This window comes from Martes martes (genome assembly GCF_963455335.1).
Source record: "Martes martes genome assembly, chromosome: 2".
NCBI classification, from domain to species: Eukaryota; Metazoa; Chordata; class Mammalia; order Carnivora; family Mustelidae; genus Martes; species Martes martes.
This window is the reverse complement of record NC_137889.1, coordinates 100342068-100414156: the sequence shown is the minus strand read 5'-3', so window position 1 is coordinate 100414156 and position 72089 is coordinate 100342068. Positions and strand designations below refer to the sequence as shown.

The 72089-nt window shown below is 42.9% G+C and overlaps 2 protein-coding genes across 3 annotated transcripts in view; one reads left to right on the top strand and one right to left on the bottom strand.

Moving 5' to 3' along the window:
- Positions 1–37474: 37474 nt before the first annotated feature.
- On the top strand, positions 37475–57615 carry LOC308338602 (uncharacterized protein C4orf54). 2 transcript variants are annotated; one of them, XM_080796830.1, is made up of 3 exons: positions 37475–37533; positions 38363–43845; positions 52894–57615. In XM_080796830.1, exon 2 carries the CDS (start codon positions 38394–38396, stop codon positions 43806–43808), a length of 5415 nt encoding a protein of 1804 aa, XP_080652956.1. In that variant the 5' UTR covers positions 37475–37533; positions 38363–38393; the 3' UTR covers positions 43809–43845; positions 52894–57615. The 2 variants fall into 2 exon arrangements, with proteins under 2 accessions (XP_080652956.1, XP_080652955.1); XM_080796829.1 differs by lacking the exon at positions 37475–37533 and having other exon boundaries at positions 37632–43845.
- Positions 57616–71956: 14341 nt separating this feature from the next.
- MTTP (microsomal triglyceride transfer protein) overlaps positions 71957–72089 on the bottom strand; it is a 45876-nt gene continuing 45743 nt past the window's right edge. Inside the window, exon 18 of the mRNA XM_080796125.1 lies at positions 71957–72089. This exon is cut by the window's right edge and continues 1235 nt beyond it. The gene's annotated coding sequence lies outside the window, so the exon portion shown is untranslated.

Below are 72089 nucleotides of genomic sequence, written 5' to 3'. Positions count from 1 at the left end.
TAGCAAGAAAAATATATTTGCCAAGGGTACAGATTTATTGAAGCATATTACACGCCAGGCAACAGGATAACTGTTTTATACACATTATTTCATATACTTCTTACAATGACTCTTAAAGTTAAATTATTAGAATTTCTATTTTACAAATGAGAAAATTTGGGCTCCAAAATAAAGTAACTTTCCCAAAGCTACAGAGAATGAATTGTTGAAACCAAGTCTGCGCACTGTCTCCAGAAAGTGACCATGATGCTTTTCTGCAATTTATGCAAAGGTCACAGAGCCAGCCAGCAGCAAAGACAGGTCTCCTAATTCCCAGGACAGCATTCTATTACATTCGTGCTCTTGATCTGAGAGAAATGTAGCGTCCACTACTCTGCTTATTAAAAATAAGGATGTCAATTTGTCTTGTGATTAGTTAGGGGCTGTTCTATATTTCAAGGGATAGAGAGCACGGAACAGGATGAGATGTTAACATCCATCCATGCTTTGCTTGTAAACTCAGTTAATTAGGACTATTAAAAGGATATTAATAGGTAGGGCCACCGACCATCCTGGTTTGCGTGAACTCAAGACTTTCCCAGGATATGCAAGTTTTGTGTTAAGCCTCAGACATTCCCAATTTTAAAAACAGAAACGCTTTCAGGGTTTTTGTTTGTTTGTTTGTTTTTAAGATTGTATTTATTTATTTGAGAGAGAGAGAGTGCTCCAGTAGCAGGGAGGAGCAGTGGGAGAGAAGGGGGAAAGCATCTCAAGCAGAGCCCAACTGGGGGCTTGATCTCACCACCCTGAGGTCACGACCCAAGCCGAAATCAGGAGTAGGGTACTTAATGAACTGAGCCACTGACATGCCTCCAGAAACAGTTTTAAAGCAGAAAATATAGGAAACTATTTCACCAACTGCAGAGGCAGCCCTGTGGAGAACTGGACTACCAGCTCAGACACCACAGCTAGAATCCTTAGAGACTGAACATACAAATGGACAACGGCTAGACCATATATAAAAATAGACCTTTGACCCCCAACCTGCAGCGACCTGCCCAGGCAGACAACCCCTTGCCTGCAATGAACAACCTCCTGTGTCTCACTTTCAAGAAACCAGATTGCTCTTTCTGGGGGCAACCCAGGAAGCTAAACAATAACTTCTACAACACTCAGCCCAAAATGAACAGGGTTTGATTAATAACTTATAGCTGCGCAATTTTAATCCCAGCTTGCAACTTAGGACCAATCAGAGAAAGCCAAATAGTCACCCCTAACTAATCACACAGGATGGTCCACTTCCAGTTAGCCCACCAGTAGCTTCCCCTCCCCAATGGTCTCAATTAGCATATACCAGAAAACTTCTCTTTCTTCTACTATAAAGTCTCCCACTCCTCTGCCTGCCTTTGAGTCTCTGTCAGAATGCAAGTGACAGTGGCAGACTCCCTTGCTATAGCAAGCATAAATAAATAGCCTTTGCTTGCTGTCATTTAATTGGCCTTTATTTTCACATTCCATCAACAGGACACACTATTGGCCCTCTACTCTAGTGTTCCACCATTTTGGTGACTCAGCACTTTGCCTCTACTGCTCCCACCTGCTGCTACCACTGATAACTACCTCTGTACCCACTGTGGTCTCAGGCTTCTGTTTACTGCCTTATAACTGCACCTTCAGATCCTCTTCTTTGCCATTAGCTGCGTCTATCTTTGAGTTAAACTCTCTGAGAGAGGGCATCCGATGGCAGTACGCATTGGCTGCCCAGGGAACACCCTTATCTTGGATGGTTATGGCTCTAGCCAATTCACAAGCTGCTGACCAGACTATAAGTGACTGCCTTTGGGTCAAAGGGTTGTCCTTGGCCAAAGGAAAGCTTTGCTCACAGTAACACCATCATGTAGTAGAAAGCATGATAACTTATGTATAAAAGATTATTTTATTCAAAAATGGTCTGAGATTATGGCTTCACATAGAGTGTACATTAATAAAATTGGCCAAGAGCTATGTCTGAAAATGACATTTGGTCCTTACTGAAAAGATAGACTTATATTTGAACATGTGAGGCACATACAGCAAAGCATCCTACATAATCTTCTTTATTTTTCTTCTTTCCAAGAGTTTCTTTTCCCTTTATAACTGCAAGAGAGAGAAGCTTTGAGTTAAGTGCTCAATTTGACTTGGCAGATATTTTATTCCTGCCATGTTACTACTGGACAGAAAGTCTTGCAAATTAGATTCCAAGTGAACAATGTGATATTCCCCCATCTTAATGAGTGGTTCCCTTGCATGTGAAGCATTTCAATAAATGGTTTATAAACTGTTATTCATTACTAGTTCTATAAAACTACTTTCTCCTCAAAAGAATTGGAAACAAAGAATAGCCACTTTGAGTCCATTTATCATAAAGTTCTTCAAAAGTTTTCAGTTAATTTTGAATCATTAGTAAATTTATTTATCATTCAATTTTTCATATTTCCTGAGCACCTTCTACTTTTCAGGCATGGCAGGATTATCTACCTCATATGGATAGTCTGATATCCAAAGCAGAATTGTTATGTCTAAATCCCCAATTTCTGTAGATATGTCAATAGATAAATGCTCAGAGAAGCATAATTTCAACATCAAAAGGTCATGAGGCTCAAAGAGAAAGTCATTAGGCATGAAAGCAGCCATTTTAGGATCTGATCTTCATTGTCTGTGGGGGTAAGAACTGCTGGTTTTCAGCATTTGGATTCATCCAGATTACTAGAAAGATGAGTTCTAGAAGCAAAGTCACTAGATTTTTGTCTTATGCTCACAGAATATCCCTTACAAGCCATCCATTCTCTTAAATTCGGGCTCTATATACCAAACAAATCACTGGCCATGTTTTCAGATGGTTTTTCTAGTGGGAAATGCAACTTGCCAACCAGTTGACATAAACATTTAGTCTTTTTTTTTTTTTTCTTCAATAAAAGCTTAGTTTATTACAGAATTCTGGATTGACTCACTATATCTTCCAGCCTCTGTTGCTCATGATAAGTCTACAGCCAGCCAGAGACTTTGCATTTTTTAGATTCTGTGTTTCCTCCTTATTTTTGCTTTTTATTTATTTATTTTTTAAGATTTTAGTTATTTATTTGACAGACAGAGATCACAGGTAGGCAGAGAGGCAGATAAAGAAAGAGGAGGAAGCAGGCTCCCCACTGAGCAGAAAGCTCAATGTGGGGCTCGATCCCAGGACCCTGGGATCATGACCTGAGCCAAAGGCAGAGGCTATAACTCACTGAGCCACCCAGGCACCCCTATTTTTGCTTTTTAAATATAGAATGTATTATTTGTTTCCGGGGTACAGGTCTGTGATTCATCAGTCTTACACAATTCACAGCACTCACCATAGCACATATACCCTCCCCAATGTCCATTGCCCAGCCACCCCATCTCCCCCACCTACCTCTGCTCCAGCAACCCTCAGTTTGTTTCCTGAGATTGAGAGTCTCTTATGGTTTGTCTCCCTCTCTGGTTTCATCCTGTTCCATTTTTTCCTCTCTTACTCCATAATCCTCTGCCTGTCTCTCAAATTCCACATATCAGAGAGATCATATGATAATTATCTTTCTCTGATTGACTTATTTCGCTTAGCATAATACCCTCCAGTTCATCCATGTCGTTGCAAATGGCAAGATTTCATTCTTTGGATGGCTGCATAATAGTCCATTGTATAGATATACCACATCTTCTTTGTCCTTTTATTTGTCAATGGACATCTAGGTTCTTTCCATAGTTTGGCTATTGTGACATTGCTTCTATAAGCATTGAGGTGCATGTGCCCATTTGGATCACTACATTTTAGAAATTGAGGAAAATACCAAAAAAAATGGAAAAATGTCCCATGCTCATGGATTGAAAGAATGAATATTGTTTAAATGTTTATGTTACCTAAAGTAATCTTTACATTTAATGTAATCCCTATCAAAATACCATAAACTTTTTTCACAGAAATGGAACAAATAATTCTAAAATTTGTGTGGAGCTAAAAAAGACCCCAAATAGCCAGAAGAATGTTGAAAAAGAAGACCAAAGCTGGTGGCATCACAATTCTGGAGTTCAGTTCTATTACAAAGCTGTAATCATCAAGACAGTATGGCACTGGCACAAAAACAGACACATGGATCAATGGAACAGAATAGAGAGCCCAGAAAGAGACCCTCAACTCTATGGTCAGCTAATCTTTGACAAAACAGGAAAGACTGTCCAATGGGAAAAAGACGGTCTCTTCAACAAATGGTGTTCGGAAAATTGGACAGCCACATGCAGAAGAATGAAACTGGACCATTTCCTTACACCACACACAAAAATAGACTCAAAATGGATGAAGGACCTCAATGTGAGACAGGATTCCATCAAAATCCTTGAGGAGACCACAGGCAGCAACCTCTTCGACCTCAGCTGCAGCAACTTCTTCCTAGAAACATCGCCAAAGGCAAGAGAAGCAAGGGCAAAAATGAACTATTGGGACTTCATCAAGATCAAAAGCTTTTGCACAGCAAAGGAAACATCAATAATACCAAAAGACACCTGACAGAATGGGAGAAGATATTTGTAAATGACATATTAGATAAAGGGCTAGTATCCAAAATCTATAAAGAACTTATCAAACTCAACACCCAAAGAACAAATAATCCAATCAAGAAATGGGCAGAGGACATGAACAGACATTTCTGCAAAGAAGACATCCAGATGGCCAACAGACACATGAAAAAATGCTGAACATCACTTGGCATCAGGAAAATACAAACAAAACCACAATGAGATTCCACTTTACACTAGTCAAAATGGCTAAAATTAACAAGTCAGGAAACGACAGATGCTGGCGAGGATGTGGAGAAAAGGGGAACCCTCCTACACTGTTGGTAGGAATGCAAGCTGGTGTAACCACTCTGGAAAACAGAATGGAGATTCCTCAAAAAGTGGAAAATAGAGCTACCCTATGACCCAGCAACTGCACTACAGCCTATTTATCCCAAAGATACAAATGTAGCATTTAATCTTCTTGCTAGTAGTGTTTCTCACAGTGAGATGGTAACTGACAATCTTGCTACAAATTCATACTCCTTGGATGCAGTTTCCTTGTTCCAAGTGTTACTTAAACTTGAAGGAAAGTGGTTTTATCATCCTACACGTCCACTGTGCCAGAGACAAGACTCTCCAGTGTGAGGTAGACACATTCTTCATGTCTTTCTGTGGTACAGAATACACGTGCTGGGGCATGTAGTCACTATGAACAACGGTGATCAGCAACTCATTCCTGAAAGCAAGTAGTATCGTGAGTGTTTTCGAGACTGACCCAGATAAAACAGGTCTGGGAATCAAAACTGGGCTGAGGTGGTTTGCGATGAGAATCAAGTTGAGTCAAACATTCAGGTAGCAGTGTGAGGCAGAGAAAGAGCATGCATGTATTGGAGAGGTGTTGTGTGGGTGTAGAAAGTAAGAAAGGGGGTGGGGAATAACTGGGAGTTGGGCAAGGGGGTTTCGTTCTCAAAAGTTGAAACTCAGAGATTGGGCTCTGGCAAGCAGGCCAGGAAAACCTATTTCTTCCCTCTTAAGGGCTGAGAAAGATGCCCTAGCAGGTAGGCAGTTAAGAATGGCCTGCCCTTCCCACTCTGTGCAAGACATTGTCCTGTATCAGGATTTCAATCGTAAATTCATTATCCACATTTAACATCTTAACTGGGTGGGCTTAAAAAGCAGAGTATTATTGTGGACCAATGCCGTGTTCACAAAGCAGCCACTTGCATAAATTCCCTTTATCACTGCTAAGTGATGAAGTATCCACTGATAACCTCTGAGAGCTTTAACTTCCTACTAACTGCTGAATATGCAAACATATCAACACATCTACAAGAGAAAATTTCAGGTTGGATGAGGTTAAACATTCTCCAGCTATTCTAATTATTTCCCTCCTCTATTGCACTTTTCATTTCCTTACACCACTGCCTTTTCCCATCATCCTGAGCTAGAACCGCCCCTGGCATCCACGCACAGTAGCCTTATCCACATGTTGTTCCCTTTACCCCATCTTCACTGTCACCAAGTTAGGAAAATTGCTTCATCTCTTAGTTCACCTGAGGCAGGGTCAGCGTTTGGCCCTATCATAGAACTGGCCGACACAGAAAGCAGAGATTTCTCAACCTAGTTTTACTAAACCTAATCACATATATCTTAACTAGCCACCCTACCAGAGCTCCTTGTTATGGACTTGACTCTGTGTATGCTAGACTAAATTAAATAGACTCGGATGAGCACTGTTAAAAACATGGTAACTGTCTTGCCAAAAGTAGATTCCAAACATCGTCTCTGGGGCTGGCTCCTGGGATGCCCAGTCACTGTGTCCTTACTTCGGCCCTTAACACTGGTCCCTGGGGAGGAAGACATTTCTCAGTGAGTCTGTGTGTCCTCAGGCATTCTGTCTTGGGGCATCACCATTTTATGAACTTCATTCAGGATGAGCTCCATGACACTAGGCCCTAGATATCCAGACTTAAGCCCTCATCCATTTCTCTACAACTTTTATGATGTATTTGACACATATTCACTAGCTAGTGAGTTACTAAGGTTCATTTGAACCTCAAAATAAGCCTAGCTTTTTCACTGGATCCTAATCTTGTTATTTATTTGTCTTTGATGACAGATCCCAGCTATCCCCGTTCCAAATCTCTATCAGTTACTTCTAACCATGAGAAACAGAATTTCTGTCTTTTCTTTTGGAAAGTATCCATTCTCATCTGGGTCTCCCACTAAGTTCTTAGCTCACCGTCAGAACAGAGAAGATTTCATGAGTAACAAAACTCATGGAGACAGCTCCACTCCTTGCCCAGGTTCTGTTGGGTGACTCACCTCTGAGGAAACTCTGAGGTGTCATTTTCTGGAATCCTATGCCCGTCACCGTTTTACAACCACAAAACTATTTTACACTGGCTATAAATGTAACAGATATGGTTTCCCTCAAGGGAAAAGAAGAGTTAGTAACTGACAAATCTAAAGTATCAGTTACCTCTAAGATTAATATTCAAAAAAGCCCACACTCTCTAGTTTAAAAGTGGATTTCTTGCTCACAAAACACATGAATATGGCCTCCATAGGGTACACTGTAGCTACAAGAATTTAAATAATTATCATACCATGATTCAGGAAAAGCAAGAAGTTATTTTATAATAGTTTAGATCTCTGGCACACATTGTTGGCATCATTTAGACATCATACTTCATTAAGTGTGCAGGGCTTTAATTCACCTTTAAGCATACTCTATAGTTCTAAGACTTATTTTCTACTGGAAAATTTATTTTGATAGTTTCTTATGTTTTTGAAATTGTTTTAATCAAAGCACATTCTGTATTGCTGCATTACTTTAAAAAACTGGAGGATCTATATCCTGATGAGTCAACATAGCCAGTCTGGGCAGTCAGAAATGAGTCCGTGTCCACCAGTGTCAGCTGTGACAAATACTCATGTCAAAGGGCAGCCATAAGCATGTATGCAGCACCATATTAATCAAAGGAAATGTGTAGCATGCAAATGGTTAAAGGATGCCTTCTAATGACAAATTTTATGAGTGGTCCTATTATTTCTGCTTCAATATATACTAGCTCCTTGACACACAATCAGAATAATCCTTTAGTTCTGCTGGAAATGTGATTGCTTACCTTGGTTTAGCATTTGAATTTTTCTCTTAGGAAACGTTATGGTAAGACCCAAAATGATTGCAACTGAAGATCAGGACATGTGGTCTGTTGAGGCTCACATAAAACATAGTCTGAATTTTCTCTTCTGCTCCTCTTCAAACTCAATGACTTTCCCTGTACAGTTGTAAAAAGTATAGTTTGCGAAGACAAACTATACCTCAATATATGGTATTGGGACAAATATTCTTCCATGTCGTAAAATAACAGTAATCACAAGCATAAAAAAAAAAAAGAAGAGGAAAGAAAAAGAAGAAATTGGACCCTCCCCACATACACTATAGTAAAAATCAATCCCAAGTAAAGATTTCAATGAAGAAGACAAAACTGCAAAACTTTCAGGAGAACATGTATTTGACTGTCTTTACAAAACTGGACTAGGGAGGGATTTCTTAGGTAAATGAAATCCAAACCATGAAGGAAAATATTGGTAAATTCAATTACATAAGATGGAAGAAATTTCTCTCTCTCCCACCTTCCCTCTTTCCCTTCCTTCCTGCCATTTTCTCTCCATCCCCAAACCTGTTGGATCAGAGCCTGAGATAGGAAGGCCTATCTGGTAAAGGGACAGCATCTCCGAGGTATGTTGGGGCTCTTGTGAGGAAAGTGTACCTAGTCCTGGGGCAGCTTGGCGGGGGCAGTCAATTGTTTTCATATGAGGACTGACCATATAAGTAAGACTATTGAGGATAATGGGAACCAGATTTCTCAAAGTTAGAGAAAGAAGTTACAAATATTAAAAGGGGGAAGCTAAAATAAAATAAATCTTGTAGTTTCCAATATAGAAAGGCCATAAACATAGATACAAGTGTATTTGTAACTGTATGTATATGCATGCATGTTTCTCTCTCTCAGCAAGCATTCCTGTATTCCCTAGCTCTGGCCACTGAGAAGTCCTGGAAGCAGCAATACCCCAATAGCAATAGGTATACCTGCATCTACAGCTTGGTTTATAAATGCCGCTTACCATGAAGAAGGACTCTGGACCCTAGGAGAAATGACCAGTTTCTAGGGCTGGGTCAGGAAGACTGCTCTCTTAGTCATATGGTACCAGGAAGTAACAAAGAACTCAAAGAATGATAAAGACACACAAAAAGGACACAGTAGCTAACTTAAAACTTCTCCTTTGGCCAAATCTGGGACAATTCAAGCATCAAAATAAACAATGATACTAACAAGTTATAAACTACTGACTTAAATAGGAATCTCTGAGTCCATACTGATGTATATAAATAAATGGGCAGGGGCGCCTGGGTGGCTCAGTGGGTTAAAGCCTCTGCCTTCGGCTCAGGTAATGATCCCAGGGCCCTGGGATCGAGCCCCGATCGAGCCCCGCATCGGGCTCTCTGCTCCGCAGGGAGCTTGCTTCCCCCTCTCTCTCTGCCTGCCTCTCTGCCTACTTGTGATCTCTGTCTGTCAAATAAATAAAATATTTTAAATAAATGGGCAGACAAATGAAGAGAAGAGAAAACTTCTTACAATGTTTGTAACAATAACATCACAGGTAATTCATGTAGAAGAAGGGATGAAACTCAAATATATTTTTGGCAAACATCATAGTAATTAATTGGGCAAGAAACTTTAATGGAGGTTAACATTTTAGCAGAAGGAAAAGTTTGATGAAAAGTAGGTTGTTTCCATAGCTTCAAAATATCTTTTCACAAAATATGTAGGAGATACAAGGGGAAAAGATTAAATATGTAGTGGAGAAAACTGAGAGCTGGTAGACATTACCATAATCAAATGATTGAAACTGGCATAAGTAGAAATGGGACAAATCAGAATCATGTACCAACTAATAGGAAGCAGTGAGGAAAGCATAGCATCAATTCAAGTATATATACATCCTAGAATATACATATTATAGGTAGAATTATATGTATATTCTAGTTATGTATTATATATATTCTAATTATATATTCTATATAAAAAGAACTAAATATAAGATATATGTTTATAATTTATAATATTATATTATAATATATAAAATTATAGAATATAGTATAAATTATAGAATATATAAATTTAGAATATTTACTATATAATTAGAATATATATAATTTTATTATAACTCTATAATATATATATTCTAGGATGTATATATCCCTGAATTGATGCTATGCTCTCCTCACTGCATCCTAATAGCTGGCACATGATTAGAGCCTAGATTACTTCTAGGATACATAAGAGTTCCCCTAGAGAAGCATTTCTCAAACTTTTTGGTTTCAAGATCCCTTATATCTTCAAAATTACTGAGGACCTCAAAGAGTTTTGATTTTTGTGGATTGTATCTGTTTGTGTTTATAGTATGAAAAAATCCAAACTGAGAAATTTTTTGAAAAACTTCATCAATTTATTTATAGCAACAATAATAAACCCATTATGTTAACATAAATAACATACTTAATGAAAAGCAATTATGTTTTCCAACCAAATGAGTGGCATTATTTTTCATTTTTGGAAATTTTTCTAAATGTCTGGTTCACTAGAAAACAATTCACTAGAAAATTGTCCAATCTGCTTCTTCGTTCAAACAATTGCTTTATGTTATTTCGGTGCAAGTTATATTGGTGCGAGTATATGAACAATGTCTGGTCTAACAAAAATATGTGGTAGGAAAGGAAAGAGTACTTCAATAGCCTTTTCATATAATTGTGATATTCTTCACTACTGTACCAATATTTGATAAGAGGCAGTTTTCTAAATAGAGTTGCAATGTGGAAACTGAAATTATGTCAATGAAGTCTTCTTACTCTATTACATTAAAAGACTTTTTCTATCTTTTTCAGTCATCTTTTACCCATTCATAATTTTATAACACTGTGATTGGTCATTGGGAAGAGGTTGGTTCACTGAGACACATGGATCTTCCAAATGTTGGCACTTTCTCATTATACAATATTAAACAAACACATGGGTTTTACCAATCTAATCAGAAAAGTCTTTAAGTATTTGGAAAAGACTTTAAGGATTCCAGTAAGAGGAAACTGCCTCTTACTATGCAGATACAAGTTTTCTAAGATTCTAAATTTTGCTTAAAAGTTTGAAATTGAATTTTATTATTGGCAATGAATGCCTGGTGCATAATAGGACAAAAGATATATTCAGTGAAGAGAAAGACAAAAAGACATTTAGCTTGAAAAAAACATTATCTCCTTACCATTCTAATACACCTTAAACTTATATCACAGTTGATTTTGATGCTGGTATCATCTACACCATCTTCTATCCATAATTGATTTACTTGATCCCACAAACTCTGATGCAACTTCCCTGTAGAGTATACCTCCCTGCCCTTGCTGGTGTGGACAGGGTACTCACCAGGCTATGAAGGGACATGGCAGCTACCTAGGAGTTGACATGCTCTTGATACATATTTTTCCTATTTCTCTTCTCATTTCTCAGAGTCGCCTTCCAAAGTAACTGGTTACATCCAATTCTTGAGACTCTCCATTGTTCTGCTAAATGAAACAGTTTGCTTCTTTTCAACATCTTTCTATGTGTCTCAGATGCTTACATTTTAGCTTTCTCTGCTCTGCTGGAGTCAGTTACCACCAGTCCACCGTCTTCTTGGCTTCCAAAAATTCGTTGACAATCCTCATCCCCCTACATCTATTCTTTTTTCTTTTATTGTGATTTTAGAACATTTTTATTCCATTATTGTTGTTTTAATGGATTTGGGAGTGAGGGTGTAGAGATAAATATTTGTGCTTAATCATCATGGTTTACCAGAAGTCAAGACTCCTGCATGTAGAACAGAATTTTCAAAATTGTCCTTTTCTTTACTTGGGTCAACAATATCCAAGCTTGGAGATTTCATATCTTAGATTTCCCCCCATAGATTAAGCAATATAGCCCATCATCCTTTGACAGAGAAGTTGTGAGACTTCTTGCTTATAGTAAGCAGTTACAGAGGTAAGGAGTATAAACAGTTCTTTTTATGAGTGCTAATGTCCCCTTGGACTAATGCTCATTTTGGGGTGTGAATTGTCTATGCAAATGATTTGCCCATTTTTTAATTGGATTGCTTTTTGGGGGGCATATATAGTCTGGATACAAGTCCTTTGTCAGAGATAGACATATGAATGAATATTTTCTCCTAGTTTATGGTTTGTCTGTTCATTTTTTAAAAGGGTCTATGATTGGGACGCCTGGGTGGCTCAGTTGGTTAAGCGGCTGCCTTCGGCTCAGGTCATGATCCCAGCATCCTGGGATCAAGTCCCACATCGGGCTCCTTGCTCCACAGGGAGCCTGCTTCTCCCTCTGCCACTCTGTCTGCCTGTGCTCACTCACTCTCTCTCTCTCTGACAAATAAATAAATACAATCTTAAAAAAAAAAAGGGTCTATGATCTTTTTAGGTCTATGACCCATTTTTAATTAATTTTTATGTACAGTGTGAGGTACAGTTGAGGTTCATTTTTTTCCCCACATATTCGGTTTTTCCAGCTCCCTTTGTTTAAAAGACTTTTCTTTCTTAATGAATTGTCTTAAAACCTTCATAAAGAAATTTAAAAAATGGTTCTGTATATATGAGTTTATTTCCCAACTTTCTAATCTGTTCCATCAATTTATTTGTCTGTACTTACGATAATTCCACATTATCCTGATTACTGTAACTTTATAATAGATCTGAAAATCACCTTAAAAATTGGTGAGTCCTCCAGATGTTTGTGGAATCATGTTGGATTCATATTGGAGTCAATTTCTACCAAAAAATCTAATGTTTTAGTTGAGATTGTATTTAATGTACAGATTAATTTAGGGAGACTTGATATCTTAACAATATTGTGTCTGTTGATCCAGGAAAATTCAAAGTCTCTCCATTTATTTAGATTTTTTTGATCTCTTCCAACAATGTTTATAGTTTTCAGTGTAGAGGTCTTGCACATCTTTCATTAAATTTATTCTGAAATATTTTATGTATTTGTTGCTATGATTAAAAAGTATTTTCTAGGGACGCCTGGGTGGCTCAGTTGGTTAAGCAGCTGCCTTTGGCTCAGGTCATGATCCCAGGGTCCTAGGATCGAGTCCCACATCGGGCTCCTTGCTCAGCGGGGAGCCTGCTTCTCTCTCTGCCTCTGCCTGCCTCTCTGTCTGCCTGTGCTCACTCTCTCTGACAAATAAATAAATAAGTAAAATTTTTAAAAAAAGTATTTTCTAGGTGTTTTCTGCAAGTACACAAAAATAAAATTAATTTTTTGGTACATTGACTTTGTATCCCATGACCTTATAAATCAATTTAGTAATCTTCATGGTGTTTTATAGATTCCTTGGGGATTTCTACATTAATAATCACGTCATCTGAGAATAAAGATGGTTTTACTATTTTCTTTTCAATTTTTGTTAGTTTCCAAGCCCTGCTGGAGGGTTTCCTTCCCTTGGCCCTACTGACACTTTGAGCCTGTCCTATGCATTATAGAATGTTTAGCAGCATCCCTTCCCCACCAGATGCCAGTGGCACCTTCCACCCACTCCCCGCCCTCCACCCTTCTGCCCTTCTGAATAACTTCCAGGCAGGGGAGGCTGGTGAAGTCTCCAGGGGGCAGACTGTGCCACAGCAGGAAGGGGGGCAGAAAGAAAACAGCTCAAGCCTGGGAGACTGAAGAAAGACACGGAGTCAAATAGACAAGAAGAGAGTTCCAGAAACAACAATTTGGCCAGTGTGATGGGAGCAGCAATGTTCAAAAACAGGGATTGTAGTTACAGGAGGGATGATGTCTTGGGGTAAGTTTCTGAAGGTCCAGAAATGCCAAAAATAAGAGTTTAGATTTTCTTCCTTAGGCCAATGGCTTTTTTATCTTTTTCTCCCTCCCTCCCTTCCTACTTCAATCCCTTACTCTCTGTTATTTTTTTTCCTCACATATCAGAGCAGAGCCCTGAAGAAATCAAATTAAATCTTAAATAGATGACTGGTATTGAAAATAGATGAAATCAGAGACGCTTTATCAAAATGTGCTCTGCAGGAGGAACCTTGGAACCTTCCCCATGACCTTGCCCTTGAGATGGCTCCTGAGGCCCCTCCATGGCACACCCCCCTCCCCCTAGTGTTCTTTGAAATACGGATACAAACAGCAACTTTAGGTAATGAGAAGTCATTAATGGGTTTTGGAGCTCAGAAGGCAAGCCTTTCCCTAGCTGTGAGCCTTAAGAAAGTTATTTAGCCTCTCTGGGGCTCATTTTCTTTTCTGTAACGTGAAGATAATACCTTCTAGAGAGGTTGCAACAATTAGAAACAAAGTACTTGGCACAGTGCCTGGTGTGTAGGTGTTCAAATAAATGTAATTGCAAAGTTAATGATCGTGACGATAATAATGGAAACAGAGGGTGTCACCCGGCACTGAGTTCCAAATTCCCGAAGTCGTTATGAGATCTGTGTTCGTGATTGGATTCTCGGCTGACTCCAAAACCAGGTTCAGAAGACTGCTCACGCTCTGGAGCCACCACCTCAGGGACCTACCGCTTGTACACCTGTGGCTGCTCCCGGGTCTCTCTGGGCAGTGCGGTCCTGCCCCAGGCTCTCCTGAGTCGTGAGACACAATGGGCTTGCAAGCGGACTCTCTGCAGCGGCTCTGCGTCCCCCGGCATGCCGCCAGCCAGAAGTGCCATTCTGGTAGGAGCCTGGTACGTCTGCGGACGACGCAAGGAACGCCCGCCTCGCCACCGAGCATGGCGAGGAGCACATTTCCTACTCCAGATGATCCTTGCTCCAGCTCTGGAGTGCCAGGAAAAGTAACAAGTTACCTTCTTATCCCTTCAGACTCCCCATGTGCCCTCTTACAGAGAGAATAAATTTGAATTGTGTCCCAGCTGTGTGCATGTTATCTGTGAATATTCACCTTTTATTTATTGATTTGTTTGTTTATGTGACAAAGACAGAGACAGCACAAGCAGGGGGAGCGGCAGGCAGAGGGAGGAAACAGGCTCCCCGCTGAGCAGGGTGCCAGATGTGGGCCTCCATCCTAGGACCCTGGGATCATGACCCAAACTGAAATCTTACACTTAACTGACTTAGCCACCCAGGCACCCCGATATTCACCTTTTAGAAATCACTTACCATTTGTTTATTTATCATAAATACAACAAACTGATATGGAATGCCCAGCATGTGCCAAGCACTGGGTTAGGCAGGCATTCAAAGTACACTGACAGACCAGCCTGCAAAGTAAAATCATAAAAATGCTAGTGATAGATATACATATGAAATATACCATATATAAGAAACATATATTTTATATAAAATATGTAATATATAAAGTATATATATTATATTACTATATAAGAAATATATATTATATAAATATGTAATATATAAAATCTATGTATTATATATAGAAAATATATTTTTATCACACTCAACTATATATATGTATGTATGTAGACTCAAAAGATATTTAATGTGGAAAGTCAAAGCCCACTTTTCAATGTGTTTGTCTTTCCAGGGTGACTTCAGTGGCCCTGCCAACACCATCTGCTCCAGCGCAGAAAGACTACTTAATAGCCAAAAGCAGCTGCCAGTTCAGGCTTCAATGTACTCTTTCAGTTCCCTCCAAGATGACCTGAGTTGACCACCCTTCTAGGTAAAAAGGATTCTATCTCCATTTGACAATAAACCCTCAACCTGGGGGAAAGGAGGTCACATCAGCCTGGATGACTTTAAGTCACAGGAGGGTAGGACTTTTACATTGTCCCACCTCGGAAAGGCAAGTGTGTCAGTCCCTCAGAGGGTGACTAGGGTTTGGTCTGATTTGGGGTCTGACTGCTTCAGTACCACTGATGCAAGGAAAGATCATATTTCTGAAATACTAACATAACGGTTTTTCTTTCCCTGATATTTTGAGTTGCAGTAGAACACGGTGGCTAATCCCTAGGAAGGAGGTGCAGGCGGGGTGAAGGTGGGGGTGGGCTGGGAAAGAAAAGGGAGTGAAATACATTGGCCTTGAGACTTTTTCCATTCTTAAATTTGAAATACAAATATTTTTTGTTATAGGGAAAAAAAATTAAATCTCCCACATACCTGACATTGTGGGGTGAGAGTTTGAGGTGTCTCAGAAACTTTGGGGGGATTTAGTCTGCCAAGAAACCATCCCAGTGGTAACTGCTGTACAGTGGACAACTTTGGCAAACTGCTTAATAAGGAAAGCAAGATCATGGTAAGGAATTTGGGAAATGCTGAAGTGCTCAAGTGAAAAAAACCATTCATTTTCTAACATGGGTACCCATTTTCTTTCAATATATTTTTTCTGCTTTTTACAAAACATCACTGAAATGATACTGTATATAAAATTTATCTTGCTGTCTTATCTGACAATTAACATTGCTTTAAAGAACATTTTTGTCATTAAAAACAATTACATGTATTTTTAAACTAATTATGTTATGTCACAAAATTAACCCATGTTCATTGCAGAAAATTTAGAGAATAGAAAAATAGTCCTAACTCGAGAAGATTGCTATTACCGCAGTTGTTCATGTAGTTATGATATTAATATAGAGGCACAGGCAATTGTTCTCCCTAGAGATGCCTCATTTTCTTTATCTTTAAGATGGAGATAACAGTGGATGCATACTGCGCCATCCCATGTATGTGCTATAATCTGCTAACACTGGGTTGTTGTCTGTTACAATCCAGCTGCCTTGGGCCAGGGAAGCCATGTTAACAGTAATAACATATATTTCTCTGACTCTTTTTCAACTTTCTCTTGCTGGGAAAGACTCCTTCTCTTCAAAGTCTTTGAAGACTCCTCTTGTCTTTTCTAGGAGTCTCCAAGGGATTCATCTCTTCATTCAACCAACAAATATTGAGCACGTACAATGTATTGGGCAGTGCGCAGAAGACATGATCGTGAGAAAAAAGACACAGCCGCTGTTCTCTGAGTGTTTCCAATCTAAATTAATCAAATAATCACTCAGGGAATCAAATGCAAGCTACCTTAACCGCTAAGAAGAACCAGTAGAGGGCTTATGAGAACCATGGCAAAGGGACTTGACCTTGGCTGGGGCACAGGCGAGGTCTCTGAAGAAGTTCCTGATTGAGATGAGATCTGGAATGTGGAGAAGCTCCTGGGGTCTGGGTAAAGGGCTTCTGAAGAAAGAGGGCCATTTCCGGCAGAAGGAACGGCAAGGGCACGAGCCCTGCAGCAGGAGGGCGCATGGCGCGCTTGGAGAAAGCACCTGGGGTGTGAATGAACCCGTGCGGGAAACAACATGTATGTTCTGTGGTGGCAGCATAGCAAGAAAGTCTTTTAAAACGTGGGATTTATGGTTTTTCAAGTATGGAGGGGTCAACTGATCAGGAGATGGTTGCCACTGAAAAGGTCATATCCATAAATTCCAGGAGGAAGGGTGCTATGAGGGAGCACGAGGGTCAGTCAAGAGGGTAAGGGAGTGAGGGAAAAATGTGAGCAAGGGTCGTTGTTGTGGTTTCTGTGGGAAGGAATGGGCAAGGCAGGGAACACAGTTTAGGACTGGCAAGTCTGAATAATTTCAGGGGGCTCTGAGGCAAAGGGGCTGCCTGGAGTTGTCTGGTATCTGTTTCTGGGGGTGACTGAAGCAGGGAAATAGTGGCTCTGAGTGTGAGAGCCCGTAGGGGAGGTAGGTGGTGGTGTGGGCTCTGGGTTGGCTGGTTTGGGTATGAAACTCATACTCACAGGCAGGATGTTCGCGAGCTCTAGTGACTGGCTAGTCCTGGGACGGGAGTCTCTCCGGAGTCAGCAAGCCCTGAGATGTCAAAGGATCCAAAGTACAGAGTAAAAGGTGCGGTTAATCAGACATTGGAAGAACATCAGGCAGAAGAGTGGCCAGAGTGAGCAAGAGGGACGGATGATGAGGAAGGACACCTTTCTCAGTGTTTCTGCGAGACTTCAGTGAAAACAGAGCTTTCCAGTTTTTCTAATCCTTTTCTCCTTTGGGAACAAACATACAGCTAGACCGGAAGTCTAATCTGGCTGGCAGGAACATCTGTGCTCAGAAGTGTCCCAGCAACTTACCTTCCAATTAGTCTTGATATAAATTACATTTCCTCCAATATGTCCTAGCCACATATTGGGCTAAGCCCAAGTGCTGGGTCTCTTCCTTGGGAATACATTTTTTCTTACATTTTTTGGCCAAATAGGCCCTAGGGCAGTGATTCTCAACTAGGAACAATTTTGTGGGATATAGGACATTTGGCAATGTCTGGAGACATTTTTTGTTGTCACAACTTGGTGGAGAGTCCTACTGGCATTTAGTGTGTGAAAGTCAGGCATGCGGCCAAACACACTAAAATGCGTGGGACAGCCCCCCCACCCCCAACAGAGCAGCATCTCTCCCAAAATGTCAGTAGTGCCGAGACCAAGAAATATTGCCCTAAATATTTGTATCCTGGAAGTGAATCAGGCCAGAATTTAAGCCTTGGCCCTTTGCAACAGAATTTTTCATTAATGATCACCTGCCAGTGGATATATTATATTTATTATTTGTATAATTTGTCTTTTAGTCTCAAGAAGTATCTGATTTTCCTCCTCCCTGTTCCTTCCTATGTGTGTTCCTGGAAGAGAGGTCCTGAAGAGCATATGTGGGAAGAGTTGCTTAATCTACTCTCTTATAGCACCGTTCCAAAGCTCTTTCGGTGATGGTCTCCTATTTGTTTTATTTATTTTTTGAGTGTCTCTGTTACTTTATGAGATTGAGTCCAGTCAACAAGTCTTTAATGATTGCCTGCCATATACTTAGCAGGTGTCATTCTCTGGAAATCTAGCACAGGGCCTGACCCAGCAGTGCATGTAGGACCTGGCCCATGGCAAAATACATTCTCTCATTTACTTCTCCCAGTAGACCTATAATTGGGGGATTAATATACCTCAGGTTGCATATGAGGCGATAGAGGCTTGGAGAGTCAAATCATGCCTAGATCCCATGGCTAATATGTAGTAGACTCTGGATTTGAATCCAAGCACATGGTCTGACCCCAAAGCCAATGCCCCTCTTGTGGCATTCCATGACTCCTTCCTCTTGATGAAAACTGGGAACCACAACTCTTTACCCCATTAAGAACTATCCTCCAGTTGGCTCTTTTAATTTAGAGGAATTTAATTGATAAATCTAATTTAATTTAGAGGAATCTGTTGAGCTCATTTAGCTGAAAGAAAGGAAGCACAGACCTGAATGAAAGGAAAATTATTAACCAAGGGAATAAACAGGCCTCATCATAGCTTGACTCCTATTCTACTAGGAAGTCTGACCTGCAAAAACACCTAATTAGTAGCTTACTTGAGGTGCTATAAACTAGCAGAGATTTGTGGGGGATAATGACGAAGTTGGGGGACATTTCCTGACGTTACTCCAGTTTTATTCTACAGATTGTTCCCTGGAAAAGTAAACCAGTTCTCACAGAGCCCGAGGTGAGCTTTGAATTTGACAGAAGATGGAAAGTCTCATCAGAGCAGGCCTATTCCTGCTCCTGATAGAAATTTCTCATCCTCAGATATTAGCCCCCTCCCAGCCCTCAGATGATCTCTTGTACCTCGCAGACTGTCAGAAGTTTTTCTTTGTTAAAGTTATATCTTTCTGTATTGTTTTAATGGGTTTTTGTTCCCTGTTATGCCCATATTCCCACTATAAAGTAAGACATGAACTAGTTAGCTAAATAATCTTTAGGAAATACATAGAACTCTACCTTATGGTAGAGCTTTAAAAATAAGATGCATAAAGAAAGTTGCAGAACAGGACATAAGATGTGATTTAAAACTGTGTTATAAAAAGAAAATATATTTAAAATATATTTTAAAAGGTACAAATTTTCTGGACTAAGACAATGGCTGTCACAGGGAAGAAAGCCTGAGGAGGCCAGACAGAGGACAGACAGCAAACACAGGAGAAGTTTGCTTTGCAAAGATGTGAAGAACTAGTCCACCTTCCCAGGTAGAATTCTACAAATGACAAGATAACATTTTGAAGGCTTATGCCTCATCTGTAATTTAAGGCATTAGGTTCTTGATTTTTACTAAGGGTTGTGCTTAACTACAGATCATAGAGACTCCTGATAAAATACTTAGTCTATCCCAAACTGTTTTGCACCCCAGGGATCCACATTCTGATTTCAGAATGGCTATGCCTCCTACCAAAGTGTTTAACACGTCTTCCTTGCACCAACGTATTACATTCTTTATGTCAATGCCCACCCAGTCGGCACATTTCTGTTGACCCCTAGCAACGTTAATTTAGTTGTATGTAGTTTCAACGACCACTGGGCACAGAGGGATTTGTATGATTGGCATCCAGTCCCTACCCAACAAAAGCGAGACAAGTCATTCAGCACCTGATCTCAGCTGAAAGCAGAATCGGTCAATCTCTATAATGGTGGGTTTGCCAAGCAGAGCTCTCTGGCCCTCTGAATGTACTGACCAGTTACAGAGAGATCCTCCAGGTCACACCATTCACTCCGCATCCCCGACTATCTTTCTCCTTCTGGTCCAACTTTTTTTTTTTTTTCATGATCATACTGCAGTCTCTGCTGAAATTTAAGAAAGACTTCAAATCAGGGACACCTGTTGTAGTTGGAAATGACCATGTTGTCTGTGTTACAGTGGCCGTTGAGCCCGACAGCTGCACAAATGCAAAGCCAGTCAGGGTCCCCTTCAGTAGAAGTGACTTCTCTGTTTGGGGGGGAAAAAAAGTGCCAACAGAAGCTCAGAGCCTGGACTGTTGTTGTGAGTTTGTTTTTCTTGCTTGTTCTCTTGTTTGTTTTTACAGAAAGAACATTTTCTGGTCTGTCTCAAAGTGGGGAATCATAAAAATAATATGGATGTCTATCTATCTGTCAAAACATTTTATTTTTTCTTAAAACATAAATGTCTATTTTCCAGTGACTACTGTAGGGCCAAAGCTTGATCTGAGTGTGGACACACTGTTTGGAGTGAGGTCGTTGCCCCTTTTTAGTGAACCCCACCTTCTGATATACCACGTACAATTTCCAGATTGGATTTCTTTGCAGCGGAATAAGAACTCCAAGATACTCGTGAAACAGTCTGAGAGTATATTCCATTTAGATTTTTACTATCTTCCCCTGCAGCGTTGACTTCCCCATGCATCATTCCACAGCAATATTTTTAGTGACTTGTTTTTTATTAAGTTTTCCCAAAGCCTTCTCCTTAGTATTCATAGAAAAGAGGACTCTCATTTCACTGGCTTATAGAAAATGTGACGAGAAAACTCGTCATCAACGAGTACAGCTGGCATTGAGTGGTTTGGGGACAAAGCCCAACTGATCCTTGACCGGTCAGCAGCCTAGCTGGAACGAGCAGTGCAGGTAGGTGATAGCGGGAGCAGCCAGAAACAATGCCCCATTACCACTGAAGTATCGTCAACAAGTCTTACTCAACTCTGGGAGAAGGTGAAGCATATGAAGAAGGTTCATGGCATATCTACTGTTTATTAGTCTCCGTTAGGGTCTTGCAATGCTTTTGAAGCAGCACTGATGGAACTTTATGCAGAAGAACAGAATATCGGACAGAAGTGGAGGTGATCTTGGGGAATTGGGTTCATCGCCTTTCTGCTCCTCCTAATCCCCTGATGTGGCCCTTGAAAAGCATCTGCAACACCTAGAGCTGCGTGAGGCATGATATGCAAACCTTGGACAGATCATAATGGAATGATCATCAGAGGTCTAAAGACATGGTGGCCAGAATTTAGTTTTTCAGGTTCCCAAGCTTCAACTTTTTCTGCTCCATTTTCTTTTATTTCCCATGCAACTTGAGGCTGTCCCTCCTGGAACCATTCTGCCATCCGGTCACCTCTGCGTGGCCAGAGGCCAGGAAGGGACAGAGTAGAATAGGCTCGGCATGGCCCTTACTCTCTGGATAGCTCTCTGAACTTCTTGCCCCTACCATCTAATCCCCTACAAATCAGGGTGTGCTGGGAGAGGCAGGACTTTCTTTCTGACCTTTCTGCAAGACTGTTACTTTTCAACACTCTGCGGGCTGAAGAAGTGTTTTCATTGCTAAATACTTGGTCCCACTTCTGCCTTCAAATTACACCCAGAGAAGGTGACATCTGAGCTGGGCTCGTTCAGGAGAAGGGGACAGAAGAGCGGAAGGGCAGTCTAGGCAAAGTGAATATAAAATGCAAAAGCCTTGAGTTGAATGAGCCAGTACATTGTTCCAGAAACAGAAGGTGAGAGCAGGGGCCAGAATGATGAAGGGTCCTATATCCATGCTCAGAAGTGTGGAGTTTGTCCTGAAGGCCATAGAAAGTCATTGAAGGGTTGAAGGCCAGGGCATGGCCTGGCCAGCTCTGTGATTTAGATGGCTCGCCCTGTCAACACGAGAAAACTGATAGTGGTGGGAGGTGGAACTGAGAGGAGGGAGACCGGATAGGAGATGGGTGGCTATAGCAATTCTGGGGAAAGATGAAGCAGTCCCCCTCTAGGGCTGTGAAAAGACGGATGGAAGGGAGGGGGCAGTTTGCTAGGGGTTAAGAAAGCCTGTACTTGGAACATTCTCCAATGCTGAGGAGAAAGTTAGATTAAAATGACCAAAACAACTTGCGGGAGCATGGGAGAATATGGATGTGATTGAGCTTTGATTCAATTGCAAGGAATATTCCAGAGCTTCTAGTTTTCCTATCGGGGCTACCCCACAGATGGCCGGACAAGCTGTATAGTACCAGACACTATAGAAGACGCCACTGACACACACTGCCTCGTATTCAGACCACAGCCCCTTCAGGTTGTGCAGTGCTACCATCTTGCTTCCTATGGCTGAGAAAACAAAAATTTCCAGAGGAAGTCTACATAGCTTCTCAAGAAATGTCATGTGAGGTATTTAAGCCCAACTAAACAGAAGAGATAAGTGTAAGGCAAGACGGCTAATGGTAGCTTTCAGGATCTAGTGCAAGACGGAAAGAGTCCTTGCTCCACATGGGCGGGCGTGGGGAGATGAGAGGAGTGTGGATGACAGCAGGACCTCAGGCCACTAGGGCAGGACACAGAGGAGGTTGTATGGAGCACTAGACATTAGAACGGCCCAAGACAGAACAGCCCACCGATGTGGTGTGGCTCCTAGACACCAGCCAGCCCCATCACGGACACCCTGCCATGGTGCCCCATTCAAGGGCTCTGGGAATGGGCTGCAGGGCAACTTGGGAGAGCCTTTCCAATGCCAAGCCCCTCAGCAGCATCAGTACCCACACACCAAGAGACACTTTCTTTCCCTCCTGTGTGTGGGAAAGGCTGCGGTTTGCACACCCCCGCAGAGGTACGCCATCTGTGCACCATTCCTAGTGCATCTGAATTCTGCAAAGTCAATGAATATGTGTCATTGTCCCTCAGTTTACCCACTTGATAGAGTTCTAAGAAGTTGTGGGTGTACGGCACAGAGAACGAGTTTCAACACAAGCTGGAAGTCCCTAACAGATGAAAATCACAAATGAAGGTGCCATGCGCTGTGTAGAACACAAGACCGGTGCCGAGCAGTGCCTGGCACAGAGCAGATGCTGCTCGAATGTTCCCTGAATTCACAAATAAATGGGTTGTGTTAACTAAGCACTTCCACACAAACTACCTCATTTGATCCTAACAAGTCTGTGAAGTAGGTGTTGCTATCTTTGTTTTATAGAAGAGAAAACGGAAGCTCTGAAAATTCACTCACCTATGTGCTCAAGGTCATGCAGCTACTAAGTGCTGTAGCTGGGACATTAATTGAGATATTTTGTTTCTTTCCAATGCTCGACAGCTGTTTGTAAAAGCTTCAGTCTGCACAATTCTGATTTAAGGGAACTTACTGAACAATCCTCTGGTAAAGAAGAAAACCATGCCCAATGCATATGTTGTAAGTCATTTTGGGGGTATTATTTTGGATTTTCCTGGAGTAGGGCTCTCCATCCTGTAGATGCATAAATTCCTAGTTTACACTCATTTTAAAGATTGAGTAACCAAGCACATAAAGGATACACAAATGGCTGGTAACTACAAAAGGAAAAAGGGGGAAAAAAGCACAATGAAAAAATATAGACTTCTTCCCTTCTTTTGTCCTGTTAGTCTACTTCTCTTGTATTCAGCTAGCATTACAGAATGTTTTATTTCTTTTTTTCTGTCTGGTTCAAGGCTGAAATACTTGTTTTCTAAAATTGGGACCCTAGTTTGTTGGGTTGACTAGATAAACTAATGAAGAAGAAACTGGTGTGTGGAGGGGTGAAAACCTGCTCCCCCAAATCACCGATGCTGAAAACCATAGATGGATGAAGTCCTAAGCTTTCTCCTTTGCAAACGTGGAGGCACGGAACCCCATGGGGCAGGAAGATCCTCTCACAACTGTCACCGCTCACACGCACCGCGGGTGGGCTCTGCCCACGAATGTTTATTCAGATCCCCACGCCTCTCCCCCCTGCCTGGGGGCTCAGAAGCCAAAGTTGGTGCAAAACTTTACGCCCTCTGGTGGTGACCCCCAGGCCTCCCGCTGAAGACAGTGTTCTTGGTCCCTGTCCCCAACTGCTGTTGAACTTTGCGTGCCGGGTGTGCTTTGTCTCCTGATCTTTTTTGAGGTGAGAGTGAACAGAAGCCCAAGGATCGCGTGCTGGCTACAGAACAAAGATGTTTACTTCCATCAGGATCAAAGGTGAACATAAACCAAAAATAAGTACCGCACCTTGACCATCAGAGTCTTCCAGACGAGAAAATAGAACATATTCTGGCAATTATATCAGCAGACACCGCTCAGGAGAATTTGTCTAAAGCAACGATTATCTTCGCTCGATCTCCCCAGTCCTTATCTGACTGACAGAGGACTCACTTCATGGACACAGGACATGGATCTTGGCAGCCTGATCTAAGGTGTATTTTTAAGAATGGCCAAGACTTCAACCTTGTCTGTGGTTAAACTTTATTCATTCAGCCCTCCCCGATCTGGAACTCTTTTTTTTTTTTTTTTTTTAATTAATTTACCTAAAGCGCTGAGCAGAAACGATTGAAAGTCAAATTTTAAAATAAAGAAGAAAATTTGCTTTTGATTGCAGTCGATCAAAGAGTATCCAGGAAGATCTAAACACACCCAGGCATGCATCAAATTTTGATGGAGGTGGCAATGTATTCTTCAGCGGGCAAACTGCATATTCACAATGGTGTTTATTGACGTGCGCTATATTTAGCAAAGGCGAGTCTGATGGAACTTGGCTTTGAGTGAGCTGTTTGATCCTTCCTTTCATCGCTGCATGGTGGGGAGGACCTTGGCGAGGCCTGGTGGGGGGAAAAAATCACCACCCAGCCTTCCACCGCACGAACCACTGCTCTTGTGACCAAACATAGCCCTGCTGCCTCAGGAAGGTTTGCATAAAAGGGATTGGTTTTCATTTGATTCTGCAAATGAACTCACTGTGAGAGCCTGGCAGAAAGGAAGAGAATAAGAAAGAAAAAAAATTTTTTTAGGCAGCTCTGGCCAGGTTCCAAATGCTTCAAGCTGACAGCCCAAGTGGCTTAATCTGCTTCTTTAGAGCTGAAGACATGCTTCACTTTCAAGGCCACAAACTTGGGACTTAATGACTGATTGCCTGAAATTCTGAATTTTTTTTTCTGGTAAAACAAAAACAAAAACAAAAACAAAAAACAAGATATGGTGCTTGCATGATCCTGCATTAAAATGTTTTTAATTGTAGAAATGGCGGTCCCCCTCCTTAAAAAAAGTTTTTTTTAATTATAAAAATGCATGACTTCTCTGAGAAAGAATCATTTTGCATCTGTGGTTACCATATGATTACATTTGAACCGTTTAGGGCAAAAAGATATCCCTCCTTAAGATGGAATGTATGGAGCTGGATCTGAAATAATTGTTATTTATTGCTTGATCATTTACCATTGGCAGGCATTAATCTTGGTTTTGTTACAAAGATAAGTAGCAGAGAAACATATTCACTGTTCCAAGGGGCTCACGATCTACCAGGTGAAGCACAAATTTATGGCGATGAAAAGATACCTGTTCTAATTTTCATACAGTGCAATGCGCATTACATGAAAGGTATGGGCAAGATACCGTGGAAACAAGGAGAGGTAGTGATGAATTCAGCTGGGTGGTTTTGTCTTCACCTGGATATGAACATTGGAGACAGGCTTTAAAGAGATGCTATCTAACAAGACTTAGGAGTCAGGCCAGGACCAGATGGGGACATATTGTACGGCACTCGCTAACGGTGAGGCCAGCTCTGTTCAGATAAGGAGACTGGGCCAGAAACGGGATTACTCAGCTGCTACCACCTGTCCAAGTGCCATCAGATCTCACCTGAGCTGGAATGCTAGGCTGCTTGCTGTCTTCTTGCTTCACCTCTCACGCTTCTATAGAAGTCTTCTGTCTCCAGAGCCTCAAGACTCACCCCCTTACTTTCTGCATCATGTATTTCTTTAACACGTCCTTATAGATACCTAGCTCATAGCAGGCCCTCTGCTAGACCCCTGGAATACATAAGTCAACAAAACAGAGGAACCCTGACCTTGTCGAGCTTATTTGCTAACAGTGGAGATAGTCACAGGTGAAAACATAATGGATTAGTGTAAAGGAGTACATTTTATAATACATTAGAAGGTAGTAAGTATGATTTAAAATTTTGAGCAGTGAAAGGACACCCAAGTAGTGGTGTTGGTGTTGGGAGTAGCTTGGAGTTTTAAATAGGGTGGCCAGGATAGACCTCATGAAGAAATTGACCTTAAGGAGGAACTTAAAGAAGACAGAGGGAGGTCGTGGATAATTAGGGAAGAGTGTTACAGGCAGAGGGAATGGCCAGTGTAAATAGCAAAAAGTAGAACGGTACCTCCTGTTTTCTAAAACCATAAAGAGGCCATGTGGCTGGACCAATGAGCAAGGGGGAGAGAAATAAGGATGAAGTCAGAGAAGTAAAGGGGGTGATCTCATGTAGGGTCTTTTGAATATAATAAGGAATTTGGCTTTAATTCTGTGGGAAATGGGTTTTGAGCAGGAGAATGACATGCTCTGACTTATGCTTCCAAGAGGAAACAAATCTGGCTGTCCTGTTGGAGTTAGGCTGTAGGGGAAAGGTTAAAACAGCACAAATGCTTGGGATCCAGCTTTAGTCATTGGAACAGAGACGCTAGAGGCTGAGAGCAGAGGAGGAAGTGGAGAAAAGAGATAGGGCTCTGGATGTATTTGGAGGACAGAGCCAATAGGATTTGCTGATGGATTGGACAAGAGGTGAGAGAATGGGGGGTTCAAAGATGACACCAAGGATTTTGGCCTCAGCATCTGGAAGGATGAAGTTCCCATGAGCTGAAATGGGAATAGCTGCGAGTAAAAGAGATTTGGGGATAAAATAAGGGGTTCAATTTTGGACATATGAAGTTTGAGGTATCCACTAAACACCCCAGCAGAGACCTCAATAGGAGTTGATGAGAGAGGTTAGACTAGAGATATTCATTTGGGAATCACCACTATCTAAATTATACAGAAAGTACTGAATTTTATGCATGAAATCACAAAGTGAAAGTGTAAACATGGAGAAGAAAAGAAGACCGTGTGCTGAGAAAAAAAGAACAAACATAAAAGACTGAAGGAGCAATTAATGAGGGAGAAGAAGCTCCAAGCAACATAGTTTCCTGGAAGCCAAACGAAGAAACTTATAATCAAGGAAGAAGGAATGGTCAACTGTGTCCAATGCTTCTGAAAAAAGTAGAAGACCGAAAACCACTGTTCAATCCAAGGACTCATCTGTAACTCTTACAAGAGCAGTTTTGTTGGCTTGCTGAGAATAAAGTGTGATTGGGGCAAATCATTCCCAGCCTCTGTTTCAGAACCCTGTTCCCCAACCTATTTCTGTTTGCCCTGCATCTTAGCCTTTTATATACTTCGCTGTTTTCACCTTTCTGTCTTCATATCTGCTTTGGATTTGGTGCTTAGCTCCTTTTCCACAGTTACAACTTTGAGTCCTTTAAATAATGACTGTGTCCCAGCCACAAGGCCTCCAGATGCCGCAAATATAAATCCTTCCCAGCACTCTTGGACCCAGAACCTTTCTACTCTGATATTACCCTCACGGTTTATTGCTACTGGATTTAGGTTCAAGCTTTAGGTTCAAGCAGAATAGACACAAGTGTCAAAGAGCTTTCCACAGACTGGGATGTTGGCAAAACTTTCTTGGTGCACAGATCTCATCACGCTGCTTCTTCTCTGCAATCCAGGCTTTCAGTTCTCTTGAGGCCTGGATATGACAGTTGCCTCTCCCCTTCTGTGAGGCTGGAAAGGTCTTCATGTCTTGAGCTGACCGCAAGGCCTAGTTTCTCTTAGTGGGCATTGTGGCTTCCAGAGAGTTCTACTTCCCTCATAGCCTATCTCCTCTGAATTCTTTGAAGCTACTTTGGAACTTTCTCTTTCAAAGCTCATCGACATTAGCAAATCAATCAGTGTGATAGAAACAAATCAATAAGAGAAGAGAGAAGAACCACTGGGGCCACTCAATTGATACAGAAAAAGCATTTGACAAGATACAGCTTCGTGGGCTTAGCTACATCTCCATAGTAGGATTAACTTAAAAGACTACATAAAGTTTGCTTTCTTTAAAGGAGATTGGGCTGTGCTTCAGTTTCATGGTTAAGTGTGATTTTGGCTTTCCTTTCTCCATGGAAATTGACAAATGAAGGGAGAAGACCTAGTGTAGGATAGACCTACTGATGGTGACAAGTATCTGTTATCTTGGTGCATCCCCTGTTCTCCATTTTGTTGGCCTTACACCCAGCGGGTTGAACTAAATGACCTACATATTCATTCTTCCTGCAGATCTCTACTCATCCTCCAACAGGGAAATGACAAGCCCACTGCCTTTCCCCCTGAGGCTATCAAAGACGAAAGGCTTGGCTGAATCTTTGTTACTAAATGAATATCTTGTATTAAAGATGATCTCTGCTTGCCTTTTGTATATACCTTTGACGTATCTTGGGACAATAAGTTATGAAAACTTCACAAGATGGTTCCAAAAAGATCGAAACTCATTCCCAGGGTGACTGGAGTCACGAGGCCACCCATGGAAGCAGCACCAACAACAGCGGAGGCTTCTCTTTATGCTGGACAACATTTTAAGCCCTTCACATGTCTTATCTCCCTAACCCTCACCCTGACCCTATTAGCTATTATTACCACGGTTGGAGAGATGCCGGGTGTCTCATTAAGAGTGCTCTACATTCTCTACTCACCAGACACAGGGGAGAACATTCTTACTCTCTCCATGGAGTCTTCAGTATGGTCCTCTTTGTGCAAGCAGCTGTCGGAGCTGAACTTTCAAAAGTGCAGCTCTGCAAAGCGAGAACTGAGGAAGACACACCCATCCACAGCAAAAGGGTAACTGTGAGGTCTAGAAGTGCATTCTGAGAGGCAAAACACTTTGCTTAGAAGTTGGGAACTCCAGGGACGCCTGGGTGGCTCAGTGAGGTAAAGCCTCTGCCTTCAGCTCAGGTCATGATCCCAGCGTCCTGGGATCCAGCCCCGCATCGGTCTCTCTGCTCAGCGGGGAGCCTGCTTACTCCTCTCTCTCTGCCTACCTCTCTGCCTATTCGTGATCTCTGTCTGTCAAATAAATAAAATAAAATAAATCTTTAAAAAAAAAGAAGCTGGGAACTCCAGTCCTCCCCACGCCCACTTGCACTGCAGATAGGAATACACGCATACGTGAAGTGTTCACTTCAGCCATTTCAAATGGTTTATTTGTACTGCGTGCCACAGTACCAGAAATGCAACATATTTTAAATGTCGTGGCTTAAAAAAAACTCAAGTACTACTCCAAAAGTCAACCATGTAAATGAATCATTTCATAGAGGAAAGGCAACAAATAACAAACGGGAATTTGAAAAGAACGGGGCTCTGTCTTGGAAAGAAAAACCTGCCAGTCTTTCTAGATAATTAGGTGGGTTTCGGGTGACCATTTGATTTGTCCAGTTAAGGTTGTTGGTATTCACTAAGCTTTTTGCATGGAAACAGTATCTAAGGTCTACAACTGGTTCCAAGTGGGCTCGTTTTGAACCCAGAATGGGGAGCAAGGCTTCAGAATAGAACTCAGAGGCCAAAAGGTGTCTCTAATGTCTGAAATAGCATTCTTCAACCCAAGTGCACTTGATTTATGCAAATTCAACTACTCTGTGGGGTTGGGAGGCTGGGAAATAAAATGTTATCGAATGTTATTTTGTATTTATTATATATTGAATACACACACGCACTTTTATATTACATATTTTATGTAATTATGCAGATTCACATATTATGTAAGTTGTATACTGAAAACCCTGAAATCAGACTTTATGAGCAACTTAAGGGATCTCCAAGGATCATTTTGATCTTACTGCTGTCTGCCTTGAGCACAGTCCTGGAATCCCAACCAGCCTGTGATTCCTCTGAATTAAATGGGCCTTCAGAAGGCGAGAAGGCCCACGGGATGGGTGTCTTCTGGGCCCAAGAACTCATTAATCCCAATCTGATCGTTACTAAGGCAGGGTCTCTATCTGTCAGACCCTGAAATTCACCAGGAACAGGGAAGGAAATGAGGTTCCAGGGATTCAGGGCTATTTTGGATCAGTCTGTTAGGTTTAATCCAGATCATATCCCAAAGTCAGTAAGAGCATGTTTTGTGAGCTGCTGTATTAAAAGTGTGTTGTGTTGAGTTAGAAATGGTTTTCTTGCCCATGAGTTGGCTTCTGTAGCCACTATGGGCATACAGAGAGGACAGTTCGCCAGAGTTAGAAAAAAAAAAAAAACAAACCCAAAAGACTCTGCACCTATTTCTATTCTTAGAGGCCGTGTGTGTGATAATTATACAGAGACCAACTCCAGTCTTATGGAAGGGGGTATATGTTTACAGGGACTAAAATAGTAGCACATTAAAATCAGGCAGGTGTTTGACGGGGGAATGCAAAACCATCTTCTCAGAGAGGCTCTGGAAGTTTTTATTTAAATGTTTTCAGCAAAATAAACTGTTACTAGGAAAACATGTTGTTATAAATATAAGAAGGGTCCACAGGCTTGAAATGTATCTGGTTGATTTCTCCTTCCTTGTAATTCCACTAAGCCTACATGCTCAGCAGTGAAAGTCAGATCTCATTGCACCCTTGATCACCCTGCCTGCTAGCAGAAAATGGTCACTTTCTGATTACAGCAAAGAGTCTTTCTTGATTGATGACCCCTCCCCTTTTAAAGATTATGTAGTCAGAGATCTCATTTGACCCAGGAGTCTCTTGCATGATATAATGGGCCAGTCTCCAGACATCTTACATTCTCCGTGGGAGAAAAACACACACACACACACACACACACACACACACACACACACACACACGGATGTGGGAGTAAACAGCAAAAGAAGAAACAATGTATTTGTCCAGAGAGGAATTAGTGTGGGCAGTGAAGTAAGAGTCACTTCATGATGGTGACGGTCGCCCAAGGACCAGAGATGAGGGGCTGGACCGGGATTCAGGGGGATTGTGAAACTTCCAAAACAGGATGGTTTGTATATAAGTACATATTTATTTCCAGGATAATTGTCAGATTGAAGTTGTCAGATTCTCAACGGGTTTTGTGAATTAAAAAAGATTAGAAGCATGGCCATAGGAGATCAATTTAATCAGTCTTAAAAGATTCATGAAGTTACGGAAGGTACAGAGGAGGAAGGCTGTTTCAGATAGTGGGGAGAATGCAAGACAAGCAAAGAAACCCTCTGAGAGAGAAAAGCACAAGGCATACTGGAAATGGTTTTAGACTTGTGTGGTAGGAACAGGGGATTAATATAGAACAGTGAAGAAACTGAACCCGGAGAATAGGTAGGAACTGAAATGAAACTGAAGAAGATTGGACTTTCTCCTACAGACTGTGGGGAATCACTAGACCCGATTCAACTGAAAAAATGTTGAGCATCTGATACATACAAACAATGTGGGATGTCCTGGTATGGGGGCTGGGGATGGGAGAGACACGTGTGAGGAGAAGGATTAAAATTTGCTCACAGCCTAACAATAGTTAGCAAACATTAACACTTGTTCCCATGCTTACTATGGGCCAGTCCCTGTACTAAGTGCTCTAAATGGATTATCCCAATCAATTCTCACACCCCTATTGAGGTGTACCCGACTGGCGACTGGCGTAAAAGAAAGTTACATTACTTGTCCTTAGTTATACTCCCAGGAAAGGTGGAGTCATTATGCAAACTCAGGCAGTGTAACTCCACTGCCCAAGCTCTGGAACATTCTGTTGACTGTCCCAGAATATCCTGAGCTACTGCCGCATGCCAGAGACAGCCATGACCCAATGCCTGTCATCAATACCAGGGTATTGACACTTCTAGAGACTCCCAGAGTTTGCCGAGTGCTAGGTAAAGTGGCAAAATGAATACTGCATGTTTCTATTAATGGTCAACTTTATCTCAAGACTTGAAAAAATATATATGTCAGCAGATACGAGAATATAATGCATGTAAAAATCACATTAATTATTAATGAACACTGCATAACATGCATACAGAAAAGCGAGTGATCATAAGCATACCGCTTGCTATACTTTCGCACAGGGGATGCGTCCAGGCAACCAGCAGCCAGATGAAGAAACGGAGCTCTTCCAGAGCCCCCGTGTGCCCCTTCTCTGACACCACCCCCAGCAGCAGCTCTCACTCCATATGTTTCCCCTGCAACTGGCTTCTTATCCTAACAACACATTTGTAAGATGCGGCTATATTGTTGCATGTAGCAGCAGCTAATATAAGTTAACATTAGTTTGTAGGATAAAACTTGATGCCACAATGAAGTTATTTGCTTGTTTAGGGAATGTTCCCCCATTTTGGGGGGAATAAGCTTGAGTCTCCCCTTCCATTTGAGCACTCCAGTGACCTGTTTTGAGCAATACAGGAGAAAGCATTCTAGCTTTCGTCCACTACTCATAGCTGTGTGACCTTGGGCAAGTCACTAAAGTTCTCTGAACTGCTTTCCCTACATTAAAAAATTGAAGAAGTGGGGGCGGGGGAAGGAGAGGGACAATGTCTAGGAGACCACACTGAGAGAGGAGGGAGGGAGAGCAGAAGGCAGTGACCATCTCTTAGTTTATCCCTGTATGAGTTGTCTTTGCTTCAGTTCAAAGCTAAATGGGCTTCACTTAAGGAAAGCATAGAGAGGAAATAAATTTTTTCTAAAATAAAATTATTTTTTTCTATTACAAAAGGAAAGCATGTTTGTTGTCTTCGTCCAAACAACACCAAGCTGCGTAAAGGAAAATTTGATGATAATTGTTCAATCTTACCTTCCCAGGATACAGAAACAATTTTAGTTTTGTGTTTATGCATCTATATGTCTCCTGTTGTTACAACTCTATGTTCCCTTAATGAGTTTTCTTATTGTTGTCTTTGAAATGGAATCATGCTAATACATTTTCATCTGTAATTTTCTTTTTGAGGAAATTCTTTCAAGACTGGAACATTGTGGTCCTGTTCATCAAATATCTGCAGAATTACTGTCTGCACAATGTACCATAGCATGCATGCTCTGTAATCAATCAACCATGCCTCTTCTGATGAATATTTAGGTGATTTCCAATTTTTTGCTATCACAACGTGTTGCAATAAACATCCCTCCACATATATTATTAAACCCTAATATTCCTGTTCTGTGTGATAGATAGAAACCATCAGAAGGTTTTTTAAAAAGTTGCTTAATTTTCATCTTGAGACTTGAGTTTGGAGCAGATTGGAATGTGAGATTTGAAGTGAGGAAAGAAATGAGATCTTAAACAATTTTCATAATATTCCAAGCAGTCATAGAAAACAGAAAGCTGAAAAATAAAATATTAAGTATATCTTTAAAAGCTCATGTTTGGAATCACAGAAGTCTGAAACCAGAAATGTGGGAAGGGGAAATTGTTCCCAAAGGAACACAAAACAGAAAGATGATTTTGCCCCCAAAATGCCATATGAAGAATTAAAAGACAAAAAAAATCCTATCTAAAATCACAGAAATGTCATTCGTGTCATTCTATAGACAGGCAGCTGAGCTGATTGGTTATTTCAAGTCTGTTTCAACACCAACCTGGAAAAACTTCCAGCAGCTTTGAAAGCCTAATGATGCATCTTCCCTCACCTGCTGCTATTCTGGATCCTCAGCAGCTCCCCTCTCCGGGACCCTGCCTCCTGCTTCCTAGCATAACCGAGAGCCAAGAGCCGAGTCTGGAGAGATGGACAGTGCTAGGCTATTCAAAATGGTTATATTACACAGAGAAAGATTTATTTGTCCCATCAGCGTTTCCCTTTGAGACAGGTCTGGAAAGGATAATTTTCCCTTACCCAGTAAGATCTGAAACACTAAAATCTGCACTACTCCCTCAGGAGAGAACTAGATGGAAGTTTCTGTCAGGGACCAGGGGGAAATGGAGGTGGGAAAAGGAGGGCAAAGCCTAGACCACTGAGAGAGGTGGGGAGGGCGGGAGACCAGGGAGAAGCAACTCCTTGACACCGGTCCTGACAGGAGGGGGAAAGGAGGGAATCGCTTCGCACCACCTCTGCCCTCTGTGTGCAGGCTTGAGCGTCAAAGTTTCATTTCTGGTGGTGAACTGTTTCTTCCTGTCCTTCCAAGTTTTAAGGGCATAGCTAAGGGGCTGCCTCTACGATGTGCATGGCACGCTCCTACCACAACGTGCTCTTCTTTGCACAAGTCTGTAGTGCTTCTTATTCAGACTCAGGGTACATGCTGTTTTTTTATTCGCAGGGATAGTTTTACACTAACCCTTCCACTCCGTTTCCTTGGACTTCATGGTGACCAGCTGGTCCCCCGTGCAGGCAGCTGGTCAAGGCTGTGGGACAGCGAATAAGGACAGCAATAAGCCTGTGACCTCCGCCTCACACACCGAGGGCTCGATCACCGACAGAGCGTGGTGGGCTTGAGACCCTCAGAACCGGGTGGTCAGTGCACAGGCACGATGAGTCGAGACAAGTCATGCCTTCCCGTTTATTCCATAAAATGGGAGCAATCGTTGTTCTCTTGTAGTGTTTTTGAGAGGATTAAACAAGCCAAAACACATATCGACCTCAGAAATGACAGAAATAAACTCTTTCCGGCACCCCCAAAATAAATAAATAAATAAAAATAAAAATAAAAAATAACGTGATGCCTTTCCTTCCGATGTCATTCTTAGGCGCGCCCACCTGGGCCGGGAAGCGGAAACAGCTGGCCACACTCCGGTATTAAGCAGTGACCAACAGAGAAGTCTCCTTCCCATCAGGGTGTGTGACCAGGTGTGCAGGGGTTTATGGGAAGCCTTACACAGAATTTAAAGTAATCAGAAAATCTCTCCCAGTGTTCGCACCCCCCAAGAATCCTGAGAATGTCTGTGTTTGGTAAATCTTTTGTCTGACTTCTGGTTTGAGCCCACGTTGAAACCTATCTCTAGTTTCCATCGAGTAGTCTGTATCTGCTAAAGGGGTCTTCCTTTTGAATGATATATTTGTCTGTTATATTAGGCCACTGTCAGGGACCTGAAATATAACCATATCCTTTTTCCAGCTGGTGGATAGCCTGGACTTCATTCTCAATTTCTTTAATCATGTTAAAGTTTCTCATACTATGATACATTTCACAAGACTTTCAGGGAATGCTAAGAACTTTCTCTGCAGAGATAAAAATAATGACACTGAGTCATTTCCTTTGTTGCTCTTTGAAATCCCATATAAAGTTATCTACCAAGTATACCTTGCCTGGTCTAGCAAGAATGCTTGCTTAACATGGGTTAATGCTGGTGACATTAGTCACTGTTAATTGCTCAAGAGTTGAGATCAGGTAGGCAATCACTGAGTTCATCTGTAGAAAAAAAAAATGACTATAGTCATATTAAGGAATAAAAGGCTTGACGGCTACCAAATGAGTATTTCTTAGTAACATATACCAACAGAGAACTGAAAATGCAGGGGGCAGGCAGTTTGAAGTTCTTAATTGTGTTGACTTTACCTTAAAATGGGGTATTGTTTTCCATTTATGAGTTTCTTTTTCTTCTCCCTTTTTTCCCCATCTTTTAATAGAGTCTGTCTTATTCTGAATTCTCTGTTTGTCTGAATTTTAAATAGAATTCATGGTTTGAATGAAACATTACTTCTTAGAAATTGACTTTATTTAAGAAAGATTTTCTTACAAGTTTTTCCTCCACTGGTGTTCGTTTAATTAGAAAAGAGAAAAAGAGCTGCGCAGAGAATTTAGAGGTAAGTACCTCTTTTAGGATAACCCTTTCTTTTCGTCTCTTGGGGAACTTGGGCTAGGGCTATGCTCTCTGGAGGGAGCTAGACTCTGGAAGCAGGTTTTCATAACTTCAGGCATCAAGCAATTATACTTTAACCTACACCGAGGGCATCTGACCTTCCAATTTGGTACTTTGCCAACTGCAAGGAGAAACTGCTGAGATACATTGAGTTATCATGACAGACAGGGCCATATGGAAAGTGCTGGAAAATTCCTCCTTAGACTATAATTGTCTTGATGGGTAGACATTCTGCCTTCTATCCTCTTTGGAGTGTGTATGGCCCACAGTGCATGAGGCAGTGTTCAGAATTTATTGTCCAAGGCCCCCAAGTAAGATTAAAATGGGGCATTGAAATTACTCTGCTTGCTTGAAGCAACCGATTATATTTTATTTTGTTTTATGTGTAAGGTCATGTTCCTTAAGCCCTGAGTATATAATGTATACACAGGTTGATAATATTAAAAAAAAACAAAACAGAAACAATTATGTGGTTAGTTTGCAGTCACGTGGATGGAATTGCCTAATGGACGCTTTGCTCGCCTCTAATTGTGCATTTGGTGCCACGGAGAGCATTTGGGCAGAGAAGCCAGCAAGCCTCTGCAGCATCACGGTTCAGGTTCAAGCTCAGGAGCCAGACTGCCTGGGTTTGAGTCCTGCTCCCTAATATCTTAGCACCTCTGTGCCTCAGCCTTCCTATCTATAAACATTGTACCTCACTCATCAGGTTGTTATGAGGGTTAAATAAAATAATACATACACATGTAAAATTGCTTTGCATTGTGCCTCACACACAAGAAGTGCTATATATATCTTAGTTGTGATTATCTCTTTTAAATTTTTATTATCATTAAAAATTGAGGATTTTGTGCCATTACGTCTGGTTCCCCATAATCAAAAAAGTTGTTTGCAAATTTAGCAAATTCTCTCTTTTCTTCTTGTTCTTTCATTTCCCTTCTCTCCCTCTGTTTCTTTCTGTTTCCTTTTCTCTTTTATTTTCCACCTCACGCTCTGGCTTATATCCACGCTATGATACTTGATATTTCCAGTCTTTCCTTATGTCATGTTTTTAATGGGAATGATGTGGGCAGAAGCAAATTGTCATAGGGAGAGTGGGGCTGTCGTCTCCATATCTCGAGTATGGGAAGGTAATGCTTCAGTTGTTAGGGGCTCCCACTCCATACCTACCCCCACGCCTATCCCGAGGAAGGAACATTTTTCTGTGCGGGGGTGGCATTCATGTTGGAAGGGGATGGGTGATGATGTTATTTTTGTTCCCCACAAATGTGGATGTTTAAAATAGTGCTTTATTCAATCGGCATAAGTGACACATAGACTATGTATAGTGGTGAAGTTGGGCCTGGCAGGTGATGAGGGCCAGATCTCACCCAAACCGAGAGTCGTGGTTCTCCACTGATAGCACCCAACGATCTGTTCTGAGGGTGGCCAGCACAGAACCCCCATCGTGGGGCGCATGGTAAATCCCCTTGCACAACTACTGAATTATCTGATGTGGATGAACCTCATAGCCAGTGAACTAGGACTTTGGCTTCATGTCCATTGGGCATGCCAGCGGGTCAAATTTCCTCTCTGAACCTCCCTCCAAGCCACACTGTACTCATGAAGGGTAAGTGTATTCCTTGTTCTTTTGTGCCTTTTGACTCCACGCCCTGCCGGTCTGGAATTCAGCCAGCCAAAACGAATCATGAGGCTGCAGCTCAGGCTATATTAAACTGAAAGTTTATTGTCTTGCCACAGTTTTAGAAGTTTAAGGAACTTTTTTCGAGATCGATTGGATATGTACGGATTTGAAGCAGTGTTCGTTTTTGACCCCATGTGCTTCTTTTTTAGCGACTATACATAAAGGTGTATTTAAAGTGTTATGTCTTAAATCTTTGATACTTTTATACTTCAGGTCAATGTGGTAAGGATTCTATAAGGGATTCTAGTTTCAAAAGATTTTGTTGTATGGAGCATAACTTCGGAGAAAAAGAGGGATGGAATATTTTATTCCTCTGAAAGTTTTATTACCAGAACTGATCTGATTTGAGAGGAAGGAAAAAGAAAATGCATAGATTTTTGAGGCAAGCAGAAAGCCCACCATATGTCTAGGAGAGATTTTGAAATCTTTCTGGATCGTCCTGAATTCGTTTGAAATGCAATGCAAAATTTGGATTTTGTGTAAGAACGAGGGGACGAATCCATTTAATTACACTTGGGAGTGAAAGATAGCGGTGAGTAAAGAATCCCTTCACACCAGCTAGACATCTCTAGACCAGATTACACAGAGCATGTGGCTGTTGCCAGTGAGAACCCACATGCCTCCCTCCACCCTCAACCTTCCCTTGTCATCTCAGAGCCTCTTCTCTCTCCCCTCAAGTGTGGTTTCAGTATGACTAGGGAATAGACACTAAAAATATTTCTGGAATGACGTGACCCACTCTCGCCCCATCCAGGAAAGGGACAAGGCTTCACAAGAAACAGCACATGCTTTCCTTTCATTTCTGGAAGTCCCTGGGTCGACCTACAGATGCTGCTCCTTCCGTGGCCGATGGCATTCAGACTCCTCGCCGCCGCCGACGGTGTCAGGCAAACAACTGGACAGAACAGCTCAGCCACGGGAAGCTGGCCACGGTCTCGGCCGGAGCAGCAGCCCCCGGGCCCCAGACCACCTCTGCCACCACTGCCGGGAGCCTTCCCCCCTCCCTCAGGCTTGTCCCTACCCCGCCAGAGGGGCTGAAGAACTGGGAGGTGGTGGCAGCAGCCGCAGTGGTGCCTGTAGCCTTGAGCCCGGTCCAGGCACGTGGGGCCCTGCTTCGGGCCACTCTGCAGCCCCTCCAGGGCCAGCGAGGGACCCGGGCCAGCCCCAGCGGCGCCGCTCACCACTGTCTCCTCCTGTCGCTGCAACTTGGGCGAGGGCTCGAGATGGAAGCCGCCACTCCTGAGCTGAGTCCGCAGGCCAGACTGAGGGAGGTGGGCGACCGGGGGAGCAGAGCTCAAGATAGCCAGGAGCTGAAGCAGCAGCTGCCACTGCTGCCCAGGCCACCAGCCTCCTCCCAGCGAGAAGCGAAGTATGTGGAGATGTGTGCTTCTGCCGCAGCCTCAGGGGTGAGTCCCTGCACCGGGAGACTCACTCTGGAGCACTGCCTGGGGGAGCAGAGGACCCCTAGGAGTCCCAGGGAAGAAGCCCAAGAGGAACGGAGCAGTCAGGAGAGGAAGGCTCCGACCCCCCCGAAGAATCTTGCTGCCTCGGAACTCTCCAGATCCCAGCTCTCCCGCACTGATGAGCACAGCAACCTCTCATCTTCCTCCTCCTCCTCCCCAGTGGACAAAGCAGAAGAAGGTGGCCTTTCCAAGACGGATGATACCACTACATCAGCAGGGGCTCTGGCCACCTCGTCTTCGTCTTTAGGCTTTGAGAGTGACAGTGGTGAGAGTGCCCTGAGCTGCCAGCCCAGGGGAGGAGGAGAAGGGGGAAGAGCAGGAGGAGGAGGAGGCGGAGGAGGGGCAGAAAGAGGGGGAGGAGGGAGAGGGGGAGATGGAACAGAGTGCAGGGACATTATTGCCAAGTCTCAGGGCAGCAGGGACCCCCCCAAAAATGAGGAAGCTCACTACATCACCACCCACGAGATCCAGCTGAGCGAGGTGGAGCAGGACATGGATTTTGACGTGGGACTGGCCTCCCGCTGGGATTTCGAGGACAACAACGTGATCTACTCATTCGTGGACTATGCTTCCTTTGGTGGCAGCGACGAGACCCCAGGGGACGTCACCACCCCGACCGAAGAGGATGACGACAACAGCTGCTACCTCAGCACCACTCCAAGCACCCATGCCACTCAGACTCCCAGCCCCACCAGCAGTGACCCCGCCTGTCCCAGTGCAGACAGCAATGGTCGCCACACCAGCAGCACGGAAGTGGGCAGCGGCCCCTCTGACAGTGACCCCACTCCCCCACCCACTGGGTCTGGCACTGCCACCCTGAGTGAGCCCTTGCCCGAGCCCCCGGAGGCAGCTTCAGGGGCCGCAGCCGTGGCGGCCAGCAGCTGTGGGAGTGCAGCAAGCCAGATCCTCCTATCAATCAAACCGACTTCCCGGGCTATAAATGAGCCTAGCAACGTGCGTGCAAAGCAAAACATTATTTACGCTGCCAAGCATGAAGGCGACATGAGCCTCCGCGTCTCTACAGCTGCTGAACACAATTCAAGTTCACTGAAGCAAGACCCGGCTGCAGCCGTGGCTCAGGACCATGCAAAGAAATTCATCGCTGTCCCTGCTCGCCTGCAAACCCGGTGCGGGGCCATCCGGGCGAAGGAGCTGGTGGACTACTCCAGCGGGGCCTCCAGTGCAGTGAGTGAACTGGACGATGCGGACAAGGAGGTGCGCAACCTGACCTCCCGGGCCTTCCGGAGCCTTGCCTACCCCTACTTTGAGGCCCTGAACATCAGCTCCCGGGAGTCCTCCACACTCTCCGAGGTCGGCTTTGGGCGGTGGTCGACGTTCCTGGATTTAAAATGTGGGGGTGTCGGAGCCAGGGTGGAGCAGAGCCTCCTGAGGAGTAGTGCGGCCTCCGTGGCCGCGGGTCTGAGGAAGGGCAGTGGGGCCAGGACAACTGCAGACCAGCTCTACATCCAGTCCAGGAAGTCCCAGACCAAAGCCTTGGAGTTCGTGGTCAGCAAAGTCGAGGGGGAAATCAAACATGTGGAGACACCTCTGTGTTTCCAGAAGCAGGTCCAGACGGGTTCCCGCGTGGTCACCCTCCTCGAGCCCCTGAATTTCCGCAGCGAGAGCAAAGCCAGCTTAGCCACTGGGCCCTGCAGAACCTCCAAAGGCTCCGGCAAGGGCCCTGGGTCGGTGTACACAGACGATGGCTCGGAGGCCTCTGAGGGCAGCAAGCCCGCCTCCCGCGCCGAAGGCCCCCAGAAGAAGTCCAAGTTTGCTTCCAGTCTGCTCAAAAATGTCATCTCCAAGAAGATGCAGCGGGAACACGAGTTCAAAATGGAGAGGGGAGAAGTCACTGACACGTCCCACCATAACCCCTCCAGCACCTCCAAGGAGACGGAGGGCCCAGCCCGTGGGGAGAAGCCGCGGGAGAGGGGCCTGCAGAGGCAGAGTTCTCGCCACTCAGAGGCCGGCTCTGAGTACACGGTGGTCAGCGTGTCCGACGCAGGTGCGGAGGGCTCGGTGGCCGAGTCTAAATCGCCGATTTTCAAAGCCAGTGCTCCTCGGGAGAGCAGTGCTGCCTCGGGTCGAAATTTGGCGGACGGACGCCCTGAGGAAGTCTGCGAAATCAAAAAGAGTGCATCCGAGACCGTCAAAGGCATCTTCCTCCGCAGTCAGAACAGCGCATTCCGTTCCTGGAAGGAGAAGGAGGCCGAGAAGCCGGAAGAAAAGGCCCCGGTTGGGAAGCTGAAGCTTCCCAAAGGGGGCGACTGGAGGGCTGATCTGGGAGAGATCTCTGCCAGCAAGTCCACCATCATGTCGCGCCTCTTTGTCCCCAACATCCAGCAGACCCCCAAGGACAAGCAGCCCGGGAAGCAGGCTACCAAGTACCCTGCCGCCCAAGCCACCTCCACGGCAGTGATCCGGCCCAAGGCTCCCGAAATCAAGATCCGGCTGGGAAGTGTGCAACAGCCCCGCTCGGACTTCAACATTGCCAAACTGCTCACGCCCCAATTGGCCAGTGGCAGCGCCTCTAACCTCTTCAAGACAGTTGAGGACAACAGCAGGGCGCAGCAGAAGCTCTTCCGGGGAGACAACCTGGAAAAAGTGCCCCAGTTCCAGGTGAGAGACGTCAGAGACAAGTCCAAGGCCCAAGGCCCCCTCCACCAGGTGAGAGATGTCCGGAAACTAATCAAAGGGTCCGGGGACAGCAGTGACAAGGGCAGTGTTACCCCAGAGCAGGGGCTGACGGGGCCCAAACCCAGGCAGCTGGCTGCGGCAGGGGGCGGATCCAGATCCCTTTCCCCCATAGTGATTACGTGCCAGGCGGTGGTTAACTCGAGGGAAGAGAGCATGGACCGAGACCCGAGGGAGAACGTAGGCACAGGTGGCAGCACCAGGTTCTTGAATTCGTCCTCGCCAGAAGGGACAGTCTTGGTTCACAGAGCGTCTGGCAGGCTGCCTGTGGCCACCATTGCCCCCAATAAGCCTGAGCAGGGCTCCTACCTGCCTGTGCTCAAGATCGTCTCTAAGGCTTCTGCTCAGAAGACCCCAGAGAAGGCCAAGGAGGAGGAGGTCAAGGAGGAAGGGAAAGCCCCAAAGACTTCTCGCAACGCCCTGGAGAAGCTGACGGCTGCCGTGAGGTCCATGGAAGAACTGTACAGCTTCAACAGGAACGAGTGGAAGCGCAAAAGCGACCCCCTGCCCATGATGATGGACAGCCATGTCCTGTCGCTCATTGCCAGTGAGGAGAGGGAAGGGGCTGCAGGGGCGGAGGGGGACCCAGACAAGGTGGCCAAACGACTGGGTGAGGTGGAGGAGCGGGGCACCGGAAACAAGGGAGGCGTGGTGCTGCGGGGGGCCTCGCTGGAGCGTCTGCAACGGAGGAACTCCAACCCAAGTGCTGAGAGCGTGTCTGCCCGGGCAGCCGCCTTTGAGAACATGGCCAGGGAAAGGCCGCGATCCCTCTATATCCCCCCAGTCCACAAGGATGTGGAGAGAACCCAGCCCCTGCAGCCCCTCCCACCACTCCCCAGCAACCGAAACGTGTTCACGGTGAGTACCAGCAGCACCCAGAAAACTGGGGGTGTCGCTGGCAAGTTTCCCCAAGGGCCTTCTCCAGAGAGTCCTTCCGCGGCAAAGGGCATCAAAACCCAGGGACTCCGGTCCCTCAAGATCTCTCCGGCCACTCGGGCACCTCCTGATGAGGTGACCACTAGGAAAAACAGCAGCAATTTGGAAAAGAACAATAGTGACTGTGAGAATTACCTGTCCATCCCCCTTAAAGGAAGCTCTTCAGCGGGAGAGCTGCCCGGCAGGCCCGGGGCTGGGAGGGAGGGACCCCCAGCCCCCTCAGCGGCCACTCTCTGCAGCTTGCCCCCTCTGAGCGCCCGCAGCCAGGTCCCCAGCAATCCCAAAGGCTCTCAGGTCAGTGGAACCAGCCGGCCAGCTTGGCGTACCAAACCCGACAACCCCAGGGAGACAGTAGCTGCTGCCACAGGGCCACAGAGCCCCGAGCATCTCCCCACTGCCATCTACCACCAGCAGCCACTGCCTTTTGCCCTGCAGGGAGCCCAGCCCCAGGTCCTGTGCTTCTCCCCACCCAGCATGCCTGCCGCAGCACCTGCAGGCCCAGCTTCAGTCCCCACAGACCCCTTCCAGCAGCCACAGCCCCAGCAGACCCAGCGCAAGATGCTCCTGGATGTGACGACCGGCCAGTACTATCTGGTGGACACACCAGTACAGCCCATGACCCGAAGACTGTTTGACCCTGAGACAGGGCAGTATGTGGATGTACCCGTGACGTCCCAGCAGCAGGCTGTGGCTCCCATGTCCCTCCCTGTGCCTCCCTTGGCCCTGAGCCCTGGGGCTTATGGACCCACCTACATGATCTACCCTGGGTTTCTCCCCACGGTGCTGCCCGCCAATGCCCTGCAGCCCACGCCGATTGCTCACACTCCAGGGGGAAGCGAGCTCTCCTCCATGGCAGCAGACCCCCCTGGCAAAGAGGCAGCTGCAACATTCACTGAGGCCCCATACTTCATGGCCTCTGGTCAGTCTCCTGCTTCCTCTTCCTCCTCGGCCCCGGCAGCCACATCCCAGCTTGTGGGGGCCAAAGGCTTCACCCAGCTGCACGGCAAGCCCATCATCAGCATCACTTCGCAACCCCTGGGGCCTAGGATCATTGCCCCCCCTTCCTTTGATGGCACCACCATGAGCTTTGTGGTAGAACACAGATGATGCGCCATCACCAGAAAGCAGAATGGAGCAGCTGCTGGTGAGTGAATGTTACGTTGATAATCAGTTTTCAGGGATTAAGAGCAATCCTATTGCTTTGTGTTTGAAGTGGCGGGGGAGGCGGTATGAAGAAAGGGGCATCTTGGGAGAACAGAACTAAAACCCCATCCAGATGATTAACGAGCTAATTTTCTTACCAAGTTTCCTCTTCTTCCCACTCCTCAATCCCCGCAGCCAGCCTCTCCCCCATTGACCTTTTCAAACCGCCTGAGTGTTTTTCCCACCGGTGAGTAGGAGGGAAGTGAACCTTAGATCTGTCAGGTTAGCGTTTGGCGAAGGTTGGCAGGGGGAAGAAAGGAAAACCCGGTCTGGATTTTGTGGAGTGAGCTCCACAGCCCCAGTGACAGGAGGCACGAACATCCGGAGAGATCCCTGGGAACACTGCGAATCTGGTTGTTCCTCACAAGGAGGGAGAATGACACTGACATTTTCTTGTTCAGAGGATTTCCAAAATCTGTAGAAAGGCTTCTCTCCCCCCACCACATCTTCTTTCTCTTGACTTTTCTTGTTTGAAGGGACTGTATATTTTAAGCTCTTGTTTTTGTTTCCAGACAATTACTTTCTCCTGGGATGAGTTCAAGGTCTTTAATCTCTCTCTCTCTCTCTCTCTCTCTCTCTCACACACACACACACACACACACACACACACGACCTCCATGAAAAGCGGGGAGATTCTCCACCTGCAGTGGCTTCTTGGATGGGCTGCTGGGTTTGATCCAGTCTGATCAGACTGGATCCACTGCGCTCAGTTGCTAATCCTTGTAAGATGCTCCTTTTTATCTCTGCATTCTCTCCCTTCAGAAAATAATAGATCTCCACTTGCCCCCCTCTAAAGAAATCAGATAAAGTAGATCCCTAACACCTGAATTAATCCACATTCACAGACTGGAATCCTTCCTGTAACTAAAACCATGGAACTTGACAGGAGAAGTGAGCTTGGCTTGTCTGACCCAAGACGCTTCAGGTCAAACACCTAAGACAGGAGCAGCCTTCACATAGGAGCACAAAGGTGTCAGCAGTGTGGGGACAAATCTGCTCCCTCGTTTTCCTGTTCTTTTCAGATTAGGATGTGTTGGCTTCATATATCCTTCTAGGACTTCACTTTTTGATAAGATTGTACTGAACTAAGAAGGGAGATGGAGTTCTTTTCTGAACTGAAAGAAACAGAAGAACATTGTTTCTTTGTGCAATGAAAGAGCCTTAAATTAGGAAGTGGGATCACTGAATTAGAGACACAGCTTGGTCTTCTCACCAGTGGTGTGTTCTTGGGCACACACATTCTAGCACTCATGACACTTGTGTCAATAGTATCTACTCCTCAAAATTTATCTGAATGTCAGATGACATTGCAATATATTTTAAAGTATAAAACCTTTTCCGAATTCAGGGAGTATTATGGTGCATTATGTTTATTAGACTTCTAGACATTAGGCCACTGTTCAAAAATCCCTGGGTCTTGCTGTAAAAATTCAGGTGGGAGCCCAAGCCTCATTTTCCTTGCACTCTAGAAACAGATAATTTGAAATCTTCTTCTCTAAGAGTTTGCAACCGAAATCACAAAGAGGGGGTGTGGGGATTAAAGGTATATAATGGATGTTCTATACAATGTAAAAAAATAATCCAATATGCATTGAAAGACGCTCAGAATTAGACACTTAGTCCTGCAGGAAGAAAAGAGTGGCCTCTCGACAAAAATATTGTAATCTTCCGGACAGGTGGTATGTTTACCTAAAGCTATTTTGGGGCAGCTAATCCTCTGAGGCCTTTGTGTGAGCCACGGAGGTGCAGAAGCAAGGGGAAGAGAGGACAGGGCACAGAGGAGGGAGCAACCGGGCACACACTTGTATGCAGTCCCTCTAGCAGCTGCTTTTGGCTTTTCTCCTGTCTGCTGAGTCTGGAGAGATTAAGCATGGAGTTGTTGCCGTCAGACACAAATATAAATTTGAATTTTGAGTGTATGAAATTTGAACAGTAATTTTTTTTTAAGTTTTCCCCTTTGAAAACATAGTCTTTTATTTTGGTCCATGGCCCTAAAGATAGAAATACAAAAGCTGGCTTCTCAACTAAGAAGACTGGTCAGGAACTAACAATTAGCATTTTGTGTACAAGCAAAAATCTACCATCCAAACTCAGATAACTAACTAAAATCCTTCAAAACTCACCTTCCTGAGAGTTTGATACTGCTTTCCAAAGAAAGTCAGATACATTTAAAAAAAAAAAAAAGTGTGCAGTTCTTTCTCTTGTGTGCAAAATATTGGAAACATTGCTCGGATATATAAAAAACAATTACACTATACACACTCCTCGATGAACGATGCTCTCATATGGATGGTCAGGGTGATAAGAATTGGGAGCTGGTTTCGGTTCATGATTTCCTTTGAAAACCAGACTGACTTCAGAGATATTCCTTGAGGTAGGGTAGGAGTTTATGTGCCCCTTTCTACTAAGAAGTCACACCAGTGATTTGATCCAATCACAACATTTCACAGAGAAGAAAACTAGGGCTTAGAATGGAATGGCTTTGTCACAATCCCCAGGGAATGAGATAAGCCAGGATCTGCAGAAGGGGCTCTTGGCTCCCGGGCCACACTTCAAGCTCCTTGATAGGAGGCCTGGAGCCAAGGAAGGATGGCAGAGAGCATAATGAACTCTGCACTGTGACAGCCAGCACACCTGGGCTCCCCTCTGTGCCTCTCTGGACTAGTGTACAAAATGAGTGTTCGAACGAAATGCACTCATTCCCTCACTCATCCAAAGAGCATGAATTACATTTTTACACTCCACCAGTCACAGCGTACTCTGCAGCGAGGCTGTCAACCCACGTGTGACCCGGTGTCACACTCTAAGAGCCCACACACCAGCAGGAGGCCACACAGACCCGTATGCACAGAACTGTGAGACCAGGATTCAAGTCCTGTCCTAACCTTTAAGATTCCTTTCAGCTCAAATAATAAGTATTTCATCGCCTATTTTTAGCTGCACGTTGTAACAGGGAGCTTTGCTTTCTCCCCCTGTCTCCCGGAGCATAACCAGCTGCCGTGCTTGCTCGCTCATGGTTAGGTTATGAATTTCTCTGTGGTTCAGCTCTTACAGGTGCGTCTTACTGCTTCTTGCCTTCCTGTGGTCCAACTCCTCAAACTTGGCCAGATCACAGCCCAGCTAAGAGGATAATTAGCAATATTGCTTCCTTTATCCTTCCTTAGTAATGAAGTCGCACATTGTGGTCAATGGATGGGGCAGTTCACAGCCCGTGACCCAGCGGCTGGGAGTCACAGCAGGAGCCCGGGCATGACATACCAATGTGCTGGGCACACCGGTTTGTCGTTCGTTGACTTCTGGGTTGAAAGTTCCTTTTCCACGGGATCTTTGATGCTTTTTCTGATAAGATTGGTTTTGGTTGAGCTTTCTGTCATTTAATACACGTAGCTGTATTTTTCCTTCCCCAGCATTCATGATTTTTCCTGCCCACCCACTTCCATACCGTATTTTGGGGTTGTTTTTGTTTTTGTTTTTTTTAAAGATTTTATTTCTTTATTTGACAGACAGAGATCACAAGCAAGCAGAGAGGCAGGCAGAGAGAGAGAGAGGAGGAATCAGGCTCCCTGCTAAGCAGAGAGCCTGATGCGGGGCTCGATCCCAGGATACTGGGATCATGACTGTAAGGGCCTATTTAGCCAGAGCAGCTCCATCCGGTTAACCAGTGATTTTGTTGTTTATGCAGTAAAACTTAAACTGACCCCCCCCAGGGGAACTTACTTAAAAGCAAGTCCGGGAAACCAGTGGAATGTGGTCGACCAGTCCCTGATAACAGAGCCCAAATACAAGGGCGGGTCAGGTCAGGTGGAGACAACAGAGCCCGAATTCTGGGATGAGTTGGGCCAGGAGGAGACATCCAATCAGTGGGGCATGCATACTGTCTCCCTAGCTACCAAGGAGTGTGGGCTGTGCCTTTTAGGTGCCTTTTGGGTGCTGATACTGACCAAGGTGATAGGCTAGTTCAAATAGCTACTATGGGGTGAATTGTAATTCAATTGGCCACCCGTGTGTGACCTAGCATGACTGCAGCTTTCTCTGTGTGTTGCAATCTCATTGGCCACCTGTGTGTGGCCAGGCTCAACCACATGGCCCTTGCTCTATAAAAGTTAGTCTGTGAGGCTGGGGGTGGTTGCCCTTTCTGTAAGAGGCGGCCCCTAACGGTCGGTTTGATTCTCGATGCTTGGCGCAAAATAAAGCTTTGCTTGACCTTTGCTTTGCATCAGTCTCGTTCCTTTGATTACGGACCCAACAATGACCTGAGCTGAAGGCAGAGGCTTTAACCCACTGAGCAACTCAAGCGCCCCCCGTATTTTTGTTTTAAAACATTCATTGAGACTTGATCACCAATGCCATTTGCAGGGCATAAAGATAAAATAAATATGTGATAATAACAAAAGGAAACTTTATTTTTTTTTTAATTTTATTTCTTTATTTGAGAGAGAGCATGCCCAAGTTGGGGGAGGGGGAAAGGGAGAAGCAGGTTCCCTTTTGAGCAGGGAGCCCAATGCAGGGGCTCGATCCTGGGACCCTGGGATTGTGACCTTAGTCAAAGTCAGCTGCCCAATGGACTAAACCACCATGGTGCTCCAAAAGAAAACATAAATGGGTACCATGCCTGCACCACAGAGGGTCACGCAATTGTTTTGGTTCACTGAATGTCTGGGTTTTTCCCTGTAAGACTTGATCCATTTGTCTTTTCATTTCTGAGTGTGCTTTATGTTGCTCCTACATGTTGGTCTCTCTCTCCTCCTCACTTCCTCCAGGTTCTTTCTGCCCCTCAATGGAGCCCCACACAGCAGCAGCTGCTGAATTAGAAAGAGAGTGGGGCTGGGAGCAGGGGCAACCCTCAAGGACTCCTCAGATCATCAAACCCTGTCCCTTGCGTTCAGATTGCTGGAAGGGAGGAGGGTGAGGGGCTGGGGTAACTGGGTGCTGGACATAAGGAGGGCACGTGATGTGTTGAGCACTGACTGGGTGTTACGCACAACTGATGAATCATTCACCTCTACATCAGAAACGAATGATGTACTGTATGTTGGCTAATTGAATTTAAATAAAATTAAATAAAAAATAAAATAAAATTTCAGGAGGAAATTGGGGCTCAGAGAGGTTAAGTGACCATTTTTACATCACAATGTCGCTGAAGGCAGAGTTGGGACTCCAAACTCCAATTATCCTCTACCAGAATCTCTTCCCAGCTGGCTTCCTTCCTGCTCTCCATTTTTGCCTCCTCTTTTTCTCTCCAAGGCCACTCTTCTCTGGTGATCTCAGTCCCTTTCAGGGTCTCCGTTTTCCCGTTCGCTTTTGCTGCTTTAGTGTGATGCTCCAGTTGCTTCTTCCTGTGTTCCCCTTTTCTTTCCCGCGGTTGGTTTTCATCATCCACTGCACGGCCTGAAGGACAGGAGCTTGCGGTCTGCTGCATGTTCTCTGAGGCTCTGGCTCCGTGCAGGAGGTGGTGGGTAGGGCTGCCGGCTGCAGTGCAGCGTGACTCTTCATTTGTCCTGCATTTTATAATTACATTCCTGAATCACTTTGTTTGTTTCTGCTCTTCGCCTCACTTAGCTGCGGCTTCCTCTCTCGCTGATTATCTGTGGCTGCTCTTTTATCGTCTTCCTAATGTCTTCTTTGCCTTTTCTCCCTTTTTCTTTTCGTGGTTGGTAGCTTCCCTCCAGCTTATTCTTTTGTACTTTTCTCTGCCATTGGATTGCCTTTATATTTTCTTCTCTACCGTCTATAAAACTAATAATAAATGAAGAGTAATAGCTACTGGGGATTAATCATTTACTACATATCAAGCCTTAATATCACGCCATTTGATTCTCAAACTAAGACGGTGCTGTTTTTAATTCCTGTTTGACCCATGAAAAAATCACCTCTCCCAGATAAACAGATCAGCTGCGGTCCAGGCCCTGCCAGCTCCGTGGCTCACGCTCTCCCGGGTGACAACCCCCGCCCCCACCACCTGCTTTTTTCGCTCTCTGGCCTCCAGGCCTCAGTTTCTTGTGGCAAACTGTCCCTGTTCCCTTCCCTGGGAAAACGGGGAAGAGAATCAGGTAACAAATTGACCCTGAATCCGACAAGATCTAGCAGATACTAAGTCTCCGTGTTCTCCATCCTTAGTTATTCGAACATCTTAAGCCTCAAAGAGAATTCAAGGCAGGTTCAGAGCTTCCAGGGGGGCTGTGGGGGAAGGGAGGTAACTGTGGTATGTGGGGAGGGGGCGGTGTGGCATGTCCAAGTGAGTGGAATGGCTTCATGCACTGTAGTTGAAGGAGAGCTGTAGGGCTTTGACTAAAGGCCAAGTGTATGCACCTTGAAGCCGGACAGCTCTGGCTCAAATTCTAATGCTCGTATTACTTTGGACAAGTGACTTTTCCTCTCTGGCCTTGGTCTCTTCAACTGTAAAATGGAAATACGTTGCAGGAGTGTTGTGAAGGTTGAATTCTAAAACCATTACAAAGGACATAGCAAACAACTGTGAACTTCCTAAATGCCTCAGAACCCCCTCATCCTTGAGGGGTCCTCACCAGAGCAGAAAATTGGCCCTTATCTAGGCAGATTTCCAGGGTGCCATGAGGGGCCTGTGTCCAGGATTGCTTTATATTTGTCTCAACTGAAGGCAGTGCCCACAGCCCTGTGGTCCCCTTTGAGCTGTCTTATCTTAAGGGGCAGGCCAGTTGGCTGTGGGTCAGGGTACTCTAGGACCAAGGCCTTCCAGAATGTTATACAACTCTGGATATCGCTTGCCAGCTGCATGTAGAGATTTTCCTCCGTGTCTGGGCACAGGTCTGTGTGGAGCAAGGGAAAATCTGACCCAGCATCCCTGCTGAGCTCTGTCGTGTTCTGGTCCTATAATCACGGGAAGTCATCGAGGCCCAACTGCCTGGTGACACAGTGTCATCACCCCTCTCATCGTTACTGACTTCTTCATGATCCTTGGATAGGTTAAACTGGTGGGTCTTGTTATTTCATCCTTAATAGGAGTCAGAGCAACTTTATTTTGACTGTGATTCCCTAAAAATGATCCCAGTAGATTGTATAAACAGATTCCCCCTTCATTTCTCAGACTGTTCTCACCATCCCGTAGTTTACCTCCACCACTGTCTGTAACCCCCTTCCCCTCCCCAGCCCCCACTACCATCCTGTGTCCTTCTCACCCTGCTCAGGGAAGCTTCACAAAATCTTGCCCCGCGATGGACTCAGCCTGAGTTGTTGTCAGATCGTTGGGTCCTTAAATCTGAAATTATTCTTCTTAGTCTTCTATTTTCTTCTTCTCCCCTTGCAATTATATTTTCCTTTCCTGTTGCTCTTTTATAGATCCTAAGTTTCAAAAGCTTAAATTTAGCAAATGAGAGTCTCCAAACCTACCACAGCCCCTTTCATCTTGAAGGTCATTCCTCAATGCATAAAACGTAGAAGAATAAAATAAACATGAGATATACACCCATGAAATCATAATTATTCTCTTTTTAAAGATTTTATTTATTTATTTGAGAGAGAGGGCACCTGTCTGAAAGACAGCATGGTGGGGAGGGGCAGAAGGAGAGGGAGAAGCAGGATCCCCACTGAACAAGGAGCCCCAATGGGGCTCAGGGCTCAATCCCACCACCCTGGGATCATGACGGGAGCTGAAGGCACACACATAACTGACTGAGCCTCCCAGGTGTCCCAATAATCAAAATTATTCTTATAGACTTTTTTTCTTATATATTTAACACAGGTCAATTTTTTAGATGACAGGATTAAAATATCCCTTGCCACTCTGATTGCATATGACTGATTAGATAGTGGTTATTTGATACTTCTCAGAAGTTATTTTTTACATGATAAGAGTCCTCTTAGTCCCTAACAAATATTACCTGTAGGACAGTCTATTTCTGCCTTCATAATATTGTGTTCAAATATCAACTTTCAAATGTTAACATAATTTTTTTTTAGGCAAAGTGTTAGTAGATATACTATATATAGAGAGAGATCTACAGAAAGGGCTCATTTTCAGTAGGCTTTTGAACTTGTCAATGCTTGTATTAGAATGGATTTAACCAAGTTATAGGCTCTAATCAGCGTATCTCATTTTTAAAAAATATTTTATTTATTTATTTGACAGAGATCACAAGTAGGCAGAGAGGCAGGCAGAGAGAAAGGAGGAAGAAGGCTTCCTGCCAAGCAGAGAGCCCAATGCGGGGCTCGGTCCCAGGACCCTGGGATCATGACCTGAGCCAAAGGCAGAGGCTTTAACCCACTGAGCCACCCAGACGCCCTAGTGTATCTCATTTTAATCAAAATGCAGTGTACAAAATCCTACACAATTTAAGTAGTGATCATTCACTTTTAAGAATTCCCAGTATATAGGGGCACCTGGGTGGCTCAGTGGGTTAAGCCTCTACCTTGGGCTCAGGTCATGGTCTCAGGGTCCTGGGATCGAGCCCCACATCTGGCTCTCTGCTCGTCAGGGAATCTGCTTCCCCCTCTCTCTCTGCCTGCTGCTCTGCCTGCTTGTGATCTCTCTCTCTCTCTGTCAAATAAATAAATAAATAAAATAAAATCTTTAAAAAAAAAAAAGATTCCCAGCATAGAGGTTACTCCCTTAACTAGATTACTAACTCATGGTAAATTTCAGATATTTCTCTTTAGCTTAAATAGAATTTCTACATGCTTTAGGAACATATCTATTACACTGTTTTATCTCTGCTAGGGATGATTTCAATGAAACTAAACATTTAACTCTAAAATCATTTTCGAACAGTCCCTTGAATCTAATTCAAGTTCCAAAGAGAAGTTCCACTCTGAATACTTTCCTAAAGTCAATATAATGTCTTAGTAAGTTCAGAAACACGTTTGCCAAACACATATGAAAATGTGAACATCATTAGTAATGTTGAGATTAGCCAAATAGTTAAATAAAATGTATCTTGACATTTTTCTTGCTTCTTGAAAAGTGCGATTTACTTTTAGAACTAATTATCTTTTCTTTGACTATGTTTGTCTACAGGAGCAAGACAGAAGATGGATATTCTATAATCGGAAGGTTGCGTTGTAACAACACTAAGAATTCAGCTGAAAAACTTCCTCTACATGTGTTATTCTTAGGTTTTGCTTCTTATAAACCAAGTGTGTAAGTTTCTATATTTTCCTGAACAACCCTGTTAAGACAGTTTGTGTTATTTTGGTGTTACTAAGCTGAGTGAATGGTTGCAGTTTTCCCCCTGTAAAAGGATTTTTTTTATACTTTAATACAGAAGACAAACTTTCTCTTCCTCTTTCCCTCCTGTACTCATGACTAGGCAAACCATCCCTTCAGTGTTCTCATAGTTCAATCAAAAACACACGACAGAATGAGGTTGGTTCTGTTGTAAAGCACGCCGGCAGATCAATAATTTGGATCACAGATCTTCTTAGAGCTTCTCGGAATATGTGAGGATTAAATGGCAGAGTTGGAACTCATGTTCGATTTTAAATACAAGGGGTCTGCATTTTGAATCCTATACCAGCCAAGCCTAGTCATTCCCTCAGTTATGTTCTACATGTTCTTTTATTGGGCTTAGCATGATTTCAAATGTGATTGTGAAAACTAGTGGTTTTAACACTCTCTGTTGCCTTCACACAGAATGGCTTGAAACACTGAATAGCCAGTGATTGCGTTTAAAATTAAGTTCTTAGTCTCAGAAAGGTATGAAATACCTCTTTCCCTCTAGGAATCCAACCTTTGTTATGAGTGGATAGCCTTTTTTGGTCTTCCCTCCCTCTGTAGTTGCATGTTCCTCTCTCACTGATTGTTTGGAGCCCGAGGAGTGGCCTGTTTGGGATGGCAGAGTGGAATGTACATTGATTCAGTGGTTCTGATTCTCTCCAGCCCCCGCCATACTGAGAGCAAGGACTAGGATTGTATCACTTGCTCTTTATGGGCTTACGATGTATCGAGAATCCAAATCACAGAATCTTTCAGTGACTTTCAATACTGCCTCAGTTGTAACTCAGTTCTGAAGGTTATTTTAGTGAGTGTTCACAGTGAGTCTTGAAGAGTTGATTGAACAGATAAATATTTAGATCATCATCATTAATAAGAGTGTCAACATATATTCAACAAATGACACGTTAGAATATTTCTTATTTTTAAAGAGAATAACTTGAAGGTTCTCCCAGACTTTCTTTAAGGAATCTCATCTTATTTATTTATTTATTCGAAGATGAGGCATCCTGGTAAATTTCTTTTAGATCCTTATTTTGATTTTAATGATCATCATTCTTTGATTTCTGCTTAAAATTTTAAAAATTTAAAAAAACTTTTTTTTCTTGAAACCACTGCATTTTATGCTACTCACAACTGAAGATGTGAGTAAAAACCCAAGACTGGTTTTTGTATGAATTATGTAATCTCATTACTTTGTACTTAGGCTTCCCATATCAGACTCCTTTAGGAAAAATAACTTGATTTCACTTTTAGGGCCTTTCTTAAAGGGATCTTGCTCTAAAAAGAAATGTTGTTGGGTAGAAGAAAAGGGTCGAGGCAGGCTTTGTCAGCTCTGGTCACAATTCAGTTAATGCCCTGATAAGTGACGAAATGAAGTGCAAAATATAAAACAGCCTCTGTGCATAGACAAGGCGCCCTTGTCCCATATTGAGGAAAGCCTTAGTCCTTGGCCATGGAGGTCTTCTCACCTAGGTACAGCAGCAGCTTCACCCCAGAACTGACTTCATTTTTCACCAGCGGAGAGCTCTTACAGCATCAGCTGTTCCTCATTTCCTGTAGAGACTGGCTGGGTATAAAGTCACTTAATATTAAATGAAGGAGGTGCGATCAATTTCAAAGATCTCCAACGTGTAATACTCAAAGCAGCACCATGAATTCTCAAGTGTTTGAACACATCTGGCAAAACTGATTGAGGAATCAGGTGAAGACAGTACCAGAATTGACAGGACTGTTTTAAAACCATGTGTGACTTTTAGGAAAAGGTTGATCGTGCTCATATTGAGGGATCATCATCAGTGATCATACTGAGTAGTCAGCTGCTTGCCAGGTCTTCAAAAAGAGACATTTCTTTCCCTAGCCGATGTGGTAGAGTTCTTACCTACCCAGGGCCTGGGGATCCCAGAAGCTATTTATCCTTATTTATCACCAGCAGATCTGAGCCTTCAGTTCTCACATTGAGGTAAACTAGCACAGAAACTAGGAGAAACTAGTATAGAAAATACCAGAGAGGCCACATCCTCTAAGAAGCTGTCGAGGACGTAGGAAATGTCCAAGGGGTTAAAACTCTAACTTTAAAAATAATATTCTAGGAATACCACATTGTTCATCGATAATTTTATGGTTCTCTCTTTCATCAAACCAAAAAAACCAAACAAGCGCTGCTGGCCATTTACTACCTCAAGTGATGGGGAGGAACATGTTTAAAGACACAAGGTAAATCTAAATCCTTATTTTCAGTGTTTTATTATTTCCTGAGGTTGCCTTGGTATTGAATGAGGTGGTTGTACCCTTCCTATTTCAACAGAAGTTAAGTGGAATAAAATAGGAGTCTATGACGCCTTCTTATCCATCAAGCTATTACCCTGACACTGTCCCTTTTAGGTGCTGAACTACGCTTTTATGTTTTGTATACACAAAACCACAGATAACACATGTAGCATTTCCTAAATAGTGCCTCAAACTGGAGTTGAAACAGAATTGTAGAGTCTGGTTTTTGCCATTTCCTCTCAAGGTTATATGTCAAGGTTACATGTGCGACTCAGTTTTCCAGAGGAACTGTGGGGCATCGTCTGCAGAAACCTTGACCCATGGCCTCTTTCCCCCTGTTGGTTAAATGGTCAGGTTGAAATGGACTCCATTTGAGTTATTTCTGGAAAACTGAACACATTTGTAACCTGTATGAAAACTTTAATCCACTGGAATATCTTTTCTTAAGAGCACTCACTGAAATTGCCCTCAGGATTAAATGAAGCCCAAATATGCTGTTAGTGACTTTATAGTCCATCTGTATGTCTGTATATGTCTTTATACGTTGGCATGTATGCAGCTCTCTACATACCACTGAGTAAAGAAGCTAAACCAAATTTCACATGGACAGCTTTATGACAAATCTCACGTGTTAGTGCACGTTTCAAATTCATTCTTATAACACTAAGAACTATCTAATGATATAAATTTCTTAATTTCAGATTTGACTTCATCATTCTTACCTCTTAAAGAGATATCATGCATTTTAATGGTTTTCATACTTCATAGAAGCGGGAGTCTGTGTTTGCTACAAACTGATGCTCATGCTACCTGAAATTATACTTTGGACTGCAGGACAGTGTTAATTCTTAAGTAGATTGACTATAATCTCATGATAAGTATATATATATGTGCACAAGAAAACACATTCAGTAATAGTCTCTGTGTTTAAAAACTATCATGGTATACATTTTCCTACGTGGTGCTTGAGGAGTTTCATTCTACAGTTTACAAGGTGTAGGTTTGCACCCCAAATTCTCAGGGTATACTATTTTACCCAAATACTTGAAAGAAAAAGGTGCCCTGTATTTTATCAGTACTGTTGAGGGGAAAAATTATGTGTAGGCTTGTTTTAGAGAACTACTTATAAAAATCAAATTCATAAACTACGTTAGGCTTTTTCATAATTTCTGAGAGGATATACAGATAGCTATGATATATATATTTTCAAGAGACTGTTTCTATATTCTTACCTAATTTCTGGGTCCTAAGTAGACCTCACAGGTGCATAAAATCATTAATAAAAAGCATGTAGCATTTGCTAAATTGTACCTTGAGTTTGAATCTAATCAGAATAGCATCCTCTCGTTCTTTGGAAGGAAAGCACATCCAGCTGAGGCACTTGTGACTACAAGGCCCAGAGGAAGATTCCGCAAATTGGACTCATTTGTATGCCCCACGTCTCAGAAGAGAACTGAGGGTTCCCAGCAGTGTTTGTAAGCTGTTAACATTCTTGTTTCGTGTTGCCACGAAAGTGTATTATTAGATTTATTCCTACTTACTTCAAAATGGTGCAGAACAACACACACACACACACACACACACACACCACATCTAATTTGATTTCTTTTTTTTAAGTTTCACAATTGCTTTTTATAAGCTAGTGTTAATGGCAGAGTCCTTGCCAGGACCCCTGAAATTACTTCTCCTACCCGGATCTCTGTTCTAGCAGGTGGTCCTTTCTTTTTCTCCCTCTTTGAGGATGTAGGTTTCTATATTTACATGTAAGTCATATTATTGTATAGTAAAAGGCCGTGGTGGTGGAAAAGAATGTGAAGACTGTGGAAGTTATGTCCCAAGCAGAGGAGAGGAAATCGTGTGGTAAATGATGAAAGACATTGGGTAATGCCGAATTGTACCTCTGCCTATGAAAAAAGCCAGAGGTAAATGGAGAGAATGTGAACATTAAAACTGCTCTCAAGACAGAAGTCTTGGTAGAAATGTTCCTACCTGAGGTCTGATTCAATTAGAAGATACAGTGAGCTTGGCCAATGGGACTGTGAAATCAGCCCAGCAGCTCTGAGAATTACATTCTCGGTGTATTGCAGATGGAGAAAACTACTTAGACAAGGACTCTGTGAGACTGGCCTACTTACTTTTAACTGCGGCATTCGTAAGTGATTGTGCAATCTTGTGTAATGGTCTTTTATTTTGACTCTTTGGGAAAAAAAATGTTTTGTTGTTGTTGTTTTTCCAGTAAAAGCAACTGCGAAGAAAACATGCACTGTTTGTCTCTCTTTTGACTCAAAAAACCAAGCTGTGGACACTTTGACTTTCTTCTGTATTCTAATTTAAATCCTCCACTTAACTAAAATCCTCTGTCGTAATGGTTCACAGCCAGATTGTATCAGTTTTCCATTGCTGAGATAAGCAGAAGCTTCGTGGCTTCAGACAACACAAATTTGTTATCTTATGGTTGTGGGGCTCAGAAGTCCGGCATGGGTCTTTCCCTGTACCAGACTGTTTCACCTGACCGACCAACGGAAGGACTCTAACTGCTTGCATCATCAAGCAGCATTGTGAGGAGCGCCTGCCAAGGGGTGTGATGTTCTGGTGACACCAGAGACCAACCGAGACAAGTGTCCCTGAGGCCCAGGAATGTAATTGTGCTTATGCCCCTCAAAGCACAAATATCAGAGGCACACATTTCAGAGACCCAGAGCACGGTGAGAATCAATGCTGTAACGTGTGTTCCATAAGTCAACCGTTAGTCAACTGAAGTGACTATAAACATTAAGATCAAAGCCCCCCAAAGATTTGAGTCCACATTCCACAAAGAGAGACATTGCAGATCCCTCACATATGTCCAGAGGTTGGGGGTTATGGGGTGAGAAAGAGTGGAGGACAGTTATAAAACTTATGTTTTCCTGAGTCACCTCTGTCTTCCTGCTCTTGTTTCCAGTGACTTCTCAAATTGCACTGGAGATTTTGCTTCAAGTGTTCACTGTGTTACTCGGCACAGCATCGCCCTGTAGACTTTGACGTACATTCATTGAATCCTGAGTATTCCAGACTCGAAACTAGTCGTATAGCAGGAATGGGCAGAAGGTTTAGTGTGCATGGGATGGAGATTAGCAGGTGCTCCCTCTCATGGCAGCCAGCTGCCTTAGCAAACACCTTAAACCTGAACCATGGATATCCCTGTTCTAGATCATTCCTGGCATCTCTGGCGCTAGATAAGTTCACAGGCTTTTGAGTTCATTTGTGCATCAGCCACTCTCCCTATTACTACAGCCCTCTCCCTCCCTTCATCCTCTGCCTCCTCTGTTCCTTAGTTCGCTGCCTTAGAACTGCCCAATAGCCTCTTATTTCTTACACAGAGCCATTTAGCCACCTACTGGAGCCCCGCTAATGCAAGCCCACTACAATATGTGCAGAAGACCTCACCCTCATAACTAAGTACATCCATCGTTCAAAAACCATCTCTTAAGCTCATGAATCTGTAATTTGGGCGGGGCTCAGCATGCAAGGTCTGGGGGGTCTGCTTTACCCAGCAGCTCGACTAAGGACCAGAGAATCTTCCTCCCAAATGGCTTACTCACATGACTGGAAAGCTGATGCTATTCAGCCTGCCCTCTCCAGGGGCTGCTTGGGCTTCCTCAAAACATGGTGGCTGAGTTCCAACAGTGAATATCTCAACAGATAGTAGCAGATGTTGCCAGTTCTCAAGGCCTAAATTTACATAGTGACATGGCATCACTTTCTCCATATTCCATTCGACAGGCAAATACAGAACTCAGATTCAATGGGCTGGAACACCGATCCCACCTTTCTCGACAGGAAAAGTGTCAAATAATTTGGGGACATGTTTTAAGACCAGCATCCTCATTAAGGTGTGTTTTTAAATGGACACTTTCTTTTAAAGGAATTCTAAAGTTGGTTCTCAGGTTAGTATAGGCTCAGTCAAAGATTCTAGAAAAAATCTAGAGTGAGAGCAGCCTATACAAGGTTTAGTGGGCGTGATTTTTCTGTGTGTGCTAAGTATATGTCGGAGTCTCATATGGCAGAAATCACTGTTGCATTTCTAGCGTGGAGGAAATCAACATCCTTTAGGAATGAATGAACGCCTACTGAATGCCAGGTGTAATGATTCATGTAAAGGTTAGGATTTCAGAAAGCCTTTAAATATGGTGAGAATGCCTGATACGCTGATGAAGCTATCTAGTCTAAGCCTTGTCAAAGGCATGGAGAATGAAAGAGGAAACTGGCTAACAGCCACAAAGAAGAGATCCATGCCAATGACCCAGCATGGGGCAGGCAGGGAGCAGAGGGCTAGGTGTGAAGAGAATCAGGAAGACCAGAGCAATAGCAGGAGACCAAAAGTGAAGGAATTGTGTAGTTTTCCAGGGGGCATGGAGCTACAAAAGAGATAGTATACCTACACTGAAGGGGATAGGGAGAGGCAGCTTGGCCAAAGTCCTTTGATAGGAAGCTTACCCTATAGAAGTGGTGAGAAAAGGTAGTCATCAAAGACATAGCCAAAACTAGTATTTCTCTCTGCCCCTTGAAGTTACAACCTTGATCAACAGATTGTCCCTTGAGTGTCGTCTCCCCTGCACCGTTATGTACTTCAGTACCATCAGATACAGAATAAGAACAGGTTTTATTACATACATATGTATATGCACGCACAAACACACACTAGAAATAGAGTGTTGCAGAATAACTTTATTGGATTACACATATTGTTATAATGTGAGAATTATAAAGAGATACCTCTAGCCTGAGGTTAGCACTCAAGAATTATTAATTGCTACAATAGGCATCTCCACTGCAGTGTTTCTGCTTCTGAAAAATTCAAATTCACTGCTTTACAGGTTGCTCAAAAATACTCAAACCATTTATTGGGACACATTCTAGTTACAAAAATAAAGCATGTTCTTTGAAGGAAATTTAGAAAATGTTAGAGTATTCTAGAAACTAGTTAGGAAAATTTGTAATCACCCAGAGGTACCCACTACACAAATGGCCCTCTAGAAATAAATACTTGTCAGTGTATGTGATACTTTACATGCTATTTTATGGTCTACTTTTTGCCTCATGGAATTATAAACTGACTTCCTTATCTTCCTATATTCTTAGATAACTAATTCTTAACAGCTGTATCTTATTCCTCATATGGCTGTATCACATCATGTTTAATCAATTTTATATTTTGAAGTACTTAGTTTTTAGTTTGGGGCTACGAAAATGATGCTTCAATGAACATCAATGAACACAATTTTTTTTTTTAGATTTTATTTATTTATTTGACAGACAAAGATCACAAGTAGGCAGAGAGGCAGGCAGAGAGAGAGGGGGAAGCAGGCTCCCTGCCAAGCAGAGAACCCGACGCGGGGCTCGATCCCAGGACCCTGGGATCATGACCTGAGCCAAAGGCAGAGGCTTTAACCCACTGAGCCACCCAGGTGCCCCTGAACACAAATTTTTCAAAGCATCTCTGACTATTTCCTTGAGATAAAGTCCAAGCCCTGTAAGTGGAATTACTAAATAAAAAGGCCATGAATATTGTTAAAACGTGTGACACATGGGATGTTGAGATGTTTTCCTACCTCTTATATTCCCCCCAAACATACACTCATGCTCTCTTGAAACTTCATATTTAAGTATTTGTGTAAAACTATCCTAAATATGAGGGGTGAGAGGCTCCTAATGATTTGCTGAAATACATTTTCATTGTAAAAACTACAAAGTCTTACACACACACAGTTTACAAACATTAGGAGAGATCAATGTTTTACTTGATGTTAAGTCTCTTCCTCTTTCTCTAGAGCAAGGATCTCAAAGAGTAGCCCCCATTCTGACAGTATGGGCTTCAGAGAGCAGACATCACCTGTTCTCAATGCAAATCCTCTGCCTACCTCAGGCCAGGTGAACCTGAAATGGGCAGGGGCAGGCAGCATCTGTGTGTGTGTTTTTTAAAAAGATTTTATTTATTTATTTGACAGACAGAGATCACAAGTAGGCAGAGAGACAGTCAGAGAGGGGGGGTGGGGAGCAGGCTCTCCGAGGAGCAGAGAGCCCGATGTGGGACTCGATCCCAGAACCCCAGGATCATGACCTGAGCTGAAGGCAGAGGCTTAACCCACTGAGCCACCCAGGTGCCCCCAGCATCTGTGTTTTAACAAGCCCTCCAGAAGAGTCTAATGCACACCATTTTGGGAACCACTGCTCTGGACTCCAGTTCACCAACAACCACAGGCTGACACTTGGAAGGAAGCAAGAAGGTTGATGCCGCTGAATAGAAAGCTCTGCTCTTAGGACACCAGTTCCCAGTGAAATACTTCCTTCAAGATCTTCATTTTGCTCAATGATTTTTTTTTCTAGCAGAGCCAATGGACACCTGCTTCAAGGTTTTTGTGAATATTTTTAGAAGATAGTGCTTCAGAAATATTGCTTTCCTTCTTTTTTGGCAAAGTTAATCTAGCCTTTATTTCTTTCTTCTTTGTTTTTTTGTGTTGTTGTTGTTTTTGAGGGGAGTGTAAGAGCACTGGGCCATGATGAAAGGGGAGAAAATTGATCTGTTCTGGAGGATCTGACTGAAACAGATCTACGTTGAATAGCTCTTTGGCTATCCTGAAAGCAGTCTGAACATCCTGAAAGTTACAAATGCACCGACATCCATAGGTAACACCTCAGTACTTACTGACCATCACACACTCTGTGGAGGATACTAAGGACTATATACATAGTCCTGAGCTTGAGAAGCTCATACTGTATTTGGGAAAATAAGATATTTACATAATGAAAGTAATTTTTTAGTAACATGAGACAATGAAGAAGGGCAGTCACTCATGTCGGTATGGTTAATTCCCAAGTGGATGGTGTATGTACTAAGCATACCTGGGAAGCAGGTGCCCCAGCAGCTGGCAGCCTCCACGCACAGGAAACATGTGGGAGCTGGGCTTGCTAAGATCCCTTTGGGCAGAAGGCAGAGGGAAAAACGAGAGCCGAGGAACTGAAATAGTCTAATGCTGGTGTGTTCAGAGTGTGCACGCTGAAGAAACAGGAGGCATATTGTTCATGAAGAGCAACACATATGAGGCTGCAATGAAATGTTGACCTGAGTGCGGAGGGGAATGGATTTCCAGGCTTAGGGACGCAGACTGGACCCCAGGTAGTTAGTAGAGTACAGTAGATACACACTTGAACTCCAGAGGGAGACTCCTGATTTAAATCCTGGCTCTGCTCTTTACCAGCTGTGAGGTCTTAGACCTGTCACTGAGTCTTTCTGTGCTCCATGCCCCAAAGGTAGATGATAATAGTTCCTACTTTATATGGTTGCTATAAGAATGAAATGATCAGATACCTATGAAGTGCCTAGAACTATCCATGGCACCTAACAGGTGCACCTAACAAAACATTTGGTAAGTCATAAAGGGAGAGGGAGACTTTGGTTAGGCATAAATAATTTTAATTTTTAGAAAATTGTCTACTCGGGGCGCCTGGGTGGCTCAGTGGGTTAAAGCCTCTGCCTTCGGCTCTGGTCATGATCCCAGGGTCCTGGGATCGAGCCCCGTGTCGGGTTCTCTGCTTGGCAGGGAGCCTGCTCCCCCCCACCCGCCTGTCTCTCTGCCTATTTGTGATCTCTGTCTGTCAAATAAATAAATAAAAATCTTAAAAAAAAAAAAAGAAAATTGTCTACTCATCCAATAAATGTTTTGTTTTCATGTCCCCCTTGGATTTCCTTAAAGGGCTAATGTCTTCTGAGAAATATATTAGAATACCACTGCTAGGCATGTCTTCCTATCTCAATAATTTGAAAGATTCATCTCACACATCATATTCCATAACTGTTGTTACATGGTTAATCTTCAGGCAAACTAAGTGAGAAGTATTAAAAAAGAAGTGGGGCTAGGTACCCCAAAGTAGAATGGTGACTCACTTCTACTAATGAAAGGAATTGGATAATTTATTCTTTTAAGTTTTCATATAAATTCCAGTTAGTTAACATACAGTGTAGTATTAGTTTCAGGTGTACAATATAATAATTCAGCACTTCCATACATCACCCTGTGCTCATCAGAGCAAGTACCCTCCTTAATTCCCATCACCTATTTCCCCCATCCGCAACTCACCTCCTTTCTAGTAAACATCAGTTTGTTCTCCACAGTTAAGAGTGTCTCTCAGTTTGGCTCTCACTATTTTTCTTCCCCCTTTGCTTGTTTGTTTTGTTTCTTAAATTCCAAATATGAACAAAATCATATGGTATATTTCTTTCTCTGACTGACTTATTTCGCTTAGCAGAATACTCTCTAGCTCATCCATGTCATTACAAATTGCACAATTTCATTCTTTTTTATGGCTGAGTAATATTCCTGTGTGTGTGTGTGTGTGTGTGTGTGTGTGTGTGCCTGTCTGTGTGTCTGTGTCTGTGTGTGTACCACTTCTTTATCCATTCATCAATCAATGGACCCTTGGGCTATTTCCATAATTTGGCTATTGTAGATAATTTGCTATAAATATCAGGGTGCATGATCTCTTTGAATTGGCACTTTTGTATCCTTTGGGTAAATACCTAGTAGTGTGATTGCTGGATGGTAGGATAGTTCTATTTTTAACTTCTTGAAGAAACTCCATACTGTTTTCCAGAGTGTCTGCACCAGTTTGCAATCCCATCAACAGTGCAAGAGAGTTCCCCTTTCTCTGCATCCTTGCCAACACCTGTTGTTTCTTGTGTTGTTGATTTTATCCATTTTGACAGGTGTGAGGTAGTATATCATGGTAGTTTTGATTTGCATTTCCCTGATGATAAATGATGTTGAGCATCTTTTCACGTGTCTGATAGCCATCTGTATGTCTTCTTTGGAAAAATGTCTATACATGTCTTTTGCCCATTTTTAATTGTATTATTCATTTTGGGGGTTGTTGGGCTTTATCAATTTTTATATATTTTGGATACTAACTCTGTAACAGGTATGTCATTTGCAAATATCTTCTCCTATTCCATAAGTTGCCTTTTAGTTTTGTTGATTGTTTCCTTCACTGTCCAGAAGCTTCTTATTTTGAGGTAGTCCTAATATTTTTTTTTGCTTTTCTTTTTGTTTCCCTTGCCTCAGGAGACATATCTAGAAAAAAGTTGTTATGGTTGATATCACAGAAGTTATTGTCAGGAATCAGGTAATTTTAACCTAGATAGAACCTATTATGGAGAGAATACATCCAAACTTTTTTTTTATTGAAGTATAGTTAACATACAGTGTCATATTAGTTTCAGGTGTACAATTTAGTGATTCAACAATTCTATTAGTTTCAGGTGTACAATTTAGTGATTCAACAAATCACTCAGTGCTCATTACAACAGGTGAACTCTTAATCCCCTTCACCTAGTTCAGCCATCCCCTCACCCACCAACCCTCTGGTAATGACCAGTTTGTTCTGTTGGGTCCCCAATATTGGGTCCCCCAATAATGGGTCTGTGATTAAAAGAGCGAGACTGATACAAAGCGAAAGTCAAGCAAAGCTTTATTTCGCGCCAAGCATCAAAAATCAAACTGACCACCAAACAGACCGGTCGGGGCCGCCCCTTACAGAGAGGGCCACCCCTCTCTGTTTCACAGACTAACTTTTATAGACCAAAGGCCATGTGGTTGGGCTTGGCAACCCTTAGGTGGCCAATGAAATTGTAACACACAGAGAAAGCTGCACAGTCATGCTAGGTGACCAATTGAATTACAATTTACCCTAGTAGACATTTGAACCAGCCTATCACCTTGGTCAGAATTGGTACCCAAAAGGTGCCCAAAGGGCAGGGCCCATACTCCTTGGTAGCTAGCTAGGAGACAGTATGCACCCCCACTGATTGAATGTCTCCACCTACCTGACCCACCCTTGTATTTGGGCTTTTTTACCTGGGACTGATTTCAGGGACTTGTTTTTAAGTAAGTTCCCCTGAGGGGGGAGGGGCAGAGTCAATTTAAGTTTTGCAACAAAATGGCAGTGCAACCGGGGTGGGGCTGCTCTGTATTTAAAATCTGTTTCTTTGCTTGTCTCTTTTTCCTTTGGTCATTTGTTTTGTTTCTTAAATTTCACATATGGGTGAAATCACATGGTATTTGTCTTTCTCGGACTTATTTCACTTGATATTATACTCTCTAGGTCCACCCATGTTGTTGCTAACGGCAAAATTCGTTTTTATGGCTAAGTAATATTCCATTATATATACACATATATAATATATATGATTTATATATATATACATGTGTGTGTACACACACACACACACACACATATATATATATATATCTCACTTCTCCTTTATCCATTCATCTATCCATGGACACTTGGGTTGCTTCCCTACCTTGGCTATTGTAAACAATGCTACAGTAAACAAAGAGGTGCATTAATCTTTTTAAATTTGTGTTTTCATTTTCTTTGGGTAGGTACCCAGTAGTATATGGCAATTCTATTTTTAATTTTTTGAGGAACCTCCACACTGTTTTTCACAGTGGCTGTGCCAATTTGCATTCCCACCAACAAGGCAGGAGGGTGCCTTTTTCTCCACATCCTCACCAGCATTTCTTATTTCTTTTTTATTCAAACCATTCTGGTAGGCGTAAAGTGATATCTCATTGTGGTTTTGATTTGCATTTCCCTGATGATTAGTGATGATAAGCATCTTTTCATTTGCATGGTAAAGGAAACCATAAACAAAATGACAAGGCAACCTACTGAATGGGAGAAAGTATTTGCAAATGACATATCCAATAAGGGGTTAGTATCCAAAATATATAAAGAATTTATACAACTCAACACCAAAAAACCCCAAATAATCCAATTTAAAAATAGGCAGAGGACCTGAGTAGACATCTTTCCAAAGACGACAAACACATGGCCAAGAGAGAACAAACTTTTACATGTAATCCTAGAAGATTATGGCAGGAATCTTTCTAGTAAAAATAGAAGGATGAAAATAGCTTACAGGTTTTATGTGATGTTCCAAGTCAACTGTGAATAAATTAAACTTTTATTAATAGGAGGGTAGCAAATGATTACAAATTCATTGTAGATTAGCTGTAATCCCATAATGGAAGGTAAATGATGAACTAATGTACCACCAATGATGGACTTGTTATTGATCTAAATTTTTATATTCCTTTATAATCTCGTCAATTAGAATATGGAGCTACACAGTAGGTTCTCTGAGAGCGAGAATTGTTTACACTCTCTGCACACTCAAGCTGAAGGTACACAGAACACACTTCACTTTGGGGTTTCAGATATTGTGGATAGTAAAGGAATCTGATACACAGCCAAAGGAAGAGGCCAATTCTGGTTGACTAGTGGCTGGGATAGAAGTAAAGAAATCATGTAGCTCAGCTCAAATTTAACCTCCTTGGTCTTTTTTCACCTCATCTTTCTTTCTTTTATGCTCTCTTAGGATATTGAACACATTTCTTTCATAGCATTTATGCTATTGTGCTAAAACTATTTTTAGCCATATTAATCCCCTCATCTCACTGATTTTCTTGAGGTAAGGCAACATATTTTACATTTTTTTTTAACCTAGTACATTTCTTGATCCAAATAGACCCACCATGTTGTATAAGATGATGGATTAAATCAATGAATAAATTATATGGAAGGAATTATCATACAAACTTGGGCTGGAATTTTTCCCATTCTTCCTTCCAAACCCCTCACTATGCCTTACACCATTATAGATTGTGTGGATCAATAGGCACTCTTGCCTCTGCTTCTGGTTGGTTTCAGCCAGTGGGTACCACCAACAGGAGATCAGAGGAGGAAAGAAAGTGAGGTCACAGTGTTTGTTCCCCTGGTTCCTTCTGGGGGAATGTGGTGAGGGCTGCTTGTGTTCCTTAATTTGAAGCCATAGCTCCATATAGTTTATGTTCTCTGGGTTCCTCTCTGGTTCTCTCCCTTGACCTTTCAGGCTCCCTATTGTTATGAGCCTCAGGGTGCTGCACCATCCATTGTGGCTTCCCTTCATCCTGCTCCTATCTTTGTAACATTTATTGAGCTCTTCTCAAATTACCCACTTCGGATGTGCCATCCGTTTCACATAGCGACTCTGTGCCTGCATGGTCCCTGACAAAGAAAGAGAACCTGATAGTGGGGGGGTGGAGTGAGTAAGAATAGACAGAAGCTTAGACACAGGACATTCTGTTCAAGTTCCTGAAGAAGGATGAGGACTGAGCTGAGATGCAGTCTTCTTCCCAGTATTTTCTTCCCTCTCAAAATGCTATCCATCTCATTTATGATGTGGAGTCCTCTTACTGCTTTCTCCAAGAACTCTACTGGAACTTGTTGATTTTATGGCTGAATTTTAGATCCATTCTATGTTTTCTCATGAAAATACTTACTCTTTCTTCTTGGTAATGATCAGTCACACAGAACAAAAGCAAAGCAATTTGGTAAAGAAAGAATCAGTGAAACCTGAAGTCAACTTGGGCATGTGGAGAAATGGGTAAAAGTCACGTCATAAAATATGAAAATGACTTTTATAATGTGAAACTAGTGATTTCATGATAAGCAAATAAGCAAAGCTGGTAATCTTCCTGATCATCCATGATGCTCATGGGTGAAAATACAGAAAATAGATTCGCTCCATGGAGTCAAAATATAAAATGTTGCTTTATTCAGGAGTTCTATAGGACCACATATTAAAAGTTAATGTTAAGGAATACTTACTAAGTGCTTGCTGCATGCCAGACACTAGCCCATTCCCTTAACTTCATCCTTACAACAACCTATGAGTGGCTGCTCATTTACAGATGCAGAAGCTGAGAGGCTGGGAGGTTTGTATAGCAGGAGCACGTGGAAAAGGTGAGACTGCAGGTGTGCAGGAGTATCTTACTCCAAATTGTCCTCACTGCTGTACTGCCCTACTTCCTGCCTTTCTTCATGCTCCATACAAGAGGTTTAGATATCTAAACCATACTGCACTAAGCCCCGAGAGTTAGGGGACCACTGTGATCCCCAACTAGTTGCAAGGTAGAGGCAAAATAAAGTACCAATGAACCTCGTTGCTAACAAATAAGATCAAAGCTGATTGTTAAGTGAGAACATTGCTCACCACCTCTCTAATATTAAAAACAACATTAATGAGAGTAGAAAACATTTATCAAATGCTACTGTATGCTTGGCACATGCATTATCTCAGTTTAACATAACCCAGTGAAACAGAGATTATCATACCCATGTTAGAGATGACGATTGAGTCACATGCCCAAGATCATTCAAACAGTAGGCGGTGGAACTAGAATTGCAAACCAGGCCTCCTGTCTCACTCCCTGCCATCCCCACTGATCTTTAGTTAACAACTAAACTGACGAAGAGTAGTGAAGCTTCAGTTGATCTGAATCTAGAAGATTCTTGATGCCAGGATAGATGCTTTCCTCCTCCCCATATTTAGGGAGGGCATATAGACTATTTAAATCCTTAAAGCTTTCAAATAAGATTTTATGAATTTTCAAATATATTACTTAGTGAAATCAGAACAAGAGCCATTCCCAGATGATGTGAGCCTGCCTTTTATGTTCTGTGATCATGACTACCTGTCTGCCATTACTCCTCATCACCGTCTTTACCGGCACTGTCTTCTTGGCTATGACTATTCTCACCACCCTTATTCAGTGGTGTCCTAGAGATTCTAGTCAATCTAGCCATAATTTAATAAGATTAAATTAAAGAAATTCAGATTGAAAAGACAGAAGTAGAATGATCTCTGTCTCCAGATGGCATGATCTTTTACATAGAAATCCTAAGTACCTACCAAAATTAATAAGTTCAGTAGGGTTGCAGGACTCATGATCAATATATAAAAACACTTGCAACAAACAATTTAGATTTGAAAGTAAATTTAAAATTTGAAAATAATTTCATTTATAATAGCATCAAAAGGAATAAAACATGTGGGATAAATTTAATAAAAGAAGTGTAAAACTTAGACCCTGAAAGTCATAAAACACTGTTGAAAGAAATTAAAGAACATTTAAGTAAGTAGAAAGATGCTCCGTGTTCATGCATTTAAATTTAAAGTGGCAATATTCCTAAAACTGATACACAAGTTCAACACAAGCCCTATCAGATTCCTAGCTAGCTTCCTAGCTAGCTTTGTAGAAATTGACTGACTGATCCTAAAATCCATATGGAAACTCAAGGGACTCACAACAGCCAAAACAATCTTGAAAAAGAACAAAGGAGGTGAACTCACACTTCCCAATTTCAAAACTTACCACAAAGCAACAGTAATGAAGAGAGTGTGGTATTGGCATAAAGATAGACATACAGATTAATGGAATAAAACTGACATCCAAAAATTATTGTTTATAGTCAATCGATTTTAAGCAAGGGAACTAAAAACAATTCGATGGGAAAGAATCAGCTTCCAACAAATGCTGCTGGGACAATTGGACATCCATATACAAAGGAATAAATTTGGACCTGCTACTACACACAATATATACAAATTAAGTCAAAATGGAACAAATACCTAAATTTAAAGCTAAAACTGTAATACTCTTCATGGAGGAAAGATTGGTTGGCAAAGAAAATAGAGGTCTCTAAGTATACAAGGACTCCTGGTACTATCAGAGACGGAGACACAAGACCCACAGAGAAAGGGCACTGGCTCTAGAATTTTGTAATACAGCTTAAAGCCTTATAGTTGCTGTCCCACATTGGCCATTTTCATAACTACTGTCTGGCTTCTTCTAGCAGCAAATTTTTAAAAACCAAAATGATCTGGAAAATATAGTATAAATATAGAATTCACAAAGTCAGAGAGCAGGTCTTGGAAAAGACCACTTATATTTGAATCCCGGTTTTACCATTATTTAGCTGAGAAAATGTCTTCTGTGGAGTGAATTGTCTAAATGTCTTCTATGCCCCAGTTTCTCCATTAAATTGTAGTGGCCAGTTCAGGAACCACTAGCCCCGTAGGGGCTACAATAGGGCTATCAAACACTTGAAATGGGGCTAATCCAAATTGAGATGTGCTACAGTGTATGCAAATTATACAGCATGACCCAAAGATCTATTCCTCCCCCCCAAAATATCCCATTAATACTTTTTATATTTATTACTTGTTGATATAACACTTTACATATATTAAAATTAAAATTCACTCCACTGGTTTCTGCTTATTTTTTTAAAGTCACTTCTTGAAAGTTAAAAGTGCTTCTGTGGCTCGCCTTATAGTTCTATTGGACAGCAATGATCTATAACATGGAAATAAAAATGCTACCTACTCAATATAGTTATGGTGAGAATTAAATAATCTAATATATATATATGATGTTTAAAATACTTGCCACATAACAAGCACTAAATAAGTGTTAGCTTTAAAGATATTTCTGAAGGCGGCCAGGTTCAGAGAAGCAGGGAACAACTTGTGCGCAGAGATCTAATAAGATACAGGGAATGGCAGTAGGCCCTCCACAGGAGAAATGCAGCCAGACTAAATCCTTCAGGTTTGCAGAAAGAAGCTGACAGGGCAGAGGACTCATGTCCAAGGGTTGTGCGTTTGCCCCGGCAGACACCTTTGCCGAGGACAAAGCTGTCTGGACACTGATGTTTGAAACAGTGAATTGGTCAGAATTAGAGACGGCAAACAAGGCTTATAGTGGTATTTCTGGCTCCAGTACGTCATTTCAAAATATGGATTATCACTCCAGCCCTCTTAGACTTCTACCTTGTTCATCCAGAAGGGAGTCAGTGTTTGTCCTATGCTTCAGGTTTCTTGTCTCTCTGGAGCAAGTTAGAGTTGGTCAGTTCTATCCATCCTCCAAAAGGGCGACCGTGTTTGATGGAGCCAGGCAGACCAGCTGTTGGGGAGTAGCATAACACTGATATCCAGGACATCACACACATCACTTTTGAGTCAATTACTATTTTGCATTTTATAGAAGCGGTTGTGGTGTGTTAAGCATCACCTGGCTGAGGTTCCTTGGCCCATGACATCTTTGGCTTAGTGTCCGAGGTCAACTTGCTTTTGCTGTATGTAGCATGAGTGTCTTTTTTTTTTTAATAGAAATGTTATTTATGTTTCTTTTTTTTAATATTTTATTTATTTATTTGAGAGAGAGACAGTGAGAGAGAGTATGAGCGAGGAGAAGGCAGAGAGAGAAGCGGACTCCCCGTGGAGCTGGGAGCCCGATGCGGGACTCGATCCTGGGACTCCAGGATCATGACCTGAGCTGAAGGCAGTCGCTTAACCGACTGAGCCACCCAGGCGCCCCTGTAGCATGAGTGTCTTTACAGAATGCTTCTCCCAAGACCAATGCCACCACCCATGACACATGGCCCCTTCCAGTTTTTGATTCCTGTCTTTCTTCTCACAACACCACAATGAAGGTGCCAGTCCAGAGCCTTATGGAAACTGGAATTAGAGCTCGTTTTCAAGTTTGCAGGTACTGACAAGGTTCTGACTGTTGGTAATCTGTGGCTCATATTCCACAGGCCTCTGACCTCCTATTAGAGAATCCGTCCTGTCCTATTGAGTGTCAGAGGCTTACCGTGTATGTGTCTGAGCTCAGAAAGTGGCAGAAAGAGAGAAATAAAGTGCTCAAAGTAATGGAAGACAAAGACAACTCAATAGGATGTCCACATATTTATTTCATCACACATCATTTAAATTTTACAACCAGTGGTGGGCTAGCTAAACTTTCATTGCATGTGTGTATGTGTGTGTGTTTAATGGACAAATGAGCACCTGTTACCTGTTTTGA

What these genes read in the sequence shown, in the direction of transcription:
- LOC308338602 (XM_080796830.1), top strand. Translation starts at nt 38,394, where the DNA reads ATGCTTTCCTTTCATTTCTGGAAGTCCCTGGGTCGACCTACAGATGCT.